This window comes from Malus sylvestris, chromosome 10 (genome assembly GCF_916048215.2).
Source record: "Malus sylvestris chromosome 10, drMalSylv7.2, whole genome shotgun sequence".
Taxonomy (NCBI): Eukaryota; Viridiplantae; Streptophyta; class Magnoliopsida; order Rosales; family Rosaceae; genus Malus; species Malus sylvestris.
Window position 1 is genome coordinate 18822194 of NC_062269.1, and position 71675 is coordinate 18893868.

At 40.4% G+C, this 71675-nt stretch overlaps 5 protein-coding genes and 1 long non-coding RNA gene across 7 annotated transcripts; 3 read left to right on the forward strand and 3 right to left on the reverse strand.

The window, feature by feature from the left end:
* The first annotated feature begins 20224 nt into the window (after window positions 1-20224).
* LOC126586900 (protein SYM1-like) lies at window positions 20225-22244 on the forward strand. The gene is made up of 4 exons (XM_050251862.1): window positions 20225-20681; window positions 20785-21016; window positions 21486-21610; window positions 21841-22244. The coding sequence occupies exons 1-4, from the start codon at window positions 20340-20342 to the stop codon at window positions 21928-21930; spliced, it is 789 nt and encodes a 262-aa protein (XP_050107819.1). The 5' UTR covers window positions 20225-20339; the 3' UTR covers window positions 21931-22244.
* A 174-nt stretch (window positions 22245-22418) lies between these two features.
* LOC126586899 (uncharacterized) lies at window positions 22419-24468 on the reverse strand. Its single transcript, XM_050251861.1, has 2 exons — window positions 24314-24468; window positions 22419-23943 (listed from the first exon to the last, which is right to left on the reverse strand). The coding sequence occupies exon 2, from the start codon at window positions 23801-23803 to the stop codon at window positions 22748-22750; it is 1056 nt and encodes a 351-aa protein (XP_050107818.1). The 5' UTR covers window positions 23804-23943; window positions 24314-24468; the 3' UTR covers window positions 22419-22747.
* Window positions 24469-37150: 12682 nt separating this feature from the next.
* On the reverse strand, window positions 37151-38810 carry LOC126587531 (uncharacterized). Its single transcript, XR_007611116.1, has 3 exons — window positions 38546-38810; window positions 38087-38153; window positions 37151-37234 (listed from the first exon to the last, which is right to left on the reverse strand). It is a non-coding gene; the product is annotated as an uncharacterized LOC126587531 (long non-coding RNA).
* A 5490-nt stretch (window positions 38811-44300) lies between these two features.
* Window positions 44301-46832, forward strand: LOC126584844 (FAD-linked sulfhydryl oxidase ERV1-like). The gene is made up of 6 exons (XM_050249214.1): window positions 44301-44637; window positions 45240-45317; window positions 45805-45852; window positions 46156-46220; window positions 46407-46484; window positions 46588-46832. The coding sequence occupies exons 1-6, from the start codon at window positions 44416-44418 to the stop codon at window positions 46706-46708; spliced, it is 612 nt and encodes a 203-aa protein (XP_050105171.1). The 5' UTR covers window positions 44301-44415; the 3' UTR covers window positions 46709-46832.
* A 601-nt stretch (window positions 46833-47433) lies between these two features.
* LOC126584289 (uncharacterized) lies at window positions 47434-50213 on the reverse strand. Its single transcript, XM_050248724.1, has 4 exons — window positions 50095-50213; window positions 48861-48989; window positions 47869-47994; window positions 47434-47768 (listed from the first exon to the last, which is right to left on the reverse strand). Exons 1-4 carry the CDS (start codon window positions 50211-50213, stop codon window positions 47639-47641), a joined length of 504 nt encoding a protein of 167 aa, XP_050104681.1. The 3' UTR covers window positions 47434-47638.
* A 3062-nt stretch (window positions 50214-53275) lies between these two features.
* LOC126584568 (40S ribosomal protein S29) lies at window positions 53276-54299 on the forward strand. 2 transcript variants are annotated; one of them, XM_050248904.1, is made up of 3 exons: window positions 53276-53444; window positions 53892-53991; window positions 54108-54299. In XM_050248904.1, exons 1-3 carry the CDS (start codon window positions 53383-53385, stop codon window positions 54114-54116), a joined length of 171 nt encoding a protein of 56 aa, XP_050104861.1. In that variant the 5' UTR covers window positions 53276-53382; the 3' UTR covers window positions 54117-54299. The 2 variants fall into 2 exon arrangements, with proteins under 2 accessions (XP_050104861.1, XP_050104860.1); XM_050248903.1 differs by having other exon boundaries at window positions 53892-54299.
* Window positions 54300-71675: the final 17376 nt, after the last annotated feature.

Sequence of the window (71675 nt, forward strand, 5' to 3'; positions counted from 1 at the left end):
AAGAGTTGTATTTGTAAACTAAAGGTTAGCATAACTGTAGCCAGGATTAACATGAGAGATTTTAGACTATGACATTTGAGTTATAAGCATCAAAAAAAGCATAATGTAGTAGAAGTTACCACAGTCTTAGTATTAGAGTTTGGCTATCTTGATAAAATATTCAATTAACCATATTTCCTAACTAGAATCATTTTTTGAAAAGCTTATAAAAGTAGCAGAAGATTATCTAGAACTGTGGAAAGAAATTTGCATAAGTTTTATTAGACTATCCTCTATCTCCTCACACAGGTGGACTCTTTCATACAAAAATATTCTGAGATTTCGAGAGATCCAAATGTTAGCCTTAGATGAGTTTGAAGATTTTAGATATGATATGATATTAGTAGTAGAAGATGGAAAAATTTATATTTACAGTAAGACAAAAATCAGTCATCAGCCTTAGTGGAAGCCTCAAAATTTCAAAGGAGAAACAACAGATATGTATTACAAGGTAAAAGAAGAAAGAGAAAGAAATGCAGAGCTAGTAGAAGGTGATGAACAGTACTAGAACAACTTGACAGAAGAAGAGTTGTATAACATCGATAACATGATGGAAGCATGAAGAGCAGAAGAGTTGGTAGCAGATTAGCAAAAGATGGAAAGTAGCATAAGTTGAAAAACATCTTGCAAAATAATGTACTAGACAAAAATGTCAACAATTTTGTGGACCTTAATAATGACATAAGAGTAAATAAAGAAAAAAGTTTCGCTTATTAAGGACTTTTCATACTAAAAATATCCTTAAAATTAAAAATAAGTAGTACAAGGACTGTTTTATTAAAACTCCCTAATATTGTTGATAGTATTAATTATGTTATAGTAATGTACACATAGAGTTATATACTCGTACGAAATTCAAATCATATAATATGTTGTATTCATAATGTCATATATCCATAACTAGACATCATGTGATGCTACAATACTCATGGTTAATGATATCATAATATGTGCAAGCGTACAACATGACATTGTACGATTAAAAAACATTACGGTCACAAAATAGAACTTATTCGAGAGGGCTTGATGGTCTTAAAAATGGTTTTGGTGGAGGGTTCCCTTAGGAATAAAGAAGACAAATAGAATCAAATTCATATTCATACTAACAGACTATTGGATCTAATACCAGAAAAACGACTTCCTTCTCAAGAAGTGCAGAAAGTACTGAAGAATTGTGAGATATCATTGTGAACACGGAAAATTCCTGAAACGAAAGAGACAAGAACGACGTGCACAAACAAATATTTGTATTTGATGATTTTGGGTTACAATCTCTCTCTAATTTGATCCTCTGATTCGATCTCCGTAAGGCGTTGATTTGTGGATGTTTCGTTGATCCAAGGGCCGTTGAGGCTTGATCTTTGGATGAACTGTTGGAAGTTTCTTCAATGGGCCGTGGGCTTGATCTTTGAAGGTGGATTTGAGCGGATCTTCAAGGAGCCGTTGGGGCTTGATCTTGAGGATGAGTGTTTCTTCAAGGGCCGTTAAGGCTTGATCTTGAATAACGGTGATGAACGGAACTTCAAGGGCTTTTAGGCTTGATCTTAAAGAACAGTGATGAACGGATCTTCAAGGGCTTTTGGGCTTAATCTTGAAGGACGGTTGGATGTGTGTGGATTTGTCGACGTCGTTGATCCAAAGGGTCGTTGGGGCTTGATCTTGGATGAACGGATGATGAACGATGGTGCTTTCTTCAAGGGTCGTCGAGGCTTGATCTTGAAAGAGCGATGAGCGAAGAACGAAGAACGAAGAACGAAGAACACTTTCTTCAAGGGCCGTCGGGGCTTGATCTTGAATTGGTGGATGATTGTTGATCCAAAGGGCCGTTGGGGCTTGATCTTGGATAAACGATGAACGAAGATGCTTTCTTCAAGGGCCGTCGGGGCTTGATCTTGAAAGAGCGATGAACGAAGAACGAAGAACGAAGAACGAAGAACACTTTCTTCAAGGGTCGTCGGGGCTTGATCTTGAATTGGTGGATGATTGTTGATCCAAAGGGCCGTTAGGGCTTGATCTTGGATTAACGATGAACGAAAAACGAAGAACACTTTCTTCAAGGGCCGTCGGGGCTTGATCTTGAATTGGTGGATGATTGTTGAACGAAGAACGAAGAGAGCTTTCTTGATTCTTCGGGAACCTGGATGCTTGAGAGCTTCGGAGTTTCAGAGCTTCAGAGCTTGCTTAATGATTTTGGTTCCCCCCCAAATGAATGAAATGGGCTTGTATTTATAGAATTTTCCAAGGCCTAATTTTGAATATAATATCCCAGATGAAATAAGTCGTTTCTGCCAGGTGTTGACACGTGTCCTATTTGATGACTTTTCCAACTCATTTCAATTTTCGTTGAGTCGCACGCTACGTGTAAAATTTATGTAATACATGAGCGTTGACACTTTGATTTATCGGTCAACATTTATTTACCGAAATTTCGATGTCTACAAATGCCCCCCACTTCAAGGCGCGTCGTGTACATGTGCTTGTCACGTGTAGGAGATGCATTTTGAAGTCCCTTACTGTAGATGTCGATCCAAGGGCCGTCGAGGCTTGATCTTGAATTGGGCTGGAGATTTCTTCAAGGGCCGTTGAGGCTTGATCTTGAATTGGGTTGGAGATTTCTTCAAGGGCCGTCGAGGCTTGATCTTGAAGGTTGAAATTGGACCACAAGGAGCTTCATGTGGTAGTTGATCTTTGGCTTTGGTAGTGGATGAATCGGCAGCGCTTGTTGACTTTCCACAGCTTTGATCTTGAACTGGGTTGAAGGATTTTCTGGATTCCTCCAATTGTTGATTTTCCACAGCTTATTCTTGAACTAGGTTTTGATTCAAGGGTGGTAGACACTTAATCTTGAATCGGACTTGTGATTTCTTCCAGGGCCGTCGAGGCTTGATTTTGAATTTGGCTGGAAGCTTCTTCAAGGGCCGTTGAGGCTTGATTCTTGAAGGCTGACTCGAACACATGGCAAGCAGGCACGAGGTGAAGGTGACGACTTGTTGCTTTGTTCAATCTTTCTAATTCACACCTGAGCAGTTTGGTCAACGGTATGATCTTCAAGATTGATGGGCTCTTCTTCCAGTTGGTGACTTGATCTTTAAGGATTTGATTCAAGGGTGGTGAATCGATACGTGCAGCTCACAACGCCTAGTAAGCCGAACCAAGAATTTGAGGGTCAAAACGAATTCACCGTCCAGAATGATTTCCACCCTGATGATATGAGATACTTTTGATTTTGAAGAAGTAGCGGCTAAATCGGCACGTGCTTTGTTGTGCTTGTCTCCACATGTTTCAAGGTATCATTTTCATTTCCTTTATCTGTTCCTCAGGCAGATGTGGCATCTTCTCGAGTTCCTCATCTCAGATTCCTTCTGCTGAGTTGACTGTGCAAGCTGCATTCTTCTCTGCTTGTTTCTTCTGCACGTTGTCTCCACATGCTGCAAGGTATCATTTTCACTTGCCTTATCTGTTCTCCAGGTAGATGTGACAGCTTCTTTGGAAGTACAGCAGCAATGGGAGACGAGTACTCGAGAGCAGTGCTAGGTAGGCAATCAGGGAAGGGTTCCAAGCAGTCGGTTCCTTACCCGAGTTTGAGTGGAGGTTCCGGCATATTGCTTTCTTTATCCTTGTCTTTGCAGGTAAGAACAAGGACAAAGGAAAGGACAGGGAGAGTGCATGATATGAGATACTATTGCTTTCTACCCTGGTGATATGAGATACTTTTGCTTTGGAGTCATTGGCTTGCAGAGGTACCCCAAGGAATAAGGAACATTGAATGACTCGAGAGGTTTCGTTGGGAAAGCATTTTTGGAGATGAAGAAAGGCTCTGTATGTCTGCCTTACTATGGAAGGTGAAGGTGGGCAGTTATAGGAGGTCCCTTAATACCTGTAGAGGTACTATTCTTTCACTCGTGTCGGCAACTAACGCGTGATTGAACAGTAAACTTCACGTGCTTTCTCCTTCACCGAAAATCTTCGACAAATTGCCCGTGATTTGCGCAAAGTTGAGTGTGCATATGACAGGTGTTGACGAGGCTGAAAAAGACTGGCGCCTCTTCGATATCTGGGATCGGTGCTTCGACAAATTGCCCGTGATTTCCGCAAAGCTGAGTTTGCGTGTGACGGGTGCTGACGCGTCTGGAAAAGCAAGATGCCTCTCCGATTTCTGAGCTTCGTCGAGTGTAGAGGTTGCATGTGACAAGTGCGGACAAGTCTGGAAAGGAAGATCGCCCGTGGTTTTTTGAGTAAGCCCAGCTTTTGAGAAAGCTAGCACCTCTTCGATTTTTGAATTGGCCCCTTCGAATTCTGAGCTCGCCTCTTCGATCTCTGAAATCCCGTCGAGTGCTGATTTTTTTATAGAGGCACGTTGTTCGTTTCAAAGCACACTTGAATTTTCGCTTGTGAAAACTCCCTTCTTGCACTTCTAAGATCTTGATTTGTCCGATCTCTTCTTTCTTCAACACTTTTGAAAATGTCTGGCCCCTCCGATCGTCGTTTTGACTTGAACCTTGGTGAAGAGGCAATCCCTTCTTCTCCAGACAACATATGGCGCCCATCCTTCATATCCCCTAATGGTCCTCTTACCGTTGGGGATTCAGTGGTGAAGAATGATATGACCGCTGCGGTGGTGGCCCGAAACCTTGTCACTCCCAGAGATAGCAGACTACTTTCCAAACGGTCTGATGAGTTGGCTGTTAAGGATTCTCTGGCTTTCAGTGTGCAGTGTGCAGGTTTTGTGTCTAATATGGCCCAACGCCTATTTGCTCGAACCCGTCAAGTTGAATCATTGGCGGCGGAAGTGATGAGTCTCAAACAGGAGATTAGAGGGCTCAAGCAGGAGAATAAACAGTTGCATAAGCTCGCACATAGCTATGCGACAAACATGAAGAGGAAGATCGACCAGATGCAGGAATCTGATGGTCAGATTTTACTTGATCATCAGAGGTTTGTGGGCTTGTTCCAGCAGCATTTGCCTTCGTCTTCTGGGGCTGTACCGCGTAATGAAGCTCCAAATGATCAACCTTCGGTGCCTCTTCCTCCTGGGGTTCTGCCTAGTACTAAGGCTCTGAATAACCACCCTCTTGTGCCTCTCCGACCTGGGGCTCCGCCGAGTACTGAGGCGCCATCTAATCAATGAAGGCTTTTGTTTGTTTGCACCTTTTTTTTTTTTTTTTTTTTTTTTTTTGGCATGTAAATGTTCCCTTTGTAATTTTCCAGAAAAATCAATGAAATGGACTTTATTTCTCTCAATGCGTTTTTTTTTTTTTTGCTATATATATATATATATATATATATATATATATTTTTTTTTTAAGTGGACTGATCCACCATTCCAAAACCCTTTCCCTTTATGTATATATATATATATATATATATTTTTTTTTGAAGTGGACTGATCCACCGTTCCAAAACCCTTTCCCTTTCTTTTGCATGGTGCTAGCCATTAAGAATCCACCTTCTCTCCCTTTTTTTTTATTATTTTATTTATTTATTTTTATTTTTTATTATTATTTTTATTATATATATATATATATTTTTTTTTTATTATTATTATTATTTTTTTTTTGCTTTCACATGGTGCTGATCCACCATTCCCCTTTTCTTTTCTTTTTTCACGTGGTGCCAGCACCACTCTGCTCCACCACCCTTTTTTTTTTTTTTTTAATATATTTTTTCTGTATAAATTTGGGTGGTGGGTAGAGGAATTTGCAGGGAGCGGAGCAAGGAGGCCGAGAAGATGGTGCTTCGAGCTTCACGACCGGCTAGTCGTTTGACGGCGGTCGTTGAAGTTCTCTGCTATCATAGTGGCCATAGTGACGAGCTCGAGGGAGGCCAGGCGCCGCGGTGGATCACATTCAAAGGCAGTAGCAGAGCAACGGAAGCACACCAACCTTCGAACCCAAGCCCAAGACATCAACCCTTGGGACACTTTCGGAGATGAGGATCTCAAACAATAGGCTATCGGAGATCTGGCGGCGATTGAAAGAGAAGATGATGAGAAACAGGAGAACTGTAAGAAAAGGCCCTAGTGAACACCAGCACCTCCAGCGACCCTCGGAATCGCCGTCAGCACCATGTGCGCTCCGTACCCCATGAAGGAGATGGATTTGGGGATGCAGTGTCGTACAAAGCCAGAGAATCACAGTACTAGCAGTGGCATCAACAAACAGAAAACACCGCCGTCGCTGCGCCTTCGCCGCCATCAACGCCCTGCAACCTGTGATGTATGTTAGAGATTCCTTCCAAGATATGGCGATGATCCTAGCATCATTCTATCACTGCACCAACTTCTTTGAACCGTTGCAACATGTCCAAGCTACTCAAGTCTGTAAAGAAAATATGGCTCTGAAGCTGACGACGGCAGTGGCACTATTGTGATGAAGCCCCTGGAGTTGCGGGAGTTGCGGAGCCCGGAAGGCAACCATAAAATCCCATTCGTCAAGAGCCCGGAGAGAGGGCTTGGTTCGTACGGAGAGCTTGAGTGTCAGTGACAGTAGAAGCCGAGCAGCCAAGGCTAATCCGCTTTATGGCGTCGATCTGAGCAGTCTCGGGGTCATCGCGCGAACCGAGATCCGAAGCGCTGATCGCCAGGGCCAACTGAACCTGAAACTCCTCCTCCCAGAAATTGAAATCCACGCCTCCGCCGCACAAGAAGGGGGTTAAGCCGGTGCAATCTCCTGGTCCGTATTTGGCAGGGTCGACGAACGGTGAAGAGTTGGAGGAGGAGGAGGCGGCGCGGTCCTGATTGACAGTCTCTTCCACCATAGTCCCGGACGACGGATCGGGTTCCGGAGCTCCTGTAACTCTGACCGAGTCGCTGCCGGAGCTCAGCAGCTTGAACCTTACCTTCAACCGTTTTACTGGGCCTGTTCCAACCCGTCTCGGAAAGTCCAAGGTTTTGGAGGAGCTTGAGCTTTCTGTGAATATGTTTGATGGTCCTATCCCTACTTAACTTGTGGGATATAAGAATTTGACTCTCATTGATCTTAGCGGAAATCGGCTTACGGGGAGTATTCCTGCTCGGATTGGAGAGCTCTCCAAGTTGGAGGTTTTGATTCTTTCGGCCAATAAGTTATCCGGCGGAATCCCACAAAGCATTTCCAATATCACAAGCCTTCGGAGAGATCCAGAATTTCTAATCCATTGAGACTCGAAAGAGTTTCCGGAATAAGTCCCTGAAAATGATTGCTGCTGAGATTCAAAGTAATATGTAAATTCGTCGGCATTCTTGGAATGTCATCACTTAATTGATTTTCTCCAAGTTGGAGTTCCATCAGAGAATCCCTGGAGGTAATACCGACGGGAATGAAACCGCTGAGCTTGTTGCCTTGTAATTTCATGTTAATAAGACTCTGCATGTTTGAAACTGAAGGTGGTATCGAGCCGTTGAGAGAATCCCAGCTGATATTCAGAATGGACAACTTTGGTAGTTGTGTAATTGGGATTGGAATTCCACCACTCAAATTGTTCGATTGAAGTCTCAAGACCTCAAGACTGCTAAGGTTACCCAACTTCGCCAGCAAAGACCCAGACAGTTGATTCTAAGCTAAATTAAGCAGCGCCAATTTTCGGCAATCACCCATATCAAACTGCCAGTAGTCTTTCTGAGTCACGGGAACATATATATGCTCATCCTTGAAATGACTAGAATCAAACCCCACCAAAGACAATCTCACCCTCTTCTTCCCCTTATGTATTGCGATTTAACCAAAATGAGAAAACTGGTTCTTTAACAAGACCTTGATTGACCAAATTATACCAGACAGGAACAGCATCTCCAACTGAGATATCTTGAAATCCAAGTCCAAGAACACCATCAAACTTAGCTGCCACAAACGTGACTCCAGGCTCTTTGGTTACCTCAATAAAGTCCTGATCCTTAACAACAAGATCACCGACTTGGACATGGTCCTGGTGGAAGAAACCTGAAATTGCACCAGTTCCATACTGGATCGCCGCACATTGAATCTCCTTTTTCATGCTGTTTAACTTTGTTCAGTGAAATAAGCCTTTTATTTGACCATCCCTTTTAAGCCTGCAAGGTCTGCATGTGTTGCAGCCCAACCTTTTGAAGGCGCGGTGGAGGCTGATTGCGTCGTCTAGGGTTCGAGACGAGGCCTCGGCAATGGACTTGGCTTCGACAGTGCCGCGTACAACGATGAGCCTGAGAACCGGTAGAGGTGGTCTCGTACATTTGTTGCAAAAAGGGGCATGCTTAGTACTGGTAAAGCACGACCTCCTTGGGAACAAGTGCAGCTGAAGGCGGCTCTGTCGCATAGACCTCCGGAGCGAGCGACGTGGTGACAGCGACCGAGGCCAGAGTTCCGGCGACGTCAATTGCCAGCTTCGGACCCGAACCTCTGGAAAACGAATCGAGCCATCGCCGCGAGCCTGAGAACCGATGGAGGTGGTCCCGTACAGATCTGAAGAATACCGTAGGTGGAGAGGGCTGACGTGGCAGCCGTGCCGCCGTGGGCGGTGGAGAGGGATCGGGAGCGGCAGAATCGCTGATATTCGATTGCTGAAGAGAGTCTTTGGAGAGGAGGCCGCGTTTATTAAGCAGGTCGCGTTGGACGGTGGCCTGAGACTCGGAGAAAGAAGACCCAAATGTTGTTTTTGACGATGTTGATGTCGACAAGGCTGCTGAGTGGGCTGCCTTTGGTATCCTTTGGATCAGGACGACTTCTTTTGATGAGCTTGCAGTAGATTGGGCCTGATTTGATTTGGGTTTCTTCTTCTTAGAGCTGGATTTGGATAATAGACTTGGGCTTGGACAACCTCCTCTTGATGGGCTTATTGCTGCTGGATAGAGGACATACATATATATATATATATATATATGTATAAGGAATATGTTCCCTTTTTTTTTTTAATACATAAAAACACATGTATTCAATTTTTTTTTTTTTAATAAAATTGACTTTCTTTAATAAAACATTTATTTTTTTATTTTGATGTGACTGAACTCGAAGTTGAATGTTCGAGCTGCCTACGTACCCCTCCAAAGAAAGAGATCAAGTCATAACGTAGTTCAAATACATACATATATATATTTTTTTCTTTTTGGAATTTTTTATTTTTTTTGCGCCGTTTGCAGTTTCAGCTCATGCAGGCAAGGAGCGTTGGTGTTGCCTTTTATGCTCGCGTAGACCAGGAGCTTAGTGCCATGCAGTTTAGGCTCGTGCAGGCGAGGAGCCTCGTGTCCTACAGTTTAGGCTCGTGCGGACAAGGAGCTTTGTGCCATGCAGTTTAGGCTTATGCAGGCGAGGAGCTTTGTGTCCTACAGTTTAGGCTCTTGTGGACAAGGAGCTTTGTGCCATGCAGTTTAGGCTCATGCAGGCGAGGAGCTTTGTGTCCTACAATTTAGGCTCTTGTGGACAAGGAGCTGCTTTGCCCCCTTTCCGATTGGCGGACTTATGGAGGAGACGTATGCTTCTTGTGCAATTTCTTAGGAGTGACTTGAGTCCATACTTTAACTTCGCTTGGCTTGGAGCATGCCCCCAGCGGTTGAGGTGAAGACTTTGTGTCGAAAGAGTCATAAGTGATGGTGGTATAGTTTGACTTCACCACATCGTCAAGATCTAGCTCGATGATTCCTTTCTGAGCCAGCTTCATGATTAGATCTTTCAGCACGAAGCATTTTTCTGTCGGATGACTGATGAAGCGGTGGAATTTACAGTATCTTGGACTGTCGGTACGATTTATCTCTTCCGGCCGTCTGCACTCAGGCAAACTAATCACCTTTTTGTCCAACAGGTCATCCAGCATGGCAACCACATAAGAGTCGGGGAATGGATAAGTCTTCTCCTCAAGCTCCTTCAAAGTGCGTCTACGCATCTCTTGATCACGAAAAGCTTCGGTTTGAATCGCCTTGCCTCGTGTGGAGATTTTGACGGGAGCTGTGTTGACCGTCATTGCTTCCTCGGTGGGTTTCCATGCAGCCTTTTCCACATTTGTCCCAAGAACTTTGTCGTTCTTGTAGTCGGCGATCGGTTCTTTCTTCCCATGATGGGCGATGCTCAACTCCATGTCATGGGCGCGGGTGGCCAATTCCTATAAGGTCCGTGGTTTAATGCTTTGAAGGATGTATTGCAAACCCCATTGCATACCTTGGATGCACATCTCGATTGAAGAGGTTTCCGAGAGCCTGTCTTTACAGTCGAGGCTTAGAGTGCACCATCTGTTGATGTAGTCAATGACTGGCTCGTCCTTCCACTGCTTTGTGCTCGTTAGCTCTAGCATGCTCACAGTGCGGCGGGTGTTGTAGAAGCGGTTGAGGAATTCCCGCTCTAATTGCTCCCAGCTGTTGATGGACTCGGGCTCTAGGTACGTGTACCACTCAAAAGCATTTCCTTTCAGCAAACGCACAAACTGCTTGGCGAGGTAGTCTCCCTCCGTCCCCGCGTTGTTGCAAGTTTCAACGAAATGTGCAACGTGCTGCTTTGGGTTTCCTTTTCAATCAAACTGCATGAACTTTGGTGGTTGATAACCCCTTGGCATCCTTAGGGCATCAATCTTCTTGGAATAGGGCTTCGAGTAGAACAAGGAGGTATGTGAGCTCCCTTCGTACTGTGCCTTGATGGTGTTGGTGATCATCTCCTCTAGCTGCTGGATAGAAAGAGATCCCATGAGTGCCGCTGCTTGGTCTGGCTCCGGCTTCACATCGTTTTTCTCCACCTGAGGCTCCTCTTATTCGTCATCTCTTCTCTTTAGTGGATCATTCTCTAGGTTGGGGTTCTCGCCGTCTTGTGGCTCCAGTCGGCTGACGAGTGCAGCAATTTGCAAGTCTTTTTCTTCCACAATTTGTGTTAGCCTTGCAATCACTTCATTCATTTGAGCCAGTTGTTCTTCAACGGAGGTAACGCCGATAGTCATGACTTGTGCAACCAATAGACGTGACTTTCCTTTAGACATCCAGGATGCTGACGAAGAATGTCGTTGGCTGCTTTGGGACGTCATCTCGTGTGCCTCAGCATCATGCTTCGGTGCCCCCAGCGAGGTCAGGTTGATGACAGACTCACACCTTGGATGCTCCCTTTGCTCTTTTAGCGGCACCAATTTTGAAGTGGCTGAGGAGCGGTTGTGGCGCCAATGGATTGTCCATTTACGACATAAGTGCTTAGGATCCTTCCCTCAGTGGTTGCAAGAATGGCTTGTCCCTTGCTTGATGCCATTGACTTTGAGGTGTGCTTGGATTCCTTAAACGGAGAAAGAGATGAGAGGTAGAGATGTCCCACTGGGCGTGCCAATTTGTGAACACGGAAAATTCCTGAAACGAAAGAGACAAGAACGACGTGCACAAACAAATATTTGTATTTGATGATTTTGGGTTACAATCTCTCTCTAATTTGATCCTCTGATTCGATCTCCGTAAGGCGTTGATTTGTGGATGTTTCGTTGATCCAAGGGCCGTTGAGGCTTGATCTTTGGATGAACTGTTGGAAGTTTCTTCAATAGGCCGTGGGCTTGATCTTTGAAGGTGGATTTGAGCGGATCTTCAAGGAGCCGTTGGGGCTTGATCTTGAGGATGAGTGTTTCTTCAAGGGCCGTTAAGGCTTGATCTTGAATAACGGTGATGAACGGAACTTCAAGGGCTTTTGGGCTTGATCTTAAAGAACAGTGATGAACGGATCTTCAAGGGCTTTTGGGCTTAATCTTGAAGGACGGTTGGATGTGTGTGGATTTGTCGACGTCGTTGATCCAAAGGGTCGTTGGGGCTTGATCTTGGATGACCGGATGATGAACGATGGTGCTTTCTTCAAGGGTCGTCGGGGCTTAATCTTGAAAGAGCAATGAGCGAAGAACGAAGAACGAAGAACGAAGAACACTTTCTTCAAGGGCCGTCGGGGCTTGATCTTGAATTGGTGGATGATTGTTGATCCAAAGGGCCGTTGGGGCTTGATCTTGGATAAACGATGAACGAATATGCTTTCTTCAAGGGCCGTCGGGGCTTGATCTTGAAAGAGCGATGAACGAAGAACGAAGAACGAAGAACGAAGAACACTTTCTTCAAGGGTCGTCGGGGCTTGATCTTGAATTGGTGGATGATTGTTGATCCAAAGGGCCGTTGGGGCTTGATCTTGGATGAACGATGAACGAAGAACGAAGAACACTTTCTTCAAGGGCCGTCGGGGCTTGATCTTGAATTGGTGGATGATTGTTGAACGAAGAACGAAGAGAGCTTTCTTGATTCTTCGGGAACCTGGATGCTTGAGAGCTTCGGAGTTTCAGAGCTTCAGAGCTTGCTTAATGATTTTGGTTCCCCCCCCAAATGAATGAAATTGGCTTGTATTTATAGAATTTTCCAAGGCCTAATTTTGAATATAATATCCCAGATGAAATAAGTCGTTTCTGCCAGGTGTTGACACGTGTCCTATTTGATGACTTTTCCAACTCATTTCAATTTTCGTTGAGTTGCACGCTATGTGTAAAATTTATGTAATACATGAGCGTTGACACTTTGATTTATCGGTCAACATTTATTTACCGAAATTTCGATGTCTATAATCATACTTCTCTTCTATCATTAAAAGACCTTTATCACCCTTAGTGTCACTCTATTGTTTGTAAATGGCTTGTTGCGCTGTGGCCTTCTTGCGGTTTCGGTCAATGTGAGGAGGAACACCCAACGTGTTATATAAAACGGAGAAATTGGGTTCACATCCTTCTTTTTGTTACTCTATTGATTAAAATCTTATTCATTTTTAATTTTTGATTAAGGTCCTTGGGTATTAATAACATAATTAATTATTTGAATAATAAAATATTTTTATTTTTAAATATATTATTTTAGTGTTAAAAATGTTACAATTAGTATATTTATATTTATGGCTAAATTTTTTATCATATATTTTTATTTTTTGTTTGTACCTATTTTTAATTTGCAAATATTTTTTTAATTTGTACCAATTTTCTTTTCATTTTTAATTTGTACCCATATATTAGTTTCTTTTTGTGCCCCTATTTTTTAAAGTTTTATTTGTGTTTGTACCCATGTATATACCGTCACGTGACGTTATATATTTAATCAATGATAGAAAAATTACATATGATATATTTGTGACAGCCCGTCCCTGATTTTAAGAGTTTTTAAAGTTTTAATAAAGGATTTTACAAAAATGCCCTTTGAGGCACGCGCATTATTCGAGGTTTATCGTTGTGTCGTGCCATCTAAGATTTGTTTTCTTGACATATCCTCGTAGTACTCGTCACTACGGAAGCGTGGGCGTAGACGGTTCGTGATTTGGAGTTATAACGAAAAAGAATTTAAAGTTTGAAGTTTGGGCATTTTATGAATTTTATTATAAAAATTTGGTGTGCCATTTGGATGGCCCAGATTAAAGGAAATTTGAAATGGATGGCTCGATGTAAGGGAAAGAAAATAAAAATAAAAAGATGAAGGAAGGTTTTGTGTGTGTGTGTGTGTGAGCGCGTGACTGGTGAAGAAAAAGAAGAATAAGAGATTGGGCAAAGCTGCCCAACCAGAGGAAGAGAGCAGGAGCTCCGGGATAGAAAGGAGATAGAGCTGGGCGAATGGAGAGAAGAGAGAGAAAAGCCCGGCCAATCGGAACAGAGGAAAGGAGGAAAGGAGGGAGAGAGTGGCGCGGGGGATCGGCCGGATCCCCTTGGCTCGTTCTTGACCCGGTCGGCACCCATGCCTATTTTCGATGATTTTCACCTGTTTTTCCGACGAATTGCTTCAAGAAACCTCATGGGAAACACTCTAGGAGCCTTCCTCTATCCATTCCATCTCAAAATTGGAGAGATTTGGCTTTGAAAATGGAGAAAACTAAAAGAAAGGGGTGCGGTGGCTTTGGCTTTGAATCACCCAATCCCGAAGCAATTCCTTCCAATTGTCACCACCCATAACATCCTCTTGAGGCCTAGAACAAAGCCCAAGCATTGGTTGGGACGGCAAAGTTGATTTGAGGACGAATTGGAACTCACCCATTTCTAAGGTTCTTCACGGGTTTGATGGAATTGGAGCCTTTCCAGGCCAAATTGACCTTGGCCACAGGTATAACGTTTACTCTACTCATTGAGATCTTCATTTCTATAAATTTTGGTATTTTTTTGAAATAGTTGGATTTTTCGGCGAGTCAGGGTGGTCGACCGCCACCCACGGCGGCACATGGCTAGTGGGCCGACAATGTTATTTTTAAGCTATATTTGATGTCCTAAGTTCAGTTTTGATAGTGGCTTAACATTGGTTGATCATTTGGACTTAATTTCGATTCGATTCATGGTTAGGCCATAAGGTGAATCAACGATCCAACCGTCGGATCGTCACCAAACTTTGATACATAGTAGTACATAATATTTGAGGATTATAGGAACTTACGGATCGGGAATCCGATTTACGGATCTTTCAGAATTGGAGTTGTAAGTTCATAATATAGAATGTTAACCGTCACTTAGTTTTGGCAATTGACGGAGATCCGACCGTTGGATGGTAATGAAATTTTAGGATGTTGTCCTAGAGGTATATTGTAGATATCTGGAAGTTTCAGATCAAAAATCTGAGTTGCAGATCTTCCAGATCGAACTACGTAGTGTTGTGTTTTATATAAGTTATATTCTATCGATATGATTTCTGAGGAATGTCTTGATGATTATTCTAGGCGCCGATCGTCATGACGCCTTGATGTGTTGTGCTAGGGAGTTGAAGGACGAACTCCAGGTGAGTGGGTAGTTTTGTTTTCCGTATATACCTATATAAATGAGATTTTTCCCAGAAAATCAATTTAAGTGAAATGTGATATGAAATGCGTTATGAAATGCCATGCAAAATATATATCTATTTTATGCATTAGTAATTGCATACATGCATGATTGGTGATGCGGACGCACAGGTAAGTGCCAGGTAAGTTCATAAATTAAAGATTTAGCAGAGATGTGATTCAGGCCTGTAAATATATTTAGTCACCCCCACACCATATGCTCACATTGGATCCAATTTAGGTGCCCAGTCTTGTCATACAGACCACTCGTAGGTGGTTCCGACTCATAGGTGACTAGCGTGAGCATTTCAGTGGAGGATAGCGTGAGCATAACTATATTACACCCAGTTCTGTCGTACAGACCATTTCAGTGGTTCCGACTCGTGTGCAGTGTAGTGCCATACAGGTCACTTGTGGTGACTCCGGCTAGATTGATTGATGAGATTGATTATGAGCTATAGTTTCAGCTGGGCTGATCACTCGGTTGGCATGTTATTATTTATGATGAACTTACTTCACTGATATACTTATATGATATGATGAAATATATTTTGACATGGCATATACTTTACATATCACTATTTCTGAGCTGGTTTTGAGATAAGTAATTATATTTTTATATTCCTGGGAAACTATACAAGTTTTACGGAGAGGGGTTACCACGTTTTGAGAAATGTTTTGTCTTTGAAAAGATTTGTTTTACTGACCCACTCAACTTTGTTTTTCACCCCTCCAGGTTCTAATTAGCTGGGTTTGGTAGCCACGAGGAATCCAACGGTGTCCTGATAGAATTCACCAAAGTAGGACTTACCTACGGGTGTTATATCTTAGTAATTGTCCTACTCGACTGCACCTAGACGTTCTTTTTACTCTGAATGTGAATTTATACACTGAATTTCACACTAATATCATTTATTAGCTAGTATTGCTAGTGTTTCGGCTTTTATTTATTTGTAATTCTATTTATCTTTTTAGCTTCCGCACTGTGCAAATGGTTACGTCACTCGCACGTAACGGCCAGCACGCCCTCCTTCGGGACGGGATGTGTCAGTTGGTATCAGAGCCTAGGTTGCAGTCCTATATATCTTGAGAATTTCCTAGTGTCTTCTATCAGAACTATACCGCCTCGTAGAGAGCCACATCGTTCAGATGAGCTTAATTTCCCTGATATAGCTCAGTTAGGGGAAGCTATTGCTAATATGATTCAGTCTATTACCCAAAGGATTCCTTTTGAGACTGTGTATAAATTGAAGCTGAATCATTAAATGGAAAATGAAGGACTTGAGGGAGCAGAGCGTTGGCTTAATCATTTGGAAAAGACGTTTCGGTTTATACAAAGTCAAAGGAATCTTTCTTTTGAAAGGTAGGTCGAGACGATTACCTGGTCTCCGTGTATCAAAATTGCATCTTGGTGGGGATAGGAGTCTTATACGATGTCACCGAAGGAAACAGCTAATTGAGAATTGTTTAAAGAGTTGTTTAAGAAAAGGTTTATTCCTCTGGCATATATGGACGGTAAGAAACAAGAGTTTACAATTTGAGACAAGGAAAAGAATGAGAATCAAAGAAAAGATGACCAAGGTAAAGGTCATGTGTCTCAAGAACCTCGCAAGACTTAGAGCTTCAAAAGAAGTGGAGCTAATTCTAGTTCTACCAGCAGAGGTTTTAGTACCATTGGTCAGATGCGAGGTGGTAGATTTACTGGAGATCCTAGATTACAAAGGCGAGGTGACTCTGGTAAATGTACCTTTGTGCCCTAAGTGCAATAGCATACACTTTGGAGAGTGTAGGCGAGAAAGCAGATGATGCTTTACATGTGGACAAATGGGACATAGAGCTGCAAGATACTCAGAATCTTTCAGGCTTGATCATGGGCACGTTAAACATTCTTGGTCACTTTTCTAGAGTTTTAATTGATTGTGATGTAGAAATTTTATGTTATTAACGATGTTGCCAAAGAAAGTAGTGAATGAGCACGATCAAGGAGTGTATATGTATTTCCCCATGAGGGGCAAGATGGTAATATTATATCCTCGGGAATTGTTACTTACTTATCGAGACAATAGTGAGTTAGCAGTATTGCGGGCTGCAGACCGTAATATTAATAACTTATTCATTGGATTCGTTAAGCAAGTAAACAGGTAGTTCATTCTATGCTAGTATTGTGCTTATTCAGGGTGTCCAGTGATGGTGGATTTCGATGTTATTCTAGGCACAGATTGGTTGCATTATGAACGTGCCAATATAGATTGCTACGAGAAATCAGTTACTTTCCATTGTCTTGGATCACCAGAGATTACTTTTGTGGGTGAGCAAAGTGAAATGAGGTATGCCATTATTCTGTTGTAAGAGCAAAGAGATCATTATCGAAAAGCTGCCAAGAATACTTAGCTCATATAGTGTTAAATGATGCTACACTGACTAGTGTGGAAAATGTAAAAGTTGGTTAGACATTTTCTGTTGTAATTCTGGATGAGTTAACTGGGTTGCCACCAGGCAGAGATGTGGAGTTCACCATTGATTGGTTTCTAGGTACAAATCTTATATTAAAGAATGACTCTTGTTGAGTTACGGGAATTAAAAATTCAGTGTGCAGGAATTGATTGATAAAGGTTCCACTTAACCTAGTACATTACCTTGGGGAGCCTTAGTTTTTGTTGTGAAAAAGAATGACGGGACATTAAGGCTATGCATTGATTATGGGCTATTGAATCGGGTAACGATTGAGAACCATTATCCATTACCTCGCATGGATGGTTGGTTTAATCAGCTTTGAGGTGCCTATGTATTTTCAAAGGTTGATTTAAGGTCTGGTTATTATCAGTTAAAGTGTAGCAGTGAGGATGTTCCTAAGATTAATTTCAGGACTCGTTGTGGTCTTTATGAGTTTTTGGTGACGTCATGCGAAATGACAAATGTGCTTACTGCTTGTATGGGTTTGATGAATCAAGTATTCTAGCAATATCTAGACAAGTTGTTATTGTTTTCATTGGCGATATTTGAGTATATTCTAAGTCGAAAGCGGACCATGTTCGACATTTTAACTTGGTATTAAGGAAATTGAGAGAACATCGGTTGTATGCTAAGTTCAGCAGATGCCAATTTTGGTTAAATCAAGTGGCATTTTTGGGACATGTGGCATTTTTGTATGCTAAGTTGAGCAACCGCCTCGCCGCAAGCCTCAACTCTAGCACATTATTCATGTATTGAGGAGCGAGCCCCTATTCTATAAAAGGGATTCCCTCACCATCATTAGAGAGCATAAACTCTAGCCCATCATTCATGTATTGAGGAGCGAGCCCTTATTTTATAAAAGGGACTCCCTCACCTTCAACGCCACGAGCTGAGCAGCTTCGCAGCATGTGCTACTTCTAGTTGAGCATCATTTTAGATTGAGCACCGCCTCATATCGAGCATCAGTTCAAGACAACATCTAGTTACTTTGGCCCACACATGGATTGAATTTCAAGTCTCCAGCCAAAAGACTCTCTTGACTGAAGACTTGGGGGACTACTGTTTATACCATATTTAGGGCCTCGTATTTAGATCTCGTACAAATACTCGGGGGACTTAAATGTAATTATGTGATAAAGGAAGGGGCAAATATGTAATAAGTGAAGAGTCCTTATTCTATAAAAGGACCCCTCACCATCACAATTAGGGGATGCCAATTCCTAAGACTCCTCACCCTCTTAACGCTCTCACTCTCAGAGCTCTCTCTCTCCCCCACTTCTCAGAGAAATACAATACAATCAGTGTGGATGTAGCCCAAACCTTGGGGTGAACCACGATACATCTTGTGTTATTTACATTTCTTGCAGATTCACGACCGGATTTACGTTGTTCCAAGACCTCCGGTTTTGTGCATCAACAAAATTCATATTCATACTAACAGACGATCGAATCTAATACCAGAAAAACGACTTCCTTCTCAAGAAGTGCAAAAAGTACTGAAGAATTGTGAGATATCATACTTCTCTTCTATCATTAAAAGACCTTTATCACCCTTAGTGTCGCTCTATTGTTCGTAAATGGCTTGTCGTGCTGTGGCCTTCTCTGCGGTTTCGGTCAATGTGAGGAGGAACCCCCAACGTGTTATATAAAACAGAGAAATTAGATTTACATACTTCTTTTTGTTACTCTATTGATTAAAATCCTATTCATTTTTAATTTTTGATCAAGGTCCTTGGGTATTAATAACATCATTAATTATTTGAATAATAAAATATTTTTATTTTTAAATATATTCTTTTAGTGTTAAAAATGTTACAATTAGTATATTTATATTTATGGCTAAATTTTTTATCATATATTTTTATTTTTAGTTTGTTCCTATTTTTAATTTGCAAATATTTTTTAATTTGTACCAATTTTCTTTTCATTTTTAATTTGTACCCATATATTAGTTTCTTTTTGTGCCCATATTTTTTAAAGTTTTATTTGTGTTTGTACCCATGTGTATACCGTCACGTGACATTGTATATTTAATCAATGATAGAAAATTACATATGGTATATTTATGTTTTATGCCTAAACTTTGTATCATATATTTATATTTTTAGTTTGTACCCACTTTTAATTTGCAACATGTTTTTTTAAATTTGTAGTATTTTCTTTTTAGTTTTATTTTGTACCCATGTATTAATTTCTTTTAGGGCCTATATTTTTTAAAAATTCATTTGTACTCATAATTTTTTAATCTTTTATATGTACCCTAATTTATTTATAACCCATTCTTCTTTATTAATGTACCACTTTGTTATACGTGAAATGTACCAATTTTTTTTGTAAAATGTATCAATTTTTTTAACACTATGGATACATTCTTTTGCCATTTACTATTTCTTATTTTTACGTAGTTTTTATCCATTTATTCAATCAAAATGTTTGAATTCTTTTATTGTAACCGTTTCTAATAGTATTATAATGAGGGATTTTAAATTTATAGGATTATAAATCTTATAAAATATCAAACAATTAATGTCAAAACTATAAAAATAATAATATTAATAGTAATACAATGAGGTGTACAAAGTCAATGGACTTTGATCAAACTTTGAATATCATTAAGGTTTTAAGGTTTTAATAAAAAAATATTAATGATTAAGGACCGTATCCAAAGTATCCCTATATAAAACCCTTGATGCTAGACATTCTGATAGACAAACGAAGCAGCTTATAGGAAGAAGCTACTACAAGCTACTAAAGTGACTGAAATGAAAATAGGCAGATGTTCAAGGGCATCACTGCAAGTGTAAAGGCAACGGGTAGAATTGCCCGCACGTGGCATGAAATAGAAGGACGTGTCGGCAAGTCCAGGGAACACCTGACTTTCTGGAAATTGATCCAATTACATTTTGGTGTTAGGGAAAGGGAACAGCCCTTCAACAACGTCGGTCACGTGTATGACGTATGCGAGTGCGACGCTCTTCACCGACTCTCTGCTTTTCTGGGAAATGATAAACTCGCTTTAACGTTTCTCCACGTGTTTCTCTCAGCTCTCCCCCTTTTGTTCAAAACTTAAAACTTAAAACCCCCACGTCACAGCCTCACAGTCTCCGCGACCAAAGAAACCCACCAACCGCCATCATGACGGCCGCTTTCCGCCGGAGCACCAACCTCACTCGCCTGTTACACAGGAACTCCATCACCGACCCGATCGCGCCCCGGACACTGCTCCAAACCCAAACCCAGACCCCCTCCAAAGCGTACCTCCGCTTCCCTCAAGTCTTCCGCAGAGCCAGAGACTACGACCTCTCCCCCTCCGTCTTCTCCTCCGCCTTCTCCTCCTCCAAGTCCTCCGTCGAAGCGCCGTCGGCTTCCAAGTTGGGGTTCGTGGGATGGTACCTGGGTATGATCCAGAGCCGCCCCATTTTGACCAAGAGTGTAACCGCGGCGCTTATTTACACCGCCGCCGATTTGTCCTCCCAGGTGGGTCGAATTGTAATTATATCGTCACTTTTGGGCATTTTGTAGTTACCCACTTGGTCAGTTTGGCTCTGGTTGTATCTAACCAAGTAATGATCTTTATCAGACATTAGCAAAATCATCCTTATCAGAATCTTATGATCTTGTAAGGACAGCGCGCATGGCTGGCTACGGGATGCTGGTTTTGGGTCCGTCGCTGCATTTCTGGTTCAATCTCATGTCGAAAGCTTTGCCGAAACGAGATATGTTTTCGACAGTGAAGAAAATGGCAATGGGGCAGCTGCTTTACGGACCTACAATGACGTCTGTTTTCTTCTCCTTGAATGCATTTCTACAAGGTGTGCATAAAGTTCCTTTCTTAATGACACATTTTTTTGTGATGGGTGATGCTTGTATGTTGGATTTTGTGGAAATTTTGTATTTTGCAATGTTTAGGAAAGTTGTGGAATTCCCTATGCACATTTTGAAGGTTCAGGGGTTGAATTAGGCGGAAATTAGGCTCTCCGGTTCATACACTTGAGTATCACTTTGACGAATTGTTCATCATAGGAATAGGATGCTGCTACCGAAAGTAGCCAAGTTTTGTGAATATGTTATACAATTCCAGTTGTAGTTCACCACAAAATATGGTCTAGATGTTTGTAGGCAAGACTTGGATGCATAATGAATAAAACCTGTACTGCTGCGTAAGAAATTTACCCGTTGTAAACTTTAAAAAATAGAGTGAAATTGTGTCTGCAGAGAGATGTGTGGATACCATGATTAATTTCATATGGTCTAAGTAGTTACCATGATTGCCAATTCCAGGTGAAAATGGTGAAGAAATTGTTGCCCGCCTACAGCGAGACTTGTTCCCTACATTGTTAAATGGTGTTATGTACTGGCCAATATGTGATTTTATCACATTCCGATTCATTCCTGTCCATTTACAGGTATGTGGAAGGCTCTCTTTTATCTTGGTTTTTCTCAGTTTTATTTTGGAATTTGGAATTACGTGAAATTGGGATTGCTTGGGCTGCTGAGTTTTTACAAAACACAGGTTAAGAGCCTAAAGTTTGGCTCTTGACAAGCGTAGGAAGTTTCCGACTTGATCAGTTCACCTGCACATTTCTCACGCTCTGGAAACTAACTTGGTTGTTTTTGATGCTCTCATTTTGAACAGCCATTAGTGAGCAACGGATTTTCGTATCTGTGGACCATTTACATGACGTACACGGCAGGCTTGGAGAAAGCTGGCACAAGGACGTCCTAGCTGATCGACTCTAGGCGCCTATTCTTTTTACTAGTCTCATCTTCAAGATTTAGACATGTCTCAACTACCCTGCTAGGAAGTTGCTTGTGATGAACCTTCTGGACGCCTTAGCAGAAATGCTAGCACGACATCCACAGCCGGACTATGGTTGAAGGCTTGAAGCACAGGCTATGAATCTCGCTCTCATTGCGATTCATTGGTAATTACATTCGGATCGTGTCTTTTCACCATTCGTGTAAAACATTAGGTATTTATGCTGTTGGGTCAAGTTTGAGGGTTTTGTATAAAGCAATAGGTTGATGTTGTTGAAGACACCGCAAGTATCAGTTGGAGTGTCCACGTAAAAATATTTACAACAATTACAAGAGTAAAACGCCAACAATGAAATCGCTGACATTTGAGAAAATATGTCCAACTGCAATAATTTGAACACTGGATATTGCATTTTTCGCATGACTTAGTAACAATAAACGGGCGAGCAGAAACAATTTCCGTTGAAGGATGGTGCGAAGAATTCTTCACACTTTCCATGTCTTGCTTGTATTGAAAAGTTTACATACTATCGTATTAACATGCCCCCTCCCCCATAACCCCATAACAATTATCAATCCTATATCGAAACGCAACATAAAGCAAAACTTCTCACATAATCTACGACTTATTCCCTATTGCAATGCTTCAAAACTCCGTAAACAGGCAAAGGCTTAAGAGCTGATCATGTTAAAAAATTGACTCAAAACACTCTACTGTGAGTAAGTGAGGGTGCAATTTCATGTCTCGTGATCTCATCAATTGTTGATTATGTATAAGGTTCTGCTCACTCTTCAGATGCTCGCAAGACAATCTTCTCGAGCTGTATGGGCCAATCTACGCCAAGCATTTGGGGATTTAGCTCCACTGATGCACAAAAATCTGACATGGTTGCATAAGTAGATTTTGTTTCTCTTTGCATATGTCTTCCACGTAACATCCCATTTGAACCATCGTTGTACGGATATGAACCACTCGCTTGTTTTAAGTGATCACTGCCATGCCTTGTCCCGCCTAGCCGAATACAAGGTTCCATTAACCTCTTCAGATAAGCATCCAATCCATTATTCAAGAGGTTAACACAGTCTATAGAGACATTAATACCCTCCTTCTCCAACTTCCGCTCCAAACGATTTCTTAAGGATCTCGTATCAGGTAGCTCACCACTGTTTTGACAGGTCACAGGGTGGTAAGCACCACTTACTGATACATTAGGAAGAGATTTACGCGATCCACCCAAATATATACCGAGTGGAGCAGTTACTGGGCTTCTACTTTGAATAGCTGGGCTTCCTGCATCCTGTTCAACCTCTTCTCCATCTTCTACAGAGGCAACTTCAACAGGCGGCCTGCTTCCAAAAGAAAGCAATTCAGTAGCACTTTGCTGCTCTTGTGCTTTTGAAAAATGTTGGGACTTTCCATTTGGCCCCAAAGGACTTGGGCGGTCCTGAAACTTGCGTTCTCGATTAACTGGAGACAGGATCCTGTGAGGGGATGGAGAAACTGCATCTGCATTAATCGAGTGAAGCGCATCCTTCTGATAACCATTTGCTACTTTAACATTAAGGGTGCATCCCCTTTTCCGAACACCGGTCAAGGGCGGATGTTTTGCAAGGCAGGCGTTCTTGAGGATGGATTTAATAAGCCCGTTATGAAGATTGACATTTTCCCTCCCAATAATCCGATTGCAAAACTTGTCGAATTCGCACTTGCTAATCTTTGAACTAAACAATCTTCTGATCAGATCAAAGTATTTGTCAGCTCTCTGATGCCCAATCTTTCGCACAATTAGCGCTTTCAGCTCCAAAGTGTCGATACGAGAAAAGCTCTGATTGAGCACCATTTTCCCCCAACTCCACTTCCCAGAATTCACCAAAACCAGATCCTCATCGAAGCCTCGAATTCTCCAGCAAAACCCAGATCACAGAAGACATGATCTTCAATCCAAAACCTAAAACCCTAATTTTCAGACAATGCTTTCACCTGTATGTTCACCAAAATTACAGCAACAGAAGCAAATTTCTCAATTTCTCAATCCAAGCGAACGAGGGTAGTCAAAGTTTGCTCAAATTACTAAAATTAGAAAGACAGAAATCATTGGGAACTAAACGTTGACCATATCAAGAGCTCACAGACACAGAGATCAAAATATCTTTCCTGAAATTCAAAAAGTAGAAGGAAAGAGTACCGGAAGCAAAAAACGCAAAAATATTTGACAGATTTCAGCAACAATTTACAGAAATGAAAGAAATCCAGTTGAGATTTGGGCGCGAATTGAAAACCCAACAAGCAAATTGACCAAAGAACGATGAGAGAGAGAGAGAGAGAGAGAGAGAGATAGAGAGAGAGGCACCTGAGTCGAAGGTGGCCGAGGTTAGATTGACCCCCTTGAGAGTTGTAGTGTGTTTTTTCCTCTCTTTTTTTTGGTGCTTTTGGTTTGTGTGTTTAATTTGAGAGATATTTCTGTTTTTTTTTATTTTTTTTTATTTTTTATTTTTTTGTGGGGAGAACTATTTCTGTTCTTGTTATAACAAGGACAGACCAAACAGGGCTAACAAGTGAAGGGCTTTTGTGCGCTTTCAGAACCTTCTTCTCTGAAATGCACGTGCCTCTTTGTGAGTTTGGGAAACTCGGGTGTGAAGACTTGTTAAGGGCCTGTTTGATTGCGTTCATTTTTTGATTTGGTAATAAGTTGCCAACCGGCTCGCCGACAGCAGCGGCTCGTCCACTGGCGACCAACCGGGGCATGGCGGCGGTGACCGTCCACACAGCGACGCGTGAGAACCACATACCTACTTTAAGGTTATTCAACGTTCCGAATCACGTGATGCGCTCTATTTAAACAAATTTGAGATCGTTTATCACGTTTGAATTAAAAGCTTTAAAATTTACTTAGATGAGTACTAAAGGAATCTTTTTCACGTGTAAGCTTGAGCAACTTAGATACAAAGCAAGACGAGACACACTCAAAATTTATGTGAACGGATCCCTTCTAACTATTTTTCATTAAATTTTTTTATAAAACTTAATTGTTTTAATGTAGTCATGGATGAGGCTAAGATAGTGAATGGTTAGTGATGGGTACATATTTTCATATATTTTAATCATATATTTCCTTTAGATTTTGTATATATAAATGAGTTAAATGCACTAATTTATATTGTTTTAATTTATAGGCATTCAATACGGGAGTTACGTGAAAAAGAAGTGAAAAATGAGCTTTTTGAGTGTCTAGAGTAATTCTAACGGAGCAAGAGGCTAATTAACTAAACTGAGGCATACACGTTACAACAAGAAGATGAGACTGCAACTGTCACAGCCCGTCCCGGGATTCTTTATATCGGGGACGTGAAATGACAGAATTACCCTCGACGGGTATTAAGGTATGTGTGTGTGTGACATATTATTTGGATTAAATACATATATTTCAAGCTTTTGGAAAATTATTAAGTGGGATTAAAAATTGGTTTGTAATTTATGTGGTTGGGGAGTTAGAAAAAAAAAATGGATGGTGATGGTTTGGGGATGGACCACACACACACACACCATTCCTTCCCTCTCTCACTCACCCGTGCCCTCTCTCTCTCCTCCCTCACGGCTCTCTCTCTCTCCCTCTCGAAACCGTACGGACGAAGCTAATACCCTTGAACTTTCACGAATCGATGCCATAAAGGTATGGTTCTTCATCCTTTCGACCTCCTGAGTCGTTTGGTACTAGTTTTAGAACGTGAAACCTTCGAAATCACGTGAAACCCAAACCCCAGTTTTATGTCATTGTTCATGCAATCGTGATATGTTGATTTTCAGGGAATTCTAAGCTTATAGTGAGCTTAGTGAGGTCCCAAGGAAGTTCGAAGTGCTTCATTTGAAGGTTTTGGACGTCGGGATCATTGGGTTTGAAATTGGCCGGTTTTCTTGGAATTTCTCCGGTGAGATTTTGTAGTTTTTAGAGCCTTAAAGTAGTGTAACGTGAAACTACATGCTTAGGGCTTCATTTTGATATAAAATACGAAGAAAATGGTTGAGAAACGACGGAGAACAAGGAGATTGAAAAATCTCTAGTTTTCCGGCCACCAGAAAAACCAGTCTGGCGAGCCCGAGGTAGGAGACGCGCGTGGGGGGTGCGTGGACCCGTGCCTGTCCAGGCGCGTAGGGGCACGTGCAGCCTCAGAAATTTTTTCTGAAAATTTCTCGACATCCGTGACATCGAGTAGGTCGATGTGGTATATTCATATACCCAATTTGAGCACCGTATGAGAAATTATTACGAATTGTTGGTTATGTGCTTTAATTAACGTTTTTATAGTTGTTTCGCATATAGGTGACACCTATCCCGAGGACGAGCGCATCCAGGGATGTCACGGGGGTTACGACCCATCGACTTACCAGTGAGTGGGTAGTTTTGTTTTCCATATATACCTATATACTATTGATTTTCCCAGAAATTGAATTTATATGAAAGTATGTTTTAAATTGCCATGCATGCATATTGTGAATTATATGAATTGATAATTGATGCATATATATATGTGAATTGGTGATGTGGACGCACAGGTGAGCATCAGGTAAGTTTTATGTTATTCATGTGAATCATTGATGATGTGAATTGTGTTGAGAGCTCATAACCTGCACCCCTGGTATTAATGCTTATATTATTCACCGCACCGCACGCTCACCTTGGATCCAAGTAGGTGCATGTCGTACAGACCGATTGAGGGTTCCGACATGCTAGTCGTACAGACCACTAGAGGTGGTTCCGACTAGTAGGTGACCTTAGATTATGCGCGCAGATGATTGATGAGAGAAGCACTAGAGCGTATTCTTACACCTTTCTTATCGTACATACTACTTTAGGTAGTTCCGATTTATGTGTAGAGTAGTGTTGTATAGGTCACCATGGTGACTCCGGCTGGGTTAGATATTGAGCTATAGAATGAACCGTACAGGACCAACTGCGGGGTCTCCGATTGTTTCATTATATCACCTGTTATATTGATGCATCCATATTCTGTCATTGACATTATTGCATGGCATACTTGCTGGATTTTGGTAAAGATTAATGTTTTGAGAGATTTGATCAAATATTATGCTATTATGCTATTTTCTGGGAAAGTATACAGGTTTTACGGTGAGGGGTTAGAAATGTTTTAAATGAAATGTTTTGGAAAACTTTGGTTTTACTGACCCACTCAATTTTGTTTTGCGCTCCTCCAGTTTCTAGTTAGCAGTGTTGGTGGCCCACGAGGATCCTCACGGTGTACTGACAGACTACATACATGTAGGACTCACCTGTGGGTGTTGTAATCTTAGTTATGGTCCTACTTGACTGCACCTAGTATCTATGCTCTGAATTTGTGTGTTTTACTATTAAACTCACTCTAACATGCTAATTGGATATTATTGCTAGTAGTTGGTTTTAATTCCTTCGTATTTCTCATATCCTTTGCTTCCGCATCGCACTTTTGGTTACGTCACGCTCACGTGACGGCCAGCACGCCTTGATTTTAGGATCGGGGTGTGTCAGCAACGGTTTTGGAAATCAAATGGATATGGGAGTGCTATTCAATGGAATTTAGGAGAGAACTTAATAATTAGTTTTATTATTTCCGTTTATTTTTTATTATTTCCATTAGGATTAGTAATTAGTATGCTTTTAATTACCTTTAGGCGCTTGTTTGCCGTTTCTTTTACATAAGGAGATCCTTCTTCTTATGATATGGGGGGTCAGCCACAAAAACAAAACCAAAAATCATCTATTGTACATAGGAGGTTGCGACAAGGAAGGCCAAGAGGAAGAGCTACTTTGGAGTTTTTCTTTTCTAGGGCTACGATGTAGCCCTAGTCATGATTACTTAATTGCCTTGTGGCATTGTTATTATCATGATTTTCTTCTTCATTGAGTATCTTTTGCTATTTGTAATGCGCTTGATTTTTATTTAGATGCTTGATCACCATCTAGGTTTAAATTAGGTTGATTTGATGCAAGTTAGAGTATATGCCCTACTTAACTTGGGTTTAGCTTCTGGCAATTGGTACCATAACCACCTATTTGTAAATGCCATACAATTAGGGTTTGTGTGATTTTCCAACGATTTCCATAGAGCTTAATGGGTTCTTACTTGTTTAAATCCATCTAGATGCCATAGAGGGTTAACATAGTAAGGATACTTTTGATGTAACCAGATGCCATGGCCGTCGAATAATTTAGGGAAAATCGATCATCAGTATTGGGGAACTACTTGAGCATAGCATATTAAGGGAATTAAGTAGAATTGGTTACGGTGAATTCGGATGCCCTAGGTTTTATTTTCTTATGTTTTTAATTTTATTATTTCATGCATTTTATTTTCAAGTCATATTTCATTTTTAGTTTAATTCAAAATTTCGCTCTTTTCCATTAAAGCTTCTCAATTACAATTTGTTTCAATTTAGTTAGTAAGATTTTTAGAATCAATTCGATCTCTGTGGGACGATATCCATGCTTATATGCTATACTCTCATTTGATTCGTATACTTGTGAGCACAAAAATTTGAGAGTTAATGAGCCTAATTTCGGTTATCTAATTTTCGCAACAAGTTTCTGGCGCCATTGCCGGGGATCGAATTTGATTCTATTCCTTACTTAATTGGATTGTTACATTTTTGTAGTTGGTTTAGCTTTAGTGTTTATTTTTAGTTTTTTTTCAATAAAAAAATTATTCTCCTAAGTCTCTTGTTAGCTTACCCATTGTTTTATTGTTTTTGCCGAAAAATGGAGCCACTTTACCTTGTTGCCAATACAAAATTCAAGTTTGGGGGTGGATTGCCTTCTACATCTTTGCTTGCCCGTCTCCTTGAAACCCGGGAAGTTTCTTTGTCTAAGAGCTTTATTGATTAATTTTTCTTTATGTACCTTTGTTGTCTATTTTATTTACTCTTCTCTTCATTTTTTTTCAGTCTTGTTCATTTTTTTTTGTAGAAAATTAAAATAAATAAATACATAAAAAATCATAAATTTCTGAAAAATCCAAAAATATTTTCTTTTTCTTTGTGTCTTGTTCTTTTTGGCTACTTTCCAATTCATTGATAAGATTTGGTCTTTATTTTCTCGTAACTTTCAAGAAATGTATGCTTGGCATTAGTTCTTTACATTATATTTGTTTAAACTATATTTTTTTTATGATCATGACTTGGAAAAACAAATGCATATAGCCTTGTTGGTGTGAAACTAGCGTCTATGCTTCTCGATCTTCTTCTCTGCACTTTCGTACTTTACTTGGATTGCGTCAAGCCTAGTCTTCAAATCCACGATCTCTTGGCGAGCAGTCTCAAGCTGCAGAGAAGTGGGGGCAGAGATATTTTAAAATTGTGAAATGTACCGTTGTGCCACGTGACACAATCTGGAGTGTTACAATTCAAAATTTTTAAAATCTAACGGTAGAGATGAATTAGGTGAATAAAAATTTCAAAACAATGTAAAAAATTAATAAAAATCCAGAAAATTTTTTTGAAAATTTAAAAAAAATACTTTTCTATAAATACCTTCTCATTATCTTATACCCTACACCACAATTCATATTTTCTCAACTACTTTCAACCACATTCCTATCTTTCTCTCAAAGTTTCAATCCAATTTTTTCCAACAAAATGACCACTGATGCAGGTACGAATTGGATGCTTCTTGAAGATGTTACGTTGTGTAGTAGCTGGGTTGAAGTTACTCATAATTCGCTTACGGGTAATGAGATGCAGTTGCGAGAAATGTGGAGTCTTATTCATACCAATTATCTTGAGAAAATGGGTGGAAAAAAAACCAAAGAATCGATGTCCAGTCGTTGGAAAATACTTAGCCAATCGTTTAGTATGTGGAGAGACGCCTTGGCACAAGCTAGTGGTAATATTCGAATTGGGGAAAATTTAGCTGATCAGGTAACAATATATTATTTATTTGTTACCTACTTTGATTATAATTATTTGTTTGTATTATTTATTTGTTACTTGACACACCCCGACCTAGATTGAGGCATGCTGGCCGTCACGTGAGGGTGGTGTAACCATGTGCGCAGTGCGGAAGAATAACGATATAAAGAAACGCGAATAAATAAAAACCAAACTGACTAAAACACTAGATAGGATAAGTTCAATGACGAGAATAAGTGTGACTACACATAAGCAGAGTGTAGGTATCCTAAGTGCAGTCCAGCAGGACAAATACTAATTATACAATACCAAAGATGATCCTACATTGGTGATAATCTGTCAGAACCGCCAACGATTCCTCGTAAGCCACCAACAAGCACTCCTACCTAAAACCTGGATGCCCACAAAATAGAAAGTGTGAGTTGGTGAAAACAAAGCTTTTCAAAACCATTTCACTTATCAAAAGTAGTAACCCCTCATCGTAAAACCCATATAATTCCCAGAAAATATCATACATGTTTATATCTCAAAACCAAATTCAAAATAACAATTCCACAAATATACCATGTCAAATCTTAGCAAGAAATAAGCAAGTCAGGTGAAATAAATCAATATGAAATAGTATGGAAGTCGGAGTCACATAACGTGACTTGTACGGCTGAGTCTATAGTTCCTCAACTAGTTCTCTGCACACAAGTCGGAACCACCTAATGTGGTATGTACGATAGGCTAGGTGTAAATAAATACGCTCAAGTGCTACGGTCATGTGAAGGCTGTGCGAAGTATCGCAAGTCACCTACGAGTTGGAACCACCTAATGTGGTCTGGACAACAGGCTGGGGTGAGCGTGTGGTGCGGGAGGTGAACGATCACGTGAAGGCTAAACCCTGTCCTCGGGCGGAGCACTAACACCAGGGTGCAGGACAATGAGCTATAAATACATCTCAACACAATCATACTCACTACCATCAATATACTCACCTGAAGCTTACCTAAGCGTCCGTAGCATCAAGCAACAATATATATATATAACCACACTAATGCATAATCAAACATAGAGCATTTGACATGGCATTTCAAAATATCAAATCATTTAATTAAGTTTTCTGGGAAAAATACCAAGTGTGTGTATATATATATATATATATTGAAAACCAAAAGCCCACTCACTGATATGTAGAAGGGTCATAACCCCCAAGCCTTGCTTGACTGTGCTCTTCCTCTGGATATGTCTCACTTATATGCGAAACAACTATTTAAACGTTATTTTTTAAGCACATAAACAAAATTAGGTAATAATTTCTCATACATTGCTCAATTGAGGTGTTTGAATATACCAACGTGGCCTACTCAACCCCACAAACATCCCCATATTTTTAGAAACTTTTTTCGATCACCCACGCGCCGGCCAATGCATGGCCAGACACGCCGCCACGCGCATGCATGTGCCTAGCACACCAAACGAAATTCCTCACTAGGCATATTCTCTTAATCTTCAATCCGCAGTAAAATCTCATAAAACTCCTGGTAAATAGTACAAGGAGTTGTGGTCGTCATAGAACGCCATTTCTTCCGAGTACCCAACCTTAAACGACGAAGCATCTCAATCGGATTAGCAGCAACCTCCGGCTGATAACGAGACAAATCAGTAAACCTCTTGTAGTACTCATTAGCTGTCATCTTTCCCTATTTAAAGTGCGTGAATTCTTGCTTCTTGCGATCTATATATTCTGGAGGAATGAATCTCTTCTGAAATAACTGCTTAAAAATTTCCTAATCAACAGCTTCCTCTAGTGATAACTAATAAGACTCTTGTCTCCACTAGGATGCAGGCTGCTCACTGCTGATTCGTGGTTGCTCCCAATTCTCAATTGTTGCCACTTTTTGAGGATCCACCAGAATACCTTAAGCTGATATAACATGTCCCAAAAATGCTACTTGATCTAGCCAAAATTGGCATTTGCTAAACTTAGCATACAACTGGTGCTCCCTCAATTTCTTCAACACCAAAGTGAGATGTCGAACATGCTATGATTTAGAATTAGAGTACACCAGAATATCATCAATGAAAACAATGACAAACCTATCTAAATATTACTAGAATACTCGATTCATCAAATCCATAAAAGATGCAGGTGCATTAGTCAACCCGAATGGCATCACAAGAAACTCATAATGACCATATCGAGTCTTAAAAGCTGTCTTAGGGACATCCTAACTTCTGATCTTCAATTGATAATAACCAGACCTCAAATCAATCTTAGAAAACACACAAACGCCCTGAAGCTAATCAAATAAATCATCTATACGCGGCAACGGATAACGGTTTTTAATTGTTACCCGATTCAATTGTCTATAATCAATACATAGCTTCAAAGTCCCGTCTTTCTTCTTCACAAATAAAACTGGAGCTCCCTAGGGTGAAGTACTAGGCTGAATAAAATCCTTATCAACTAATTCCTGCAATTGGATTTTTAATTCCTTCAATTCAGTATGAGCCATTCGATAAGGAGTTAAAGATATAGGTTCAGTACATGGAAGCAAATCAATAATGAACTCCATATTTTGGTCTGGTGGCAATCCAGGTAAATCATCAGGGAATATATCAGGAAAATGCCTGACCACACGAACATTCTCCACACTATTAGGAGTATTATCATTCAACACTACATGAGCCAAATATCCCTGACAACCTTTCTCTAACAACTTTTTAGCTCTTATGGCAGAAATAACACCATGTCTCACCCCACTACGCTCGCCCATAAATGTAGCCTCAGGCAATCTAGGACGATAGAAAGTAACTGACTTCCTGTAGCAATCTATATTGGCACGATTATAATGCAACCAATCTGTGCCCAAAATAACATCAAAATCAACAATATCTAACAGGATGAGATTAGCTGGCATAACTACATCATCCACTAACACGGGACATCCTGAATATACACAACTAACATAACATCTCTCCCCTCTAGGCATCGCAAACTCTAAATCATACCCAAGAGGTGTAGGATGAGGTTGGGTCATCTGAGCGAACATATGAGAAATAACATAATGCGTAGCATCATAATAAATTAATACTCTAGCAAAATGACCAAGAACATTCAACGTATCCATGATCAAATCAGGATTTTTTTTAGCATCCTGCAGTGTTATGTGGTGAATACATCCCTGAGCTTGTTGTCGTCCTCCACGATTTCTGCTAGTCTGCCCACTACGACCTTGCACATTACGCCCCTGGCCTGGCTGATTAGACTGCCTCGATGATCCTGCACTACTAAAAGTAACCTCCATATGCTGGGATTATCCTCCAAGGTACCATTGTGATCCATCAGTTGAATACGGCGGATACGACGTATAACCTCCAAGATACTGAGGGTAACCACTCTGCTGATACAAGTCATGCGGATATTGATACTACCATGCAAAATAAGGAGCTACATCGCCCTGGTAATGATAAGCACCTCCGCGACCCGTCTGACCATAACTACAAGATCCTTGAACTTGATGGCTCGGCACTGGTGGTGGCAAATTAGGCTGTTGGGGCCTCTGCTGATTCTAAGGACAATACATAGCCCGATGCCCCAATTGACCATAGGTAAAACATCTTCTAATACCCTGCCTGCACTCCCCAAAATGTCGGCTATTACATCTACAACAAAACGGACTACCAGAACCACCAAAATCTCTATGCCTCTGAAAACGAGAACCTCCAGAAAATCTACCACCTCTCATTTGCCCAATGGAACTCATACCCCCGCTAAAAGAATTAGAACTAGTGCCACTCCTCTTAAAACTTTGAGTCTTACGAGGTCCCTAAGATGATTGACCCTTACCTTTATCATCTTTCTTCTTCTGGTTGTCTTCTCTCTCCTCACTCTCACTAGGCATATTCTCTTAATCTTCAAACCGCACAAAACTCCTGGTAAATAGCACAAGGAGTCGTGGTCGCCATAGAACGCCATTTCTTCCGAGTACCTAACCTGAAACGACGAAGCATCTCAACCGGATTAGCAGCAACCTCCGGTTGATAACGAGACAAATCAGTAAACCTCTTGTAGTACTCATTAGCTGTCATCTTTCCCTGTTTAAAGTGCGTGAATTCTTGCTTGTTGCAATCTATATATTCTGGAAGAATGAATCTCTTCTAAAATAATTGCTTAAAAATTTCCTAATCAGCAGCTTCCTCTAGTGATAACTGATAAGACTCTTGTCTCCACCAGAATGCAGGCTGCTCACTGCTGATTCGTGGTTGCTCCTAATTCTCAACTGCTGCCACTTTTTGAGGATCCACCAGAGTACCTTGAGCTGATATAACATGTCCCAAAAATGCTACTTGATCTAGCCAAAATTGGCATTTGCTAAACTTAGCATACAACTGGTGTTCCCTCAATTTCTTCAACACCAAAGTGAGATGTCGAACATGCTATGATTTAAAATTAGAGTACACCAGAATATCATCAATGAAAACAATGACAAACCTGTCTAAATATTACTAAAATACTCGATTCATCAAATCCATAAAAGCTGCAGGTGCATTAGTTAACCCGAATGGCATCACAAGAAACTCATAATGACCATATCGAGTCTTAAAAGCTGTCTTAGGGACATCCTCACTTCTGATCTTCAATTGATAATAACCAGACCTCAAATCAATCTTAGAAAACACACAGGCGCCCTGAAGCTGATCAAATAAATCATCTATACGCGGCAACGGATAACGGTTTTTAATTGTTACCCGATTCAATTGTCTATAATCAATACATAATCAATACATAGCCTCAAAGTCCCGTCTTTCTTCTTCACAAATAAAACTGGAGCTCCCTAGGGTGAAGTACTAGGCTGAATAAAATCCTTATCAACTAATTCCTGCAATTGGATTTTTAATTCCTTCAATTTAGCATGAGCCATTCGATAAGGAGTTAAAGATAGAGGATCAGTACCTGGAAGCAAATCAATAATGAACTCCACATCTTAGTCTGGCTGCAATCCAGGTAAATCATCAAGGAATACATCAGGAAAATGCCTGACCACACGAACATTCTCCACACTATTAGGAGTATTATCATTCAACACTACATGAGCCAAATATCCCTGACAACCTTTCTCTAACAACGTTTTAGCTTTTATGGCAGAAATAAAACCATGTCTCACCCCATTACGCTCGCCCATAGATGTAACCTCAGGCAATCTAGGACGACAGAAAGTAACTGACTTCCCGTAGCAATCTATATTGGCACAATTATAATGCAACCAATCTGTGCCCAAAATAACATCAAAATCAACAATATCTAACGGGATGAGATTAGCTGGCATAACTACATCATCCACTATCACGAGACATCCTGAATATACACAACTAACATAACATCTCTCCCATCTAGGCATCGCAAACTCTAAATCATACCCAAGAGGTGTAAGATGAGGTTGGGTCGTCTGAGCGAACATATGAGAAATAACATAATGCGTAGCATCATAATCAATTAATACTCTAGCAAAATGACCAAGAATATTCAACGTACCCATGATCAAATCAGGATTATTCTGAGCATCTTGCAGTGTTATGTGGTGAATACATCCCTGAGCTTGTTGTCGTCCTCCACGACTTTTGCTAGTCTGCCCACTACGACCTTGCACATTACGCCCCTGGCCTGGCTGATTAAACTGCCTCGATGATCCTGCACTACTAGAAGCAACCGCTACGTGCTGGGATTATCCTCCAGGGTACCATTGTGATCCATCAGCTGAATACGGCGGATACGACGTATAACCTCCAAGATACTGAGGGTAACCACTCTGCTGATATAAATCCATATGAAATAGTATGTAAGCCGGAGTCACATAATGTGACCTGTACGGCTGAGTCTATAGCTCCTCAACTAGTTCTCTGCACATAAGTCAGAACCACCTAATGTGATCTGTATGACAGGTTGGGTGTAAATAAATACACTTAAGTGCTACGGTCATGTGAAGGCTGTGCAAAGTATCGCAGGTCACCTACGAGTCGGAACCACCTAATGTGGTATGTACGATAGGCTAGCACCTGCCTTGGATCCAAGGTAAGCGTGTGATGTGGGAGGTGAACAATCACATGAAGGCTAGGCCCTGTCCTAGGGCGAAGCACTAACACCGGAGTGCAGGACAATGAGCTATAAATACATCTCAACACGATCATACTCACTACCATCAATATACTCACTTGAAGCTTACCTGAGCGTTCGCAACGTTAAGCAACAATATATATATACAGAGAGCTTAAGGGGAGGGATCCCCATTTTTTGAAAAAAATGGGGATTAGGTGTGGGGCCCACTTCACATCTAATTTCATCGATCCGAACAGTCTATTTTGTTAGTCTCGATTCATAGACCATCCTTACAAAATATTAGCTAAATTGGAAATGTTTAAGACATCTAATTGGGTTCAAGGAAATGAACGAATACTTTGTTATATAAGAAAATATGAAATTTGATATTGATAATTAAATAGGCAAATGGTTTCGGATTGAATTGAATTTTTGTAAGGATGATCTATGAATTGAGACTAACAAAATAGACGGTTCGGATCGTTGAAATTTGATGTGAAGTGGGCCCACACCTAATCCCCATTTTTTTCAAAAAATGGGGATCCCTCCCCTTAAGCTCTCTGTATATATATATATATAACCGTACTAATGCATAATCAAACGTAGAGCATTTGACATGGCATTTCAAAATATCAAATCATTTAATTATGTTTTCTGGGAAAAATACCAAGTATATGTATATATATATATATATATATATATATATATATATATATATATATATACTGAAAACCAAAAGGCCACTCACTGATATGTAAAAGGGTCACAACCCCCGAACCTTGCTTGACTGCGCTCTTCCTCTGGATAGGTCTCACCTATATGTGAAACAACTATTTAAATGTCATTTTTAAGCACATAAACAAAACTAGGTAATAACTTCTCATACATTGCTCAATTAGGGTGTTTGAATATACCAATGTGGCCTACTCAACCCCATAAACATCCCCATATTTTTAGAAACATTTTCCTATCACCCATGCACCAGCCAAGGTGACACACCCCGACCCAGAGGATCAAGGCGTGCTGGCCGCCACGTGAGCGTGACGTAACCAAAAGTGCGACACGGAAGCAAGATATAACAGAAAATGAAGGAATTCAAACCAATCTCTAGTAGAACCACCTACTAGAATAAAAGGATGAGTTATAAGGTAAACACATAAATTCAAAGCATAGGTTTAAGTGCAGTCAAGTAGGACCAAAATAAAATACATCACCCGCAGGTGAGTCCTACATGCAGAACGTCTGTCAGAATGCCGAAAAAGACCTCGAGAGCCACCAACCGCTAACTAGAACCTGGAGGGGCGCAAAACAAAGATGAGTAGGTCAGTAAAATCAAAGATTTTCCGAAACATTTCATTTAAAACATTTCTAACCCCTCACCGTAAAACCTGTATACTTTCCCAGAAAAATAGTATATAAACATATATATACACATATCATCAAAACTCAGCTCATATCCATCAACATAACATCTCAGAAATAATATGCCACACCATGCCAAATATAATCAGAAATGCATCAATATCAATCAGGTGAAATAATAAATCAACCGGAGACCCTACAATGGTCATGTACGGCTGATTCTAAAGCTCAACATCCCACTCAGCCGGAGTCACCACAGTGACCTATACAGCCCTGCCGGAGTCACCAACTGTGACTTGTACGGCACTACACTGCACATCACTCAGAACTACGTATAGTAGTCTGTACGATGAAAGGTGTATAAATACGCTCTAGTGCTTCTCTCATCAATCATCAGCGCGCATAACTAAGGTCACCCACTAGTCGGAATCACATCTAGTGATCTATACGACTAGCATGTCGAAACCCTCACATGGTTTGTACGACATCCACCTACTTGGATCCAAGACGAGCGTGCGGTGTGGTGAATAATAATATAAGCACTAACACCTAGGGTGCAGGTTATGAGCTTTCAATGCAATTCTCATAAAATAACTCATCTGAATAATATAAAAACTCACATGTGCGTCCACCGCGTCAATTAACATATATATGCATCAATTATCAAACTAAATATCTCAACATTTGCATGCATGGCAATTTAAATCATAATTTCCATATAAACGCATTTTCTGGGAAAAACAGTTGTATATAGGTAATACGAAAACAAAACTGCCCACTCACTGATAAGTCGATGGGTCGTAACCCCCGTGACGTCCCTGGATGCGCTCGTCCTTGGGATAAGTGTCACCTATATGCGAAACAACTATAAAAACGTTAATTTAAACACATAACCAACAATTCGAAATAACTTTTCATATGATGCTCAAATTGGGTATATGAATATACCACATCGACCTTCTCGACGTCACGGACGTTGAGAAATTTTTAGATTAATTTTTTGGTGTCACACGCGCCCCCACGCACCAGGGAACGCAATGACACACGCGCCCCCACGCGCGTCATCTTCCCCAGCCAGTCGCCGAACTGGTTTTTCCGGCGGCCGGTTTCCGGCCAAACTTGTAACTTCTTGTTCTCCTTCGTTTCTCAACCATTTTCTTCGAATTTTATATCAAACTGAAACCCCAACCATGAAGAATCACGATGGACTAGTTTTAGGGTCTAAAATTCACTATATTTTACCTGGGGAAGCACGATAGTTCGGGAAACTTTGAGGACTTCGTTCTCGGTCCTCCGACGTCCAATTATCACCAACGAAGCACTCCGAGGCTCGTGAGGATGTCCTTAAGCTCATTGTGAGCTTGAAATTCCCTGAAACGTAAGATTTTACGTGTGCATGAACAGTGCATAATTTCGGGGTTAGGGTTTCCCGACGATCCCGAGGGTTTCACTTCCTAAAACTAGTACCAATCAACTCAGAACATCAAGAGGGTGAAGATTCATACCTTATTTGCTTCGATCCACGAAGTTTTGGAGGGTTTTAGTTGATGTCGTACGTTTATGGGGGAGAGAGAGTCAGAGAGAGTCGTGAGGGAGGAGAGAGAGGGAAGGTACGGGGAAGAGAGCAGGGAGAGTTGACTGTGTGTGGTCCAACCAAACATACACACAAATTTTAATCCCTAACCACACAAAAATACATTCCAAATAAATCCAACTTAAATTATTTTCTCCAAAAGCTTAGGAACCATGAAAAATTCAAAACATAACACACACATACCTTAGTAACGTCAAGGGTAGTATCGTCATTTCACGCTCCTGATATAAAAATCCTGGGACGGGCTGTGACACAAGGCATGGCCAGACGCGCTGCCACGCGTAGGCACATGCCTGGCACACCAAACGGAATCCCTAACGGCGTTAGGGAATATTTCATTAATTAAAGGAATATACCGTTAAATTTACCTGACGCTGTTAGTCGCCGTTAGGAATATTCCGTCAAAGTTGACGGAATATTTGTCTTCTTCTCCGGTGAGTCACCGGATTCCGTCGTCGTCGCCAGAAACTAGGAAACCTTCAAACCATCATTTCTCACTCATTTTAGCACCAAAATCCATGAAATTTATATCAAAATGAAGCTTAGGACTAGAGGAACACTTCCTTACGACTTTGGGGACCTAAAACCAACGGAATCTCGCCAGAAAAATCTTGATAATTCGGCCACCTCTGCAACTCGCCAAAACTAAGCCTCCCAACGTCGAAAACCTTTCAAAATCCTTCCCTAAGCTTCGTGAAGCAGTCCTAAGGCTCATTAGAACCTTAAAATTCAACGAAACCTCCATAATCACGATGGAGCCACTGTGCACCACATCGTGGTTTCTTGGTTCACGAGTTCCCGACATCCTCACGTCCAACCAAGAGTATAGTTGAGTTCGTAAGGTTACAAGGAAGGTGATGATGGTATCCACAAGCTCAATCCGTGAATGGAGAGCTAGATTAGAAGTTGTCCGTAAAGGTTGTACGGACAGATGAAAATGATCGAGAGGGAGAGAGAAAAGAAGTCAACGGGAGAGTGAGGGTGTGTGAGTGTGGTCCAGTTTGTAGCCAATCAAACAAAACCTTAAGTCCTTTAGTTCTAATTGGGTCCAATTAATTAGGAATAGAACTAATTGATCCCTTTTCTTGGCCCAATAATACAATCTCAACTCAACGCACAAGGGCATAACCGTCACTTCACGCTATCGAGGATAAAGTATTTCGGGACGGGTTGTCACATTACCTACTTTCATTGTAATTATTTGTTTGTATTATTTATTTGTTTGCTACTTTCATTATAATTATTTGTTTCTATTATTTATTTGTTACCTACTTTGATTATAATTATTTGTTTGTATTATTTATTTGTTACCTACGTTCATTATAATTATTTCTTCTTCCGCATTGTGTAGAAACTTCAAGCACAAGCTTGGTATAATGCCAAAAGCAAAAGCAAAAACAAATCTTTCACCCGGTGGGAATGTTGGAATATTATCAAAGATTGTCCTAAATTCAGAGTTGTGTCTGTCGGTCTAGAAGTTTTCATGAACAGCACCCCTCTACACTCTACACCCGATCATGCCTCGCATATTGATGAAGATGACGCAGAAGAAGTGTCTAAAACGCCCCCCTGAACAAGCGTCAGGGTCGACCCGTTATCCAATTAGGCCTCAAGGTAAGAAGGCTTCAAAGAGAAAATGGAGTGCTCCCAAGAATGATTACGCAAAGTATATGGAAGAACTTGCTCGCCAAGGTGAAATGACTTTGGCGCAGGAAATGGCGAAATTTGAGGCTGATAAGGCTAAAGAGGAGGTAAAAGCTGCAGCTGTTGAGAGAGCATTTTAAGCTAATAAGAGGGAACGAGAGCTACTTAGGCAAGAAAGAGAACATGTTAGAGAAGAAAGAATGGCTCAACTAGATCGTGAATTATGAACATGCCTTTAGAAGGAAAGTCTCCAAATTCTACGTCCAATGCATACAATTGATGCTTCCAATCATCCCAGGAAAACCTTGGATCTCGGCCTTTTTCAAAAGCCATTGCAGGTCCATGTTAGTAGGTTTCCGGAGATACTCTGCGTGTAGATAGATTCGATTGCTCCGCAAAACCTCATCAGAGACTCAAGAATGGTTGAATGCCCCATCCTCACTATGTTATCCACTTGGTCTGCAGATACTCCATATGCAAGCATCCGCATTGCAGCAGTAATTTTTTGCTTAGGAATGAGACCCATAGCACCAAAAGCATCCTTCTTTTGCACAAAGTAAGAATCATGGTTACAAACAGCAATCATGATTTTGTTGAACAAATGTCATTCCATTATAAAACAACGTCTGAAGTACATATCAGGGAATGCACTGTTACAGACAAAATAATCGTCTAAGAGCTCTGCACCTCGTCATTGCCTGCTTCTATCAAGGTTTCCGGAACGACTAGGCCTGGAGATCTGAGCTACAGCTTGGATGACTCGACGGGAATGTGAGGCTCTAGCCATTCTTGCTTCATCATCTCTCCTTCTAAGCTCTTCATCCTCTTCCATCTCATTTTGGGTCACTTGGAGATTGAACATTCCTTCTGATTGGTTAAACAATTCTTCCTCTTGCTGCTCGATTTCCCACATCATCCTTGAGGAAGAAGACATTGTAAGAAGGAAGCAGAAACTATGAATGATGATACAGATTTTGATTTTGGTGAAGAAAGAAGCAGAAACTATGAATAATGATAGAGATCTTGAGAAAATTGGTGTGAGATTTCAGATGATGGATGATGGATTATATGGAGGATTCATAAAGGAGTAGGTTGTAGATAGTGCCACGTGGCATGCCGTCATTCATTAAAAATCTGATCGAAATCTATCCTAAAAGATTCTTAAAAGGTAACGACATGTGGCACGATGGCATTGGATAAAAATCTTATCGAAATCCATCACCAATAATTATCTTTTTGGATAATGACACGTGGCGCAACGAGAACGATTTAAAATTTGATCGAAATCTATCCTAAATTTTTTTGAAAAGGTAACGACACGTGGCACAACGGCATTGGATAAAAATCTTATCGAAATCCATCACCAATAATTGTCTTTTCGAATAATGATACGTGGCGCAACGAGAACAATTAAAAATCTTATCTGAAATTACAAATAAAATTATTTTATTATTATTTTTTTAAATAATATTTTATTGCCTATTGCCAGGGCTATTCAAGTGCAATGATGGAGATGCAAAAGACAGTTATTGTTCATTAAGGGTTGTTACTGTTCACTAGGTGGATTAAATAATGAATAGCCTAGGGGGGTTATCACGGTGGAGTTGCTCTCATCATTTGTTAATAATTTGTGCTTCGGCAAGTTTGTTGCAGGATGGATTGAGGCAAGAGGCTTTTTTTCTTTTTTTTTTTTGTTGTGAGTGGTTGATTGTCGGGACGCCTTCGAAAAGAAATATCGTCATGAACTCCTTCCTACTTTAGGACACTTCATGTATTGATGTGCTCGAAAAATTGACCCACCAAAGTTTCTAGCCTCCGTCGAGCACACACCAATTCCTTCCTCGTCCCAACCTTTCTTTCTTGCAGATCTCACACCCTACCCACCAATATTTATTTATTATTTTAAATTACTTTTTTTTTTCAAAATTTTAGTAATTAATTAAATAGGGGGTTTAAAGTCGTTTCCAAGAGGATAATATGCCATTAATATTTTTATTAAAAACTAGTGAGAGTACAAGACAGAAGAATAAGCATATCAACACTCACATAGTAATGTTAGCATATGGACTTGAGAACGAAAGGACAGAGACGATCCAACAAATTATAACGACATCTGGGCTATATGCAAGTAGCTACCCCAAATCTAATTGGATCTAATTAACTAATGTAATAAAATAATCTTAATAGACATTTGGATTCCTTAGCAAGTGGATTTTTTATTTTTTATTTTTTATTTTTTGAAGTGTAGAAGTCAAAGTAGTAATTAATTAGTCGTAATTGGTATGCTAAGATTTTTTTCATCAATTGTAAACAATATTCTTGTAAGGATAATGTTTGACTACTCACTGAAGAGTACCAATATACTAACTTTGTTTAAAAAACGATACGTGTCCATGTTAAGTCATAAGCACCAAACTAAATTGGTTGCCAAATATTCACTATTCTATTATCCAAACACTCTTCTTCTCCCTTGCCTAGCCTTCCATCTCCAACGAACATCATTCACCGCACTCTGTCTCTTCTTCGGTGACTCATCCTCAATCATCTCTGCTCTGATGACCCAAGCCCACTCCATCTCTTCTCTAACAACCACTCCCAATGTCTCTCTTCTCCAACGACCCACCCCCACTCGGTAAAATTCAGTTATGAAAATCTCCCAAGTTAGAACTTGTGGAAGATAATAGGATTGGATGTTTGAAGTTTTTTTATTTAGAATTGCAGACTTATTATGAGAGAGAGAGAGAGAGAGAGAGAGAGAGGAGATGAAGGGGAGGAGGGGTGGTGGAAGGGGTGGGGGGTACCGATCGGCAAGGACGATGGTGAAGAGGAAAGCCTGACAATGGTTGGGGGGGGGAGAAAAACGAAGTTTAGATACTAGAATAGTGAATGTTTGGCAACTAGTTTTAGTTAATTTTTTTGTCGGTTAAAAAGAACTCGTGTCAGTTTATAATTGCTCCACATAACAAAGTCAGTATATTGGGTACTTCCCAAGCATTTCCCCTCATGTAACACTTATTATTTGTTAATAATTTGTGCTTCAGCAAGTTTGTTGCAGGATAAATTTAGGGGAGAAACGTCTTTCAAATAGTCTATATAAAATGGCGATTTTATCTTTTTTAGATATATCATGTATAAGTCACATGAGTAAGTTAACAGAAAATTGGCTGTTTGTAATGAGTTTATGGACTTTTTAAAAAAAAAACATAATACATATAACTTAATTTTCACTCGAATAATAATTCAGAGACTAAATTGACAGCTAGTTTTAGTTAAGTTTTTTTGTCGGTTAAAAAGAACTCGTGTCGGTTTGTAATTGCTCCACATAACAAAGTCAATATATTGGGTACTCTCCAATGAATACCCAAGCATTCCCCCTCTTGTAACACTCATCATTTGTTAATAATTTGTGCTTCGGCAAGTTTGTTGCAGGATGGATCTAGGGGAGAAACGTCGTTCAAATAGTCTATATGAAATGGCGATTTTATCATTTTAGATATGTCATGTGTAAGTCACATGAGTAAGTTAACAGAGAATTGGTTGTTTGTAATGAGTTTATGGACTTAAAATCTAAATTTAACGGAATTGGCTGTTTGTAATGAGTGTATGGACTTTTAATAAAAAAACATAATACATATAACTTAATTTTCACTCGAATAATAATTCAGAGACCAAATTGACAGCTCATCTAGAAAAAAAAATTAAAACTAAAAACTTACCATACGGTTTCGCATAAATTAAGAAGAAAATTAAGGTTGACAAAAAATAAAAAAAGAACTTACCAAAAAAATTGAAAACATACGTAGAGAGAGCCGTCATTACAAACCCTAGAAACAATGAGAGCAACCTTATTTCCCGCCACATATTCCCCCTGTCGATGTGTATGAAGATGTCGGAGCATCCATTCCACGCCCTCTTTCAAACTTTTGCAAAAGTCTCCAATTCGATTCAAACCCAACTCTCGAATCTCATCGCCCACTCTCACGAGCCATCACCCACCGCCCAAAAACGCCTCCTCTCTTCCTCCTCCAAAGTGGCAGGCTCATCAGACAATGGCTCCGCCCAATCCCAGCCTAAAGATATCCTCAGCACGAAAATGGTACTATTGCTCGTCTATAATCTTCAAACTCACTCATTTGCAGTGTTTTTGTTCTTAAAGTTGCAGCCCTTATTGGACATCCATGTTTATCTTATGAGATATGGATAGTACGGAAAGTATTCGATAAAAGTCCTCAACGAGAGTCTGATGCGGATTTGTACGTATCAAATACAAATATCAATGCATGTGGCTTCTTCTCTAATTCGAATAGAGTGAATCCTATTGAAATATGATTTTATCTGGCGCTTTTGTTCGGTGGATTGTGTACGTAAATGTAGGGTTCGGGTGAGGTTTTGTGGTTGCAGCAACTTAGGATCGGCTTAATCGCTGACTGGGTTGAATCGTTTTCTTGTTATTATCATCATTAATTCTATAGATAAAGGGAAAGATGGTATAGTTTTTTTTTGGGGAATGTATGCAGGTTTGGTTTATAGGGTTTAGCTTCTGAGAAGGCCACCTATATTGTGACTCCTCTTTCACTTCTTGCAGTCCATAGTTAGCTTCCATGACGTTTTCAAGCCATATTATTCAGTCAAAAGTTATTTAGGATTTCAAAACGAAATTGAATTGTTGGTAAATCTTAATCGATTCCTTATATTCAGGGAAAATCGGTTTCTCCTTTGACTAAAGAAGAACTCGGAAGATCCACTTGGACGTTTCTTCACACTCTTGCTGCTCAGGTAAAGGAAATAGTTTGTAGTAATTATCCAACGTGCTGTAAATTTGTTTAGTATTGTATGTGTGATTACCCTCATCTGGGCTAGGTACCTAGTCTAACTACTTGCTAAAAAAACCAGATTGCTAGAAAATTACTATTTTACAACTGCTTCTTCTGCACTTGATCACAACACTTCTTAAACAATTAGTTGATCCACGATTTATGTTTCGTCTTTCATTCCCTTTTCGTTTGTTTTGAGAAATATATCGATCAATTCCAATTCTTTCCTTTCTATTGATTCTTTTCCAATCGAGATGTATGGATCCATGGGTCTGTGTCTATATAGATCTTGTTCATGGATTAACGAAAATGTGCAAAAGCTCTATTTGCCTCTGCCATTCTCTGAGTCTCTTCCTTTTTGTGCATGGCATTGCAACTCCCAAAATGATATTTAGCTATTAGTTGTTTAATGTAGATTAACTTCGTTAAGACCTTTTCGAAATTTTCAGTATCCAGATAAACCGACAAGGCAACAGAAGAAGGATGTAAAGGAACTGGTATGCTACTCTCTCTCTCTCTCTCTCTCTCTCTCTCTCTCTCTCTCTCTCTCTCTCCCCATATAAATATAAACATACACAGAAAATTTTATGCACTCTTACTTTCTTATTTCTTTTGGATGGAGTCTCATCAGAATTTTAAGTGAGTTATGCAGAGAAAAACAAAACGAAATTTCTTTATATATTTTTGCAGATGATTTTGTTCGTAATACGCGGGCATGTTTAGTTCTGAAACTGATATTTCACGATGTAGAAGAACTATATTAGGCAGTCGGACCAACTGATTTTGATGGTACCGTGCAGATGTCGATATTATCACGGATGTACCCCTGCAAGGAATGTGCAGATCACTTTCAAGAAATTCTGAGGTTCAAAATTTCATCTTCGTTTCAACTTAGCTCATCATTTTAGTTTTAATCTAGTTCCTCGTAGTAGTTCTCAACTACGTCATAGGGTCATTTGCTATTAAATAATTAAATGTGATTCAAATGCTGCAGTCGTACGATGCCCCTCTAGTATAATTGTGAACTTATAGATGTATACGTGTTTGGCAGATCAAATCCTGTACAGGCTGGATCGCATGCTGAGTTCTCCCAATGGCTGTGTCATGTGCATAATACAGTTAATAGAAGGTAAGTTCTGTAACTGTCCTGGTTTGTAATCACAGAAACCGGATAATGTTTATATTCTAGCAAATTTTATTCTTTTGAGATCTAATATGCGGAGTTGATGCAGCCTTAACAAACCGGTGTTCCCCTGTGAACGCGTTGATGCACGCTGGGGCAAGTTAGAGTGTGAACAGCGTGCTTGCGATCTACTAGGAATTACCGGAGATTTTGGCGACAATGCATTTTAAGTACTTTGTGGACTAGGGTTGAATGATTAGAGTGGATGGTATTATTGCACAAATCACTGATTGTAATCAACTTCCATATAAGGAATTTCATGAGTTGCAGATAAAATTCATATTTATAGGACCATTTACATCTTTTAAATCCTCTCATTATTAGCAAACATTGTCATGCTATTATCAAGCTATGCACAAAGAATCCAACAAAGCGAGATTAGTCCAACTTGATCTCGCTACATGTCCTTACAGTTGATTATAAATAGCACAACGCATACTTTGCGGTTTTAGTAGTTATGCTCTGATGGATGTGACATCTCGTAAAAATGGAACTTAGTTTTAGATTGTGTCCCCTCGTGGGGAGATTGTGCAAGGAACTCAGATGATAGATTAAATAAATAACAAATGAGTCTTTCGGTTCAAAATAATTCACATCACAATATCCTTACTTATGTTTTCGTCATTAAGTTGATATTATTTCGTCACCTCTATGGTTGAATTTTACCGTCAATTTAGTGATGGCCATCACATTTCCACCCTTAGCTGGAAGGCTAATTTGGTCGAGATGTGTCGGTTTGGTATAGCGAACGTCCTCATGAACTTTTGACAAATCGGTCAAAATTATGAGCTTTGCTTGATGAAACAATGGTCTAGAAAACCAGCCTTTCAACCAGATTCAAGGATCCTAACTTTCGAAAGTAAAGAACCCAAAGGCATATGGACAATATGTGAGAACCAACTATTTGAACATAACCTTACTCATGGTCATCACGGCAGTAATAAACATTGATAAGAACATATCTTTAAAAACACCTCATCCGAGACCATCTGCTTCTTCGAAAAATAACGAAACGACAGAAAAAAAAACTCCCACAAGAGTAGTGTGACAATTTGACTACTGATCTAAACCCTCAGTTAGATTATGTGCCATGTTGGCTATTAAACCGTACGGAATGGCGGGGCCTCGACAAATCTCAGAATGTAGGCAGTTTCATATACAGGCCGCAGTCGTGGGATCAGTTGAGCATCTAAGTATGCAACACAGGAAAAACACCAGACGGATAGGTCACTGCACGAAATGTAAACCTTGGCAACTTTGTAAAAATAACGCTATAAAAGTAAAGAAAAAGACTTGCGGATGCCTTAGGAGAAGGCATTGGTAATTGTACCTATAGCTGAGAGCAAGACAACGATTTGCCCGCTGATAATGCTGAAGCATGTGCTTGTTCACGTAGCGGCTGCAGAGGACGTCCTTACAGCACAAACATAGCCAGTTCTCATTGGGGTGCTGGCATCTAGTATAATACGAAAACTGTTCCCCCAGATTAAAGACGTTAGGTATGATTCAGGAATCAGGCGCTTGGACTTTTATCAATGTAAAGCATAAAGAATCAACAGAAGCATGCTACACATCTTTGTATTTCAACTATTTCAAGATTTTATTCCATGACAAAACTTTGAAATTTTCTTTCGTTTGAAGTTCTTTTTTTTATCAATGGCACTTGGAATAAACAAGCAAAAAACACTTTAAGAAAAGAATGATCGCCTTCGAACTAGGCCGAGTTTCCTTTCTATCCCTATTACAACTAAGCAACGATGGTACAAAAGTTCAAATTGGTGATATGGTCTTCTGCGAAGTACACAAAATACATTCAATGTACTCTACGGATTGAGGGTAGGGTATTAGTACATCGATACATAATTTAAATGTGGGAATTTGTCCTCTAAAAAAGGAAATATTGAATGAATTGATCGTAAATTATAAGATTTTACGATTTTTGTCGCCTCTATAAGGAAGATACTACAGTTCATTTAAACTAGTACACCATCATGCTGTAGATGAGGCACCTCGATCATCACACTTTCAACAATTAGCTACGAATACGGATGCAACTCCCCCTTGCTAACCGAAAAAAGAATGTAATTAAGATTCCTTGTGGGTAAGAATTTTTTAGTTTTTATCTTATTTTTGCATATCTTACCAAGCTACCAGCCAAGGGGGATCGAACTCGGGACTTCGGGTGCAAGAGTATATGCTCTTTAAGTAAAAATATTAAGTGATCAGAAGCTGAATTAAGAACTGGGTAAACTTGGCACAAATCAATCAACAAACAATTAAAAAAAGAAAAGATCAAATCTCAGAGAAGAAAAAAATAGGAACCTATTGCAGGCAGTATCAGGAGTGGGAATGTGAGCGAGATTAGAGGACAGGGAAGCAAGGTGATCGCATGATGCTCGGGCTTCGACCCAACCCGATTCAGCTCCATAAAACAATTCTTCCTCATTTTCTCTGTGAACAGATTCGCCTTTGTTTTCAAGCAGCCATATATTTATCTAGGGTTAATTACAGATTCGCCTTTGAACTTTTACAATATCATTTCGGATTTTGCTACATATGTTGATACCCCGATCACGAGAAGGTCCTTCGTAGGGGAACCAGATTAAGAGGGTTGTGAGAGGAGGGTGAGAGAAAAAATGGGTCAGGGTAACGCTCATGAAAGTTGTATGAGTTGGCTATGACTTAGGGCAAAGCTGCACACCTCATCAAACTATCTATTTGAGATTATTTTAGGACGGACGACCAATAGCTGACAATGTAAAACGTTTATACATGTTAAGGAGGAAGAGATATGAGTGATCAATTGTACAGGGAAATTTTATTTAATCCCATGCAACCTCTTTTTACCCCCAACTTTAAAATTTTGAATATTAATTGTCTATTTTACCTTATTACGTAATTACTATTAAGTACAAAATAAAATTAATAATAAATCTCAAATTTATCAATAAACCCAAACACTATAATTAAACCCTACAATTGAAAGCTTTTCGGAAAATAAATGACTAAGAGTGCTGCATGGCATGATATGATTCTCGAGTCGAGGAATATGTGAATTGCCTTGCGATTAGTATCAGTACATCACTTTTGGGATTATCCCAGTCTGTTGCTTCATCTTTGGCATTTAAGTATCAAAGTTGTGTTCGAATGGAGATGGTAAAGTTGAGTTCTCTCGAGAAATTTTAAATGGTGTCAGAATTCGCGTTCCATTGGGGCCATCACGGGATTTGCTGTTGCAATAGTTTTCACATGGAGGCTGCTTAGATCACCCAGTGGACCACAAAGAAGGCAACCAAAGCAGCAGGCACCTGCATGTTGTGAAAATTTCGTGGTGAAGTTATGGAACCTCTGGGTTTTACTTTTAGATGTTTCTATACTTCACGATTAAAACTGCTAAGCTTCAAATGTTCAATAATGGCTAATAATTGGTATATGATACCCTGTGAAATAATTTAATATCCCGAGAATTTGTTTGATTTTTATAGGGGTGATGGGTGACAATTTGAATCAACCAATTCACCCTTTTAAGCTTATCTGTAGGTAACTTGTCCTTTACTCGGAGTAGTCCTTGAGGAAAGTACCCCAGAGGAACTTCAGGTGGTCTACTTTTCTTTCCAGCAACATCTTTCCGATAGAAGTTGTAATTGAAAAAGGATTACCATTGCCTTTTAACATTGTTCCTGGCAGAAACAAGTAACTGTGAGTTACTCAGTGTTGGAAGTACTCTTGGAGATCACAGAATTTTGTGATTTGTATCTCATGAAAAGAGTTCTCAATGATGAAAGTGAAGTGCGTGCAAGCCCCTGCCTCAATCATTTTACTTGTTTGTATGAGTGCATTTGAATTCAATCATTTTACAATTGAAAGCTTTTCAGAAAATAAAGGACTAAGTGCATGGCTTGATATGATTCTCGAGTCGAGGAATATGTGAATTGCCTTGATATATATATATATATATATATTTGTTCATCTACTTTGCTTGAATAAAATAATTGAGAATAAAGCTATTACATTTTTCATTCTTCGAAAAAAAAAAAACTTTGAAGCAATTGTTGAAGAAATGGGTGTAAAAATAAATTCACATATTGAATTGGGTTTATAGGGGTATATTAGGTATTAAATTTGGGTTTAAAGAGATATTAATAGTTTAGTTAAAAATCAAATGGGTGCAAAGAGTAAGTTGGGTGTAGAAATATGTTAGATGAGTTTAAATAAAATTTCCCTATAATCAATAACTAATTATATCAATCGATTTTCAGTTCTTCTCAAGCAAATATTGATTTGAGAACGAAGAAAAATCTAACCAATAGGTTTGATTTCGATGGGTTTTCAATTTTTTCAAAAGTGACCTAATGGCTGGCCTATACCTACACTTGCATGTGATTACTACTTATGTCTACTTTTGTAATAAAAATCACTAGTTGACCTCAATTGACACTCTGTTTGGGCCCAAAATGATGGTTTGGGCCGAGTTTTATTCTCGGCCCGAAAGGTCTTACGAAAGGTTATTGTGGATCGTCTAGTTCATGGGCTTCTTAGCCTAGGTCGCCCAAGTCTTGCTGCAAGACGAGTAATTGAATCCTGGCACAATAAGGAGTCTCGGCAAGATAAAGATATTGATAACCCAGAAGTGAATGTGGCTTGATAAAGGACTGGGTTCAAAGTCATAGTGAAAATATGACTGGTCGAGATAGTGTTTAATTAGAATAAGAAGTCCTAATCCGAGTAGGGTTTTAACTCGATCCAGAGAGGACCTGATGCTATAAATAAAGGAGGCTGTGCATTATTCAAGTCTCCCTCCAATTCAACACACAACTGCCCTGCGCAAATTCTCTCCACAACCTTGAGATTTTTTCTTTTCTCTTTTCGCCTACACACCTTCAGTTTGGATAAACAGTACTGTGAAGGCCACTGGTGATATCTTCAGTTGGCATAAACAGCATTGTTGCCGTAGAATCAGCCGGTCTCGCAACATCTTCAGTCGACATAGACAGCACTGCGTCGAGGGCGACTGGTTATCTATCCAAGTCTCGGTCGAGAAGGATTTCCGAATCCTTATTGGTCGAGGTCATCTCATTAGCCTTCTCGGTGAAGTGAGGTGTTACAGTTTATTGGGCTCGGCATATTGCACGTCGAGTTATTTTATGATTGGATACTCTCAAGTGGGATTTAGAGTTCGGCACTTTGATGGCCGAACCACGTTTACTGTTAAGACTTATATCCGCTTTGAGTATTTGTGCCCTTACACTTTGGTGTCGATTTAGCGTGAGTTTACTCTGACGAATACCATCACTGTGACCAGATCTGACGACGACGATTTGTGAACTTCGTAAGAATAATAGCCTTGTCTTCAGGTTCGAGAACCCAAGAGGCCGAGACGTGTTCCTTCCTCGGTTGCAATCGCAAGACAAATAAGTTAGTTGTGCACCTAACGCAACATCAACACATTTTACTCCTCAGCCGACGAGTTGGCAAGCCCTGTATTCAACCGAATGACGTAGTTAGCTCATAGATTACTCGGCCTACGCACCACGTAGGCTTGGTAGTTTTTAGGGTCAACACACTTTTTAAAGATTTTAATGACTAGTTTGAAATATAAAAAAAGTTTTCAAGGACTAATATGAAAAAAAAATCTCTCAGTTTTGTGCTAAAACTTGTAACTATACCTTAGAGGTGGGTCCGGGTACGGTTACCGTACCAAAACTCCATACTGATTACCATACCAAACTTTTAGTTTGGCAAAATTCATTATCATTACCGTATCAAACTTTTGGTATGCCAAATAGTTTGATTGGCATGGCATGGTAATGATAAGGAAATTGTTATTAGCATTCTAAAAATCTCATTATACACTCCTCACAAATGTATTTTTCTTTCTAATTATAGAGCGTTTGGAGTGCCAAATGAAATTTTTAGAGTGCTAATAACAATTCCTTAATGATAATTGCCACTTTGTTTTGTACTACTTTTTTGGGCTAAAATTTGATTTTTTTTTCCAACCCAATTTAAGGGCAAAACTTTTTTTTTTGTACTTTTATCTCATTATTGTAGCCTAAATTCATAGATCATTCATCATTCACAATTCACACATAATAAATCAAATGATGCATCAAGATTCATGGTGGAAATTAAGGTTACCAACCAAATCAAATAGAAGTTCCCAATCCAAATAAAAGTTAAAGTTTCAAACCAAAGCAAAATTGAAGTGGATCTAAACTTCAAAAAATAAAAATATACTGTATGTTACATTTTAAAACATAAATGATGAGTTTTGTAAAATCAAATCAACAGTCTAGATTTTATTTAAGGTGTGATCAAATCTTAGAACAGTCTACAAAATTTCAGAGGCCAAACACTTCATCAAAGGCAAGCTAAGGGTGATAAAGTAATATATAGATATATCATATATTAAAAATACATTATATAATTATATATCTTTTGACCAAAAAAAGAAAAAAAATTATATTATTTTTCGGTACGGTAAGGTAATAGCGTAGTAATAGTATCAAATACCAATATCGTATCATAAAATTTCGGTTTGATACAATACTGTCCATTACAGATTGGCACAAAATTAATATAGTACGGTTATCGATTCGGTTGGTATGGTAATTTGACAAAAAATTTCAAGCCTAACTATACCATTTCTCTACAAGATCCGGGTCGGATTGTTTAAAGTAGGGTTATCCAAGCTCTGACCCGGCCAGATTACCTCCGTGCTTTCTGAAGCTAGGGTTTTGACTCTCCCTACTATATATACCAACTGCAAACCAAAGTCCTCCTGCACGCCCCCCTGAGTGAATCCGCTGCGACCGCCAGAGCTTCTGCTTCGGCCGACGAAATCATGGGGCACTCGAACGTCTGGAACTCCCACCCTAAGAACTACGGCCCTGGATCCCGTACCTGGTAACTCATTTTTCAACCCTACTAATTTGATTCATGATTTCAACTTTCTTTGTTAGTTTTTTGAGATTTATCTGTGTTACTGCTACGTATTCAGTTTGCCGAAAAGATTGTGTTTTCTGGGGTATTCGAATCTCATCATTTTTGGGTTGTAAAATCTTTCATGCTGCTTTGTGGGTTGCGGATTTTGATTTACCAATTGGATTTAATTATCGTCCCTCTCTTATGTCAAAAGAGCAATTTGACAAAGTTTGGTTCTGTTTTTTTGGTGTGGATGTGTTGAATGCTTTGAACGTTTTTTTGTGTATCTACATTTCGGATTGAGTTCCGATTCGATGCATTTTTGGGTTTGTGTATTCGTGCATTTTTGTGCTCTGATTTGATGTTTGTTTTGGGTTTGCTTTTGTTAAAATTGTTATTGAGTATGCTTACTTTGGTTCCTTTGTACAGTCGCGTGTGTGGAAACCCTCATGGTTTGATCAGGAAGTACGGCCTCATGTGCTGCAGGCAGTGCTTCCGCAGCAATGCCAAGGAAATCGGCTTCATCAAGGTAAAGGCTTCGAGAACCCTTAGCTACTGATCGTGTTCTGATTCCGTTTACTGAGCTGAGATTACACCGTTTCCACAATGTAATTGGGTTTCATTTTTCAAACTTTTTGTTTGCAGTACCGTTAAGTGGCTGATATTCAAACATTCCAGGAGTTGATGATTTGGCCCAAGATGAGTACTAGTAGTAGTGGTTTCTGAGTTCTCATCAACTTTTAAGAAGATATTTTTGTTTTAGCTGATCTGCTGTTGAACTTGAATTGGTTGTCAGACTTAAGAATATTTGTTATTAATGAATTAAAGTTTGATTTATGTTCTCTTTTGTGTGGTTGTTTGTTGTTTCTCTTGGTTCTTTTCTTGGTCATCTCGAGTTGCTTGCTTAGCAATGCTTGGTTCCGAAGAGATTTTTGCTTAACAATCTATCTATTATTGAACTTGAAACTGGCCGTCAGTGGTTATCCACATTCTATGTGTAGTGTTTGTTTTGAAAGCGATGTACTGTGTTCTTGCTATGTTCTTTAGGCTGTAGTTATGATGCAGACTAAAGTAGTTTAAGCGGATGGGAAGGCTTGAGGAAACACATGAGGATTTGACATATGATCACCCCTTGCACTTGCTTTAATTGCAGAGGAATTCATTGCTTTTATGGTTGCCTCTACCAAAATTTAGTAATCTATCAACAGTGGCAAGATGAATGACATTACCATTTCATTTCTTATCAGATTAATTGGTTGAAATTTTAGATTATTTGGTTGAAATTTGAAATATATTTTAGATTGCATTGGCGAAGATTTGTAGTAGTCCATAAAATGAATACTAATCTGTAGGAAGTGAAATTAAAAAAACTGTTATGTTGATTTAGTAAGAATTGTTTTGAAGTAAGAGAAGTTGAGATTTCATGTGCTGATTTGATTTCATCAAAACAAGTTTGATTAACTAGCGAAGCGAACCCAGTAGACCATGGGTGCTTCTATTGTTCTTTTCACATGTTATATAGGCGCTCGAAATATGTTCTAACAAAAGAAATGTGCTTTTACAAAATTGGTGTGCATGAAATATTTTGGAGCGTTTGATAGTTTTTATTTTATGTTATATTTGTTTGGACTTAATATTACACCATCGGCTTTGTGCACAAGGCTGTTATGTGAGAGTTGGTAATTTTCAACTATTGTTGAAGGATAATATTGTGATTTTAAATCATTTATCTTTTAGACCATCTCCAACCCTTAGGTTAAAATTAAAATAAAAAAAATCAATAAAATTGAAGTTTTAATCCAGAAATAGCTTTTTAGCTTTGTTTGTATCATACTTGACCAATTCCGAAACTACTGAGCACCAATCAACATTATACCGTCAAGGATCCAGAAGAGTTTTTGTCCAACCAGGAGGCCAATCACAGCGCGACACGTGTCGACATTAGAAGCGCGACACGTGTCGACATCAGAAGCGCGACACGTGTCGAAGTCAATCACAACACGACACGTGTCAATATTAAAATGAAACTAGAAACTCTCTTCTATAAATAGAGATCGTTCTCTTACAATATTTCTGAATGCCATTTGTACTAAATCATTCACTAGTACTTACAAAAAGAGAGCTTGAACCTATGTGTAAACCGTTCACAATTAATGAGAACTCATCTACTCCGTGGATGTAGCCAATTTGGGTGAACCACGTACATCTTGTGTTTGCTTCTCTGTCCCTATCTATTTACATACTTACCCACACTAGTGACCGGAGCAATCTAGCGAATGTCACAAACTTAACACTTTCTGTTGTACCAAAGTCCTCGCTGATTTTGTGCATCAACATTTGGCACTGTCTGTGGGAACGACACTTATTCCCACTCTTTTCAGCTTTGTCAAGCTGGTTTCTACCATTCGTACTTTCTTTTGACCAGGCATCCCTCTCTAACATGGGGAGCGAATGAGGCTACAACACACAGAATGACACCCCTTTTGCACCTAGTGCGAAGCAACGAAAGAAGGAAGGAAAGAGGGTTGCTCTTCAAGCTAAAGTCGATGAGCTAGAAGCTCAGAACAACAAGATAGCAATGAAGAATGAGGTCCTCTAGGAGCAGTATGAGAATCTATTTGAGACGCTTCACGAAACTAGGCATACTCAAACACGCGAGCTCGTTGCCCCTGTGGACATCAACCATTATCTGGGTGCCCTCCAACATGGAGGGTCACCTTTCTTCGACATGGGTATCCCTGATGAAGAGCGAGCTAATCATCAAAACATTGATCAACATGAGACATATCTCAACCCAACTGCTTCAACTCGAAGCAGGAGAAGTGGAGGAAGACACATTCTTGCAGAAGGGTTGAAATGATCGAAAGCCGTTTATCGTGATTGCCGAGACTTCCTAAAGCAATGTCAAGAGAATCCCCTCCACATATGCTCAAAGATCAATGACCCAAGGGTTTTTGAAAGACTTGGTCCCCTCCCACGACCCAGGCCAGCTACCAATCTGGGGAAGGAACGACAGGTCCTAGAGGAACATGAAGGTACAATGGACTTTGAGGTATTCCGACAGACTCGCCCTAGAAGTCAGTACGGCGAGTCCAAGGAAAAATCACACGCCTTTGCTCAAACTTTCCTACTTCCAAAATGCGATGGAGACTTACGAAAGAAAATCCCAATGGTACATGACTCTACTCAAAATCCCCTTGTCCTACAGCTTCTTGAGGAAGTAAACAAGTTGAAGGCCGAACATCAGGCCGAGATACCTGACTGGAACCAACCCAGGCCTGGCCCTCTCACAAGGAGGATCCTCAACACCCCTTTTAAGCAAAGACAAAACAAAATCTTGGTTTACAACTCTATACTAGAAGGGAAGACCCAATTGAACACCTTAACCTCTTTGAGTCCACCATGGCATATCAGATGCACACCGATGAAGAGCGATGTCTTCTTTTCCCCTCCATCCTCTCTAGTGGAGCTCTAAACTGGTATTGCCGTCTTCCACCTGAGACAGTCGACTCATTTGATGAACTGAGGAAACTGTTTGTCTCTCAACACATCTTTCAGACCGATCGATTGCATTCTGCAAATGACTTGTACACTATTCGCCAGAAGCCAGACGAGTCACTACAAGAGTATGCCGGTCGTTTCAGCTATGAGTATTCTCGCTGTACTGAGGCAGATGACAAAACCGCCCTCAAGGCCTTCACGACAGGCCTACGTGATTGTTTCTTCAAGTACATGATAAATGCCAACACTTGGAAGACTTCGATGTGATGGCACAGGCTTACAAACATGTCTCCGCCGAGGCAAGGACATATCAAGGGAAACCCCCCACAACCACCCTTTATCAGCAAATAGGGAGTGGAAGCCAGATCCAACAAAATGAGAAGACCTCGACCTTCCAAACGGCAGCGGTGCCTCCCCCTGCCTTACTTAATACTTTGCCAAGTCAATAGACATATCAATCTCAGGGCAAAAGGAAAGATTTCCATCCTCACCAGTCTCATTTTAGTAAAAGGAGTAAGGGACATTACCGCGATAACCAAGGGTATTGCCATGATAATCCTCGACCCTAGGCAGTCAACACAGTGAGTCAAGCACATGTCAGGACAGCCTCTACCCCGATGTATGAGGCATACACACCTTTGAACGCCACATGTGTGGCTATTTACCCCAGCATAACACACCTGATACCGAAGTTAAAGCTGAGGCACCCGGATTACAAGCCCACGAAGAACACGGGCACGTTTTGCTGCTACCACGAGCATAACGGCCATGACGGCGAGAAGTGTATCACCATTCGTGATCATATTGAATGTTTGGCACGTGAAGGAAAAATTGATCAATTCCTCCTTCACCCTCCAAGAGGTAATCGTAACCAACGCCAGGTGAATGTGATATATTCCATAAGTGGTGGCACACCCATATCTAAATCTTCCAATAGGGCCATGAAAAATGGTGAACGAGCTTTAAGGTATGGTCACCAAGTGTTTCACGTGGAAGACATCAGGGGAGGTAAGTATCAAAAGCCTAACTAGGATCCAATATGTTTCTACCCTGAGGAAGAAAAAGGTATCATCTACCCTCACAATGACCCACTGATTGTGGAAGCTCACATAGCTAACTTTGAAGTACGACGAATCCTGGTAGACATGGGGGCTTCGGTCAATATCATGTTTGCTGAAGCTTTCAGGGCACTTAATGTAGCTGAACACTTGCTCGATCGCTCGATTTCCCCTATGATAAGCTTTTCCGGTGATATCGTGCAACCTTTGGGGAGCATACACTTACCTCTCACCATTGGTACATGCCCTTACATAACTACCATTACCACTAACTTCCTAGTGGTTGATTGCCCAACGGCATACAATGTCATCTTCGAACGCACATGCATCAATGATCTCAAGGTCATGGTATCCACACATATGTTGTTGATGAAATTTCCAACCCTCTATGGCAATTGTTACATCAGAGGAGATCAACTTAGTGCATGATCATGTTACAACACTTCGGTCAAGCAACAGCACCTGCCTGTGCCCAATGAAACCCTTTCTATACATGACCAAGTCATAAAGACCAGCCCAGACGAAGCCAACTTGGATCTTCACAGTGGCAACAGTCAACCCAACGATCTTTGAGATGACTCTTTCACCCAGCAAGCACAACCTGCTAAAGAGTTAAAGAAGGTCTCTATCTCAAAAGATTATCCAGATCGCATGGTAAAGATTGGCACCACCTTGTCACCACCCATTTGGTTGACATTGATCTCTTTTTTGCAAGAGAACACTGAGGTCTTCGCTTGGTCATACGAGGACATGCCATACATTTCTCCCGATATCATCTGTCATCGCTTAAGTATTGACCCCAAGACCAAGCCAGTGAGAGAGAAGCAAAGATCTTATGACGCTGAACGGTACGAGGCAATAAAGGCAGAAGTTGAAAAACTCAAAGGCATAGGCTTCGTCTGCGAAGTCAATTATCCAACGTGGGTAGCAAATGTTGTCATTGTCAAGAAAAATCCGACCAAGGAAAGTCTCCTGCTCCAAAAGGTCTTATGGAGAATGTGTGTCAATTACACCGACCTAAACAAAAGATGCCCAAAAGATAGTTTTCCTCTTCCTCTCATAGACAAACTTATAGACTTTACGGCAGGGTGTGAACTTCTGAGTTTCATGGATGCTTACTCAGGATATAACCAAATCCTCATGAACCCTCCGGACCAAGAACACACAGCCTTTACTACTGATAGGGGACTATATTGCTATAAAGTCATGCCTTTCGGCCTAAAGAATGCAGGAGCGACTTATCAGAGACTGGTCAATTCAATGTTCGCCGAACAGATTGGGAAAAACATGGAAGTTTACGTTGATGATATGCTAGTCAAGAGAAAACATGCTGACCAACACATCACCAATCTATCTAAAACTTTCACCATTCTGAAGAGTTATCGAATGAGGTTGAACCCCAACAAATGTGCCTTCAGTGTAGGCTCTGTCAAATTCTCAGGCTTCATGATAAGCAACCGAGGCATTAAGGCTAATCCCGAAAAGATCAAAGCAATACTCGACATGAAGGAACCGGTAACTTCAAAAGACATCCAGAGCCTTACTGGCAAAGTGTCAGCCTTAACTAGGTTCATCTCTAAGGCCACAGACAGATATGCTCATTTCTTCAAAATACTTAAAGGAAGTAAGAAGTACATTACATAAACTGATGAATGTGCTGAGGCATTCAAGAACCTCAAAGACTACATGAGTAAAGCCCATTTGCTCTCCAAACCTGAGGTTGGTGACACTCTCATTATCTATCTGTCGGTATCGGCTTCAGCAATAAGTTTCGTTCTCATTCGAAAGGATGGTAATGTCGAACGGCCTGTCTACTACGCTAGCAAGGCCTTACAAGATGCGGAGACACGATACTCAAACATTGAGAAATTGGCTCTAGCATTGGTCATGTCTGCTCGAAAACTTCGCCCTTACTTCCAAGCACACTCCATCATCGTGCTTACCAATCATCATCTTTGACAGATACTCCAAAGTCCTGACACTTCTGGGCGAATGATCAAATAGACGATAGCATTGGGTGAGTTTGACATCTCCTACCAACCAAAGCCAGCTGAGAAGGGCCAAGTAGTGGTAGACTTCATCGCTGACTTCACATATCCTGTTGACATTGTTTCTACGCCTAAAGAAGTGGTTTCATTACCCTCGGAAGCTCAGAAAATAGAACCAACAGCCCCAACATGGAGTCTATATGTTGATGGCTCACCCAACCAACAAGGTTGTAGAGCAGGACTAGTTCTTACGACCCCTGACAAAGTGGCGATGGAGTATGCTCTTCGTTTCAAATTCAAGGTGTCAAACAATGAGGCCGAATATGAAGCCCTCCTAGCAGACTTACGTTTGGCCAAACACCTTGGGGTTAAAAGAATTGATATCTTCAGTAACTCCCAATTGGTGGTTAACCAAGTCACCAACAACTTTGACGCTAAGGATAGCTCCATGGCAGCACATCTGGCACAAACACAATTGTTGCTCAAGCACTTCCACTACCAGATCACCCAAATTCCTTGATCGGCAAACAGTCATGCAGATGCTTTGGCTTGCCTCGCCTTAGCAGTGGAAGACAAGATTGGGATAATTGTTGGCAGCACCAAGCACCATGAATGCGGAAGCGTGCAACTTACAATAAGGGGATAGTTGGATTATCTTAATTTATAGATTCTTTGCTCATGGCACCATTCCAAATGACAAAGTCCAAACTAAGCAAATTCGATACAAGGCTACCCGTTACTTGATCATTAATGACCAACTCTACAGGCGGGGTTTTAACCTACTATACCTAAGATGCCTTACGCCCGCAGAGGCAGAAACTGTCATTCGGGAAATACATGAAGGAGTATGCGGAGATCATGCTGGATCTCGATCCCTAGCACACAAGGCTTTTCGCCAAGGATAATACTGGCCAACACTTCACCAAGATGCCATCAGAATATCCCGCTCATGTGATAAGTGTCAACGCTACGCAACTATTCCTCACTCCCATCCCGAGCTGTTCACTCCTATGATCAGCCCTTGGCCATTCGCCCAATAGGGACTTGATTTGATTAGCCCAATGCTTGCAGGGAAGGGCAAGGTTCGCCATGCAATCGTTGCAGTTGACTACTTCATAAAGTGGGCAGAAGTAGAACCCTTAGTAACTATTACTAAGGCAAAAATAGAAGACTTCGTGTGGAAGAACATCATTTGCAGATTCGGCATTCCTAATGCGATATTCACTGACAACGGGTGACAGTTCGACACCAATAAGTTCAGAATGTTCTGCTCTAAGTTAACATCAACTTATGTTTTGCCTCCCCAGCTCATCCCCAGTTTAATGAACAAGTTGAAGCCATCAACAGAATAATCAAGCGAACTTTGAAAACCAACTTGGACAAGGCTAAAGGTTGTTGGTCAGAATTTGTACCCCAAGTTCTTTGGTCATACCGCACTTCGTATCAGACATCAATAGGAGAAACCCCATTGTCACTTGCCTTTGGTACAGAAGCAGTTGTCCTAGTTGAGCTTGAGTAAGCAACGTTCCGAGTCCAGAACTATGTGCAAAGCGAAAATGACAAACAACTTACCCTCAACTTAGATCTAGTCGAGGAACACAGAAACCAGGCTCACTTGAGGAATGTCGCCTACAAGCAGCGCATCTCCAACTACTATGACTCCAGGGTCAAACCTCGTTCTTTCAAAGTGGGGGACTGGGTATTGAAGAAAAGATTACTCTGCGACAGAGTCCCGAGTGAAGGAACACTTAGTCCAAATTGGGATTGACCGTTTGAAGTTGTTGGCATCAGTCGCCCTGGCTCCTACAAGCTTAGAAGCTCCAATGACAAGATCTTTGGCCATCCATAGAACGCTGATCACTTGAAATACTATTACAAGTAAACTCGCATTGTACAAGTGTTAAGCTTCAGTCGTTCGGCATCCTATGTAACGAAAACTATTTGGCATGAATTCAATAAAGAGGTGATTTAGACAACTCGGTCCTAATCCTCTTACATTCATAGCAATGAAACACTCGGGTTCAAAACTTCAACATGAATGCTTCCAACATGAAACAAAGTCTAAGTATATCTCAACAAGACTATACAATATACGAACAGCTTCACAGTATATTTGTTCAATTATACATTCCAACACATTCATACATAAGCCAACTGTGATTTGAAAGGGTTCAACATACTTTGTGTCATTCGACACTTGCTACAACGTGCCTAGACACCTTGCCCTTATTCTCACCAACCAGGTGATGAAATGTACAACCTGTACTCTCCGTCATGCCACCAACCAGGTGATGAAATGTACAACCCGTACTCTAATATCATTTGGCAACTTGCCACTTATGCCACCAACTAGGTGAAGAAGGAACTCATCTTCATGCCACCAACCAGGTGATGAAATGTACAACCCGTATTCTAATATCATTTGGCAACTTGCCACTCATGCCACCAACCAGGTGAAGAAGGAACTCATCTTCATGCCATCAACCAGGTGATGAAATGTACAACCTGTACTCTCCTTCATGCCACCAACCAGGTTATGAAATGTACAACCTGTACTCTAATATCATTTGGCAACTTGCCACTCATGCCACCAACCAAGTGAAGAAGTAACTCATCTTTATGCCATCAACCAGGTGATGAAATGTACAACCCGTACTCTTCTTCATGCCACAAACCAGGTGATGACATGTACAACCCGTACTCTAATATTCTTTGGCAACTTGCCATTCATGCCACAAACCAGGGGAAGAAGGAACTCATCCTCGTGCCACCAACCAGGTGATGAAGGAACTCACCTTCGTACCACCAATCAAGTGATGAAAGCAACTCACCATTCATTCCACCTATCAGAAGACGAGTGGTACAACTTGTACATGTAAACTCCTAGCATTCACAAATAATAAAAAACCCTCAAGCTTGACAACTCAACTAAGGGAGCACTTATGCCCAACAAGAGTTATAGTCACCAACAAAGTCTTATTGCAAGCCAACAACTTCAGTGCATGGCATACGAAGATCAAGCTATTCAGCCATCTTGATTAAGACAGTGTGAAGCAAAACCAATGTATGGTGCCAACAAGAGCTTCATCAAAGGAGTTCAACCACAATTCTCAAAAGCTTCACTCTTGATCAAGACAGTGTGAAGCAAAACCAATTTATGGTGCCAACAAGATTTCATTAATGGAGGGCAACCACAATTCTCAAAAGCTTCACACACTCTTGATCAAGACAGTGTGAAGCAAAACCAATTTATGGTGCCAACAAGAGCTTCATCAAAGGAGTTCAACCACAATTCTCAAAAGTTTCACTCTTGATCAAGACAGTGTGAAGCAAAACCAATTTATGGTGCCAACAAAAGCTTCATCAATGGAGGGCAACCACAATTCTAAAAAACTTCACACTCTTGATCAAGACAGTGTGAAGCAAAACCAATTTATGGTGCCAGCAAGAGCTTCATCAAAGGAGTTCAACCATAATTCTTAAAAGCTTCACACACTCTTGATCAAGACAGTGTGAAGCAAAACCAATAACCAATTTATGGTGTCAACAAGAGTTTCATCAATGGAGGACAACCACAATTCTCAAAAGCTTCACACACTCTTGATCAAGACAGTGTGAAGTAAAACTAATTTATGGTGTCAACAAGAGCTTCATCAAAGGAGTTCAACCACAATTCTCAAAAGCTTTATACACTCTTGATCAAGACAGTGTGAAGCAAAACCAATTTATGGTGCCAACAAGAGCTTCATCATTTGAGGGCAACCACAATTCTCAAAATCTTCACACAGTCTTGATTAAGACAGTTTGAAGCAAAACTAATTTATGACGCCAACAAGAGCTTCATCAAAGGAGTTCAACCACAATTCTCAAAGGCTTCACACACTCTTGATTAAGACAGTGTGAAGCAAAACCAATTTATGCTGGCAACAAAAGCTTCATCAATAAAGGGCAACTACAATTCTCAAACCTTCGAAGCAAATTTAAGATTGTTCGCAGCAAATTCAATTTATATGGTTCATCCAAACCTTCGACTACTACAAGGTGTGGCTTGCATTACAATCTCTTGCTCAACAGTGTGGAAGCAAAATTTGTATATGTTGTCTATCCCACATTTTTTAAATTTCTAGTTTCCCAAAAAAAAAAAAAAATTGGGAAATTCAACAAAGCTTCATTAATAGAGGACAACTACAAATTCTCAAAAGCTTCATACTATCTTGATCAAGATAGTGTGAAGCAAAATCAATTCGTGGTACCCAACAAAGCTTCACCACAAAAGCTTCACCAACAAAAGCTTCATCAATGGAGGACAACTACAAATTTTCAAAAGCTTCACACTATCTTGATCAAGATAGTGTGAAGCAAAATCAATTCATGGTACCCAACAAAAGCTTCAACTCCAAAGCTTCACCTACAAAAGCTTCAACACAAAAGCGTGACCCAGAAAAGCTTGACCCAGAAAAGCTTGACCCACAAAAGCTTGACCTACAAAAGCTTCACCCACAAAAGCTTCACTCACAAAAGCTTCACCTACAAAGCTTCACCTACAAAAGCTTCACCTACAAAAGCTTCACACTATTTTGATCAAGATAGTGTGAAGCAAAATGAATTCATGGTGCCCAACAAAGCTTCAACCTCAAAGTTTCACATACAAAGCTTCAACACCAAAGCTTCACCTACAAAGCTTAAAATATATATATATTCGGAAATTCATAAATTCAAAAATTCGAAAATTCCAAAAAAAAAACAAAATTCGACAAAAAAAAAAAATTTGCCTAGGTTTCATCTTAGTTAGGCCGAATAACTTTCTGTTGTCCCTAAAAACTACTAAGCCTACGTGGCGCGCATGCTGAGTAATCTATAAGCTAACTACGTCTTTCGGTGAATGCGGGGCGTGCCAAATCGTTGGCCGAGCTTGGCCGAGGAGTTGTTGATGTTGCGTTGGGTGTGCGACTGACTTCTGCGTCTTGCGATTGCGGCCGAGAAAGGAACACGTCTCGGCCTCTTGGGCTCTCGAACCTGAAGACAAGGTTTCTATTCTTACGAAGTTCACGAATTGCCGTCGTCGGATTCGGTCACAGTGATGTTATTCCGTCAGAGTAAACTCTCGCCGAATCGACACCAAAGTGTAAGGGCACAAATACTCAAAGAGAATATAAGTCTTAATAGTGAACGTGGTTCGGCCGTCTGAATGCCGAACTCTAAATCCCACTTGGGAGTATCCAATCATAAAATAACTCGGCGTGCAATGCGCCGAGCTCAATAAACTGTAACACCTCACTTCGCCGAGAAGGCTAATGAGACGGCCTCAATCAATAAGGATTCGGGAATCCTTCTCGATCGAGACTTGGATAGGTAACCAACCGTCCTCGCCGCAGTGCTGTTGTTGCCAACGGAAGATACTGCGAGACCGGCTGATTCTATGATGACAGAGCTATCTATGCCGACTTAAGATATCACCGGTTGCTTTCACAGTGCTGTTGATGCCAACGGAAGATGTGTCAGCGAAAAGAGAAAATAAAAATCTCAAAGTTGTTGAGAGAGTTTGCGCAGGGCAGTTTTGTGTTGAATTCGAGGTCCCTAAATGATGCCACTGCCTATGTATTTATAGTGGCTGTAAGCCCATTGGATGATGTGTTGGCCTAACCAACACTCCGTTTCACGAGTCGTATGCGCAGATGCCTCTACGAAATCCTGTAAAGAATTGCCATTCAAATATGCTTCCACCCATCATCTGGTCACTCATGCATCTTTATCCTGTACCAAAATATATGATGAGGCCACACGCTTGATGAGATATATTCAATCTCAAACGGAACTCTAGGCCACGTGGGCTTGTCTCCGCCAATAATGTTGCATGCAATCTTCATTAACTTAAATGGATAATCACAAACCAACCCAATTTGATTGTGAATCCACCCAATCTCCACGTGTTGCATGCTTTTCAAATCAAATATGACTAGCTCAATTCCTTATCCAAGCAAAAAGCCATGACTTTGTAGACTTCCACAACTCTCGCCATGTTAATCCCATTTCATCCCGATATCCTCAAACTCAAAAATCTCTCTTAAGATAATTACCATAATTAAAATTAATAGTAATATAAAAAAAAATCAGTTTAGTCTTGGAGCCATCTAATGGTTTCAACGCAACGGGCCGATAGCGTAAAATCGGGTCCAAACATTGCCCCCCAGTTTTCTTGAGCTTCGGCTTGTAAGCCGAATGGTTAAGGAAATTAACGATTGCATTTGAAACCTTTGTAACTGTCGAAGACGCGTGGAATCGATGGATCATCGAAAGATTTGGAATCATCCTTGATACTATGCGGTTCAAAGAGTTTGTCCACTTCTGGTTTGTTAGTGTCGGTGGAAAATTTGAGGTGATGCAATAAATAATGATGAGCTCTGAGGCAGAAAGGTCCCACGCCTGACTAAAATCCTTTGGCCGCCTCTTTTATATATATATAATTTTGTATTGTAAAGTGGCCGAGGCCGATACTTGGCCAAATCACTCAACTTTTATATATGTCAAAATGTCCTTCGGCCAAAAGTCGAATGTATATATATATATATATTTTTTTTTTTCCCCGGCCCGCCTTGTTGACCTACTTTCCTTCGGCCCACCTAATCTCAACTTCAGCCTAATGTTTCCTCGACTTCGGCCTAATGGTTGGCTGAGCGCAGAGATCAATCAGCCGAATTACCAAATTTCTACCACCAGACTCCAAAGCCGGCCTCAAATGTTAATCTTTTATTCGGCCAAAATTTTTACCGAGGCATTACCCCCCTATGTTCTTACGCATTGGCTTGCATAGCCATATGTTTAAGAAAATAACACATATATTTAACAAACGAAAAGAAAAGTGGCCGAACCATAGTTAGGAGGAGGCCAACGATGCTTTATTCCAAGTCGAGATCTTGTAATAACAAAATCTTCAAATTGATTTCGCTCTAAGCCGAATAAAGAATTTCCCCCAAATATTTTTGACTCGACGAAATATTTTTCATTCTCGGCCGCCGAATGTGTGGAACAATTATTATGCCCCCTAGGCATAATTTCGGCTTTTAACTCAAATAACTTGGCCGAATGGGGCTTCTCCATATCGGCTTTATCGCCAATAATCATATCAATTGGCATAGTTTCGGCTTCTAAGATCACGTCTCCAATTACCATATCAATTGATGTGGTTTTTTCGTCTAAAGCCGTGCATCGGCCTTGTTCAGCATTGGAACATTCCTTCGACGAAACATTTTTCGAGTCGATTTTTGACTCAGAAACTTGAACTTTTTCTTCTAGGCCCACCACACTTTCAGTCTCGACCGAAACAACAGGTGGCCTAAGTAATTCTTTGACCAAATTAAAAATTTTCTTAGGCCGAATATTGGTTGTGGCCGGAGCGGAAATTTGCCCCCCGGGCTCTTGCCTTTAAGAAATTCTTCCCAAACTCTCGAGGAGTTGTTTTTGCTTCTTTAATAGGAGATGACACTCTTCCCATGAAGCCTGATCAAGATAGATCATGTGAACTTTGTAGTTTTAGCACTGGGTCCCACTGGGCGTGCCAAAATGTTGTCCCTAAAAACTACTAAGCCTACGTGGTGCGCAGGCCGAGTAATCTATAAGCTAACTACGTCCTTCGGTGAATACGGGGCATGCCAACTCGTCGGCCGAGCTCGGCCGAGGAGTAAATTTGTTGATGTTGCGTTGGGTGCGCGGCTGACTTCTGCGTTTTGCGATTGCGACCGAGAAAGGAACACGTCTCGGCCTTTTGGGCTCTCGAACCTGAAGACAAGGTTACTATTCTTACGAAGTTCACGAATCGCCGTCGTCGGATTCGGTTACAGTGATGTTATTCGTCAGAGTAAACTCTCGCCGAATCGACACCAAAGTGTAAGGGCACAAATACTCAAAGCGAATATAAGTCTTAATAGTGAACGTGGTTCGACCGTCTGAATGCCGAACTCTAAATCCCACTTGGGAGTATCCAATCATAAAATAACTCGGCGTGCAATGCGCCGAGCTCAATAAACTGTAACACCTCACTTCGCCGAGAAGGCTAATGAGACGACCTCAATCAATAAGGATTCGGGAATCCTTCTCGACCGAGACTTGGATAGGTAACCAACCGTCCTTGCCGCAGTGCTGTTGATGCCAACGGAAGATACTGCGAGACCGGCTGATTCTACGATGACAGAGTTATCTATGCCGACTTAAGATATCACCGGTTGCTTTCACAGTGCTGTTGATGCCAACAGAAGATGTGTCAGCGAAAAGAGAAAATAAAAATCTCAAAGTTGTTGAAAGAGTTTGCGCAGGGCAGTTGTGTGTTGAATTCGAGGTCCCTAAATGATGCCACTGCCTATGTATTTATAGTGGCTGTAAGCCTATTGGATGATGTGTTGGCCTAACCAACATTCCGTCCCACGAGTCATATGCGCAGATGCCTCTACGAAATCCTGTAAAGAATTGCCATTCAAATATGCTTCCACCCATCATCTGGTCACTCATGCATCTTTATCCTGAACCAAAATATATGATGAGGCCACGTGCTTGATGAGATATATTCAATCTCAAACGGAACTCTAGGCCACGTGGGCTTGTCTCCGCCAATAATGTTGCATGCAATCTTCATTAACTCAAATGGATAATCACAAACCAACCCAATTTGATTGTGAATCCACCCAATCTCGACGTGCTGCATGCTTTTCAAATCAAATATGACTAGCTCAATTCCTTATCCAAGCAAAAAGCCATGACTTTGTAGACTTCCACAACTCTCGCCATGTTAATCCCATTTCATCCCGATATCCTCAGACTCAAAAATCTCTCTTAAGATAATTTCCATAATTAAAATTAATAGTAATAAAAAAAAAATCAATTTAGTCTTAGAGCCATCTAATGGTTTCAACGCAACGGGCCGATAGTGTAAAATCGGGTCCAAACATTTTCATAACAAATATATATGAAGGAGGAGTTTTAGGCTACCACTTAGGAAGGAAATGCCTCATTCGTCAACTCCCTCGACTGGAGACTTGGGGGACACCTACCATATGCTATTGCACCTTGATACTCAGAAGTCTCACGACCACTCAGTGACTTGGATTTTTCAAGTCTCCAACCGAGAAGTTTTCCTCACTTGGGAAATTAAGGGAGTATTACCTCAACATACATGCTTCACTCTCAAAGGTTCAACATACAAGCTTCAACAAAAGAAAAAATTCAAAGAACTTAGTGAAGAAGGCCTTGGTGTATTTAACACAATACGTTGAAATGAAGCAAAGCTTGTTTATTGATATCTCCGATAAGTTATAAATATGTACATATACATGAATCAAAATAAACAAACAAGAGGGAGGCTTCACAAAGGTTGCTCAGGAGAAGTCTCAACAGTCGGCAGAGCCCTAGAAAGAGTAGATACCGGAGGGTGATCATTCGGAGCCTCAGTACTGGGCAGAACCCCAGAAGGAGAAGGCACCGAAGGTTGATCATTCAGAGCTTCATTACGCGGTACAGCCCCAGAAGACGAAGGCAATAAATGCTTTTGGAACAAACCCACAAACCTCTGATGATCAAGCAAAATCTGACCAGATTCCTACAGCTGGTCAAGCTTCCTCTTCATGTTTGTAGCATAGTCATGTGCAAGCTTGTGCAACTGTTTATTCTCATGCTTGAGCCATATGATCTCCTGTTTTAGACTTATCACTTCAGCCTCTAATGATTCAACTTGGTGGGTTTGAGCAAATAGGCGTTGGGCCATATTAGATACAGAACCTGCACACTGAACACTGAGAGCCAGAGAATCATTAACAGCCAACTCATCAGACTGTTAGGAAAGTAGTCTGTTATCTTTGAGAGTGAGAAGGTTCCTGGCCACCACCGCAGCGGTCATATCATTCTTCATCACATAGTCCCCAATGGTAAGAGGACCAATAGGAGATAAGAAGGATGGGCGCCATATGTTGTCTTGAGAAGGCATGGCTGCCTCTTCACCAAAGTTCAAGTCAAAACGACGGTTGGATGTGCCAGACATTCTCAGAAATGATAAAGGAGAAATGAGGTGCAATAAATTTATGAAGTAAAGGGAAAATTCCTACAAGCAATAACTCTCTGAATGTACTTCCAGCCAGGGAAGAAAATGTCGATAATATCGGCGAAATATCGCCGATATTATCGGTTTTTCGGGACGGCGATATTAAAAGTGGTATCCGCAAGCTTTTCGGCCAAATATCACGATATTATCGATAATATCGATAATATCGCGATATTTGGAAATTATCGGCGAAATATCCATGGACGGTGGAATCGGAATCCGAGGCGACGTCGGAGAAGAACGCCGGAGACGGTGGGGCGATTCCCGGGCCGGTTTCGTCCCAAAAACCTTGCAAAAACACGAATCTTAACATCAATTTCACAAATATACATCAGATTTCACGCATGCATAAACGATTCAAGGCAGGGTGAAGTCGGAGAGATTAGGGTTTAGGGTTTCATGGAATCTCACCTGACGAAGCGGAATACGAACGATCCTTGCTCAGCGGCGCACCTCTGACTTCGCCTGAGCCACGATCAACGGCGATCTCTGTGTGTGTGTGTGTGTGTTTAGGAGAAGAGAGATCAGAGATCTCTCTTTGTATGTGGGTGTTTGGGAGAAGAGAGATCAGAGAAGGGAGAAGAGAGATCGGAGAATGGAGATGAGAGATCGAGAGATCTCTGTGTGCGTGTGTGTGTTTGGCAGAAGAGAGATCGGAGATCTCTATGAGTCCGATCTCTGTGTGTGCGTGTGTTGGACTTGGATCCGATGTCAACCTGTGGAGCTCTCTGTGTGAGTGTGTGTGTGGGAGAAGAGAAGGGAGAAGAGAGATCGAGAAGGATGATCGAGAGAGAGAGAGACTGAGGAGCTCTCTGTGTGTGTGTGTGTTTGGAAGAAGAGAAGGGAGAAGAGAGAACGAGAAGGATCGAGAGAGAGAGAGACTGAGGTGGTCTGCGTGCGTGCGTTGTGTGTGCGTGCGATGTGTCTTTTGACAGTGATGATGTGTGTGGGTTCCTCCTGTCAGGAGGATACAACTCACTCAATATTTTTACAATTATTTGGACAATTTCATGCAGCTTTTACAATTATCAATTGTATTCTTTTCAGACCATGAATGGTGGTCATTTGTGTGTGTGTGTGTGGGTTCCTCCTGTCAGGAGGACACATGACTCACTCCATATTCTCGACAACACGAACAATTATTTGGACAATTTTATGCAGCTTTTACCATTATCATCAGTAGTCTTTTCAAACCATGGACGGTGGTTTCATTCAAAACCGTGTGCCAATATTGTTTTAAAAGGTGGAGTTTCAGAGTTATTGTGTGAACTCGTTCAAAGTTGTCATTGTGAAAAAATTTCAAGAGGTGGAGTATCAGTATCAGAGGAGCCTTTTCGATTATTTTATTTTCCTTACCCCTTTCAAAGTCATTCCAGATCCAGAGCTTAAACACAAAGGGTTCCATATTTAAAGTAAGTTTACAAACTTATATTTATATTCTTATAATTTATACAACAACAAAAAAATTTGTGTGAACTCGTATGTAAATTTTTTAAGTAATTAATACTTGCATGTTAGTTTTTGTAAGTAATTAAGTAATGTTAACAATTGCATGTTAATTTTTTTTAAGTAATTAATACTT

Bases quoted from the DNA above. Each gene is read 5' to 3' on its own strand.
- LOC126586900 (XM_050251862.1), top strand. From the start codon at position 20,340: ATGACGGCCGCTTTCCGCCGGAGCACCAACCTCACTCGCCTGTTACAC. The intron at 20,682-20,784 runs GTGGGTCGAATT...GATCTTTATCAG, and splicing joins CCGCCGATTTGTCCTCCCAG to ACATTAGCAAAATCATCCTT. The intron at 21,611-21,840 runs GTATGTGGAAGG...CATTTTGAACAG, and splicing joins TCATTCCTGTCCATTTACAG to CCATTAGTGAGCAACGGATT.
- LOC126586899 (XM_050251861.1), bottom strand. From the start codon at position 23,803: ATGGTGCTCAATCAGAGCTTTTCTCGTATCGACACTTTGGAGCTGAAA.
- LOC126584844 (XM_050249214.1), top strand. From the start codon at position 44,416: ATGTGTATGAAGATGTCGGAGCATCCATTCCACGCCCTCTTTCAAACT. The intron at 44,638-45,239 runs GTACTATTGCTC...CCTTATATTCAG, and splicing joins ATATCCTCAGCACGAAAATG to GGAAAATCGGTTTCTCCTTT. The intron at 45,853-46,155 runs GTATGCTACTCT...GGTACCGTGCAG, and splicing joins AGAAGGATGTAAAGGAACTG to ATGTCGATATTATCACGGAT.
- LOC126584289 (XM_050248724.1), bottom strand. From the start codon at position 50,213: ATGTTAAAAGGCAATGGTAATCCTTTTTCAATTACAACTTCTATCGGA. The intron at 48,990-50,094 runs GTAAAGGACAAG...ATCTGTTCACAG, and splicing joins TTCCTCAAGGACTACTCCGA to AGAAAATGAGGAAGAATTGT. The intron at 47,995-48,860 runs GTTCCTATTTTT...GTATTATACTAG, and splicing joins CCTGATACTGCCTGCAATAG to ATGCCAGCACCCCAATGAGA.
- LOC126584568 (XM_050248903.1), top strand. From the start codon at position 53,383: ATGGGGCACTCGAACGTCTGGAACTCCCACCCTAAGAACTACGGCCCT. The intron at 53,445-53,891 runs GTAACTCATTTT...TCCTTTGTACAG, and splicing joins GGCCCTGGATCCCGTACCTG to TCGCGTGTGTGGAAACCCTC.